Source organism: Canis lupus, chromosome 20, assembly GCF_048164855.1.
Source record: "Canis lupus baileyi chromosome 20, mCanLup2.hap1, whole genome shotgun sequence".
In the NCBI taxonomy this organism is placed as follows: Eukaryota; Metazoa; Chordata; class Mammalia; order Carnivora; family Canidae; genus Canis; species Canis lupus.
This window is the reverse complement of record NC_132857.1, coordinates 22212649-22265722: the sequence shown is the minus strand read 5'-3', so window position 1 is coordinate 22265722 and position 53074 is coordinate 22212649. Positions and strand designations below refer to the sequence as shown.

At 41.8% G+C, this 53074-nt stretch overlaps 4 pseudogenes; all 4 read right to left on the bottom strand.

Moving 5' to 3' along the window:
- Positions 1 to 459: 459 nt before the first annotated feature.
- LOC140611591 (aspartyl aminopeptidase pseudogene) lies at positions 460 to 4048 on the bottom strand (annotated as a pseudogene).
- Positions 4049 to 30355: 26307 nt separating this feature from the next.
- Positions 30356 to 32196, bottom strand: LOC140611590 (ubiquitin thioesterase OTUB1-like; annotated as a pseudogene).
- LOC140611748 (polycystin-2 pseudogene) lies at positions 32193 to 33309 on the bottom strand (annotated as a pseudogene).
- Positions 33310 to 41262: 7953 nt separating this feature from the next.
- On the bottom strand, positions 41263 to 42108 carry LOC140611589 (uncharacterized protein C2orf72-like; annotated as a pseudogene).
- Between the last annotated feature and the right edge of the window lie 10966 nt (positions 42109 to 53074).

The window sequence follows — 53074 nt, the reverse complement described above, 5'->3', positions numbered from 1 at the left end:
GTTTGGCCTACATTTACACGAATCTGCAAATGCCTCCCTTCATGTCTAATGCCTTTTCAGTTCTTTTTCACATCATGCGTCAATGAGCAGTGTGCAAGACAACTCTGAAATCAGGAAAAAATCATTTAACATTGAAGTTTATAAGCTGTATATTAAGTAAAAACTATAGATTGACTTTATTTTGCTCGAAACAACTAATTTAATATGTGTTGAAATATAGTGAAATACATTTCACTATGGTATAACAAAAAAAATCTCTAAGACTTCAGTAAATTATTTTACATAATGTTCAAAATCTGATTGCTAGACCTCATCAGTTATGCCTGAATGTGATACATAAAATAATTCAGAAGGCCACATGAATATTTATTTCCTTTTTTAAGCGAGTAGTCATATAATAAGAAGCATTGAGTTGAAACATTTGCAAAGTAGTTAAGAAAAAAAGCACTCACTTGCATATTTGAGATGTTTTCATTTCAACTTTATTGTATAATAGTTCTACCAATACTTCTCCCCTCTTAAAAATTGTTTCAATCGTGTCTAATCTGTGGAAAGTTAATATTTTCCATAGTGAAAGTGGATAAGACAGCTGAGGAAAAATTAAAAGCATATAGTCTTTAATTTAAGAAACATTTGATACTAATTACTTCCTACCCTTCACAAGACTTAAATGTTGGTGAATGTATAGGATTACATTACTTTTTTAAGCAAGGTTTTAAGGCCAAATTTGGTAGATAAGGTAGAGGTCCGGTAAGATGAGATTTTTAAAATACAAGCATTTTTTTAAATACAGTCATTCTTTATAATACCAAATACCAGAATAGAACTGTGGCAATCCACTTGTGCTTATTCTAACTCATAATAGCATTTTTTCTTTCTTTTTTTCTTTCTTTCCATTTATTTATGCGAAAAATCCACTTTAATAATCTAGCTTCAGCTCAGTTGACAACTTCTCAAGTGTAAGAGAAGTCTTTCCAAGAGGCCTCAATCCACTAAGAGGTTACAGCTCAGAGAAGGGAAGAGCTCCAAGAAGCCCTGGAAGGGGCTGATGGTCTGGAGGACTCCTGAGGTGCAGGCGGTCTCCTGGATGGAGTACATGGCCAGCTGGGGGCTGCCTAAATCTAGAAGCTGCAGGCCCAGCCGAGAAGCCAAGAGAGGTCCGATGGTGGTCCCACAGGGAGAGGCATTCCGCACCATGAGATCCTGCAGGGGCACCCCGACACTGTTGGCCACCTGTCAGATCAGGGCCTCGGAAACCGCATTCGAGGCACAGCGCTGCTTGCTGTTCACCATGATCACAGGGCCCTTGTGGAAAAGGGGCCTGTGGTTCTCCTCGTGCTTGTCTGGGTGGTTGGGGTGCACGGCGTGGGCCACGTCTGCGCTGATCATGTAGAATTTGGGGATGGCTTCCTCTACCCCCGTCAGGTGCTGGGAGGGGGCCGAGATGCGGCGCAGCACCAGCTGTCAGCAGTGACTGAGCCCCCTGGGCACCCTCGGAGCCCGCCTCTTCGTTGTCATAGAGAGCGACCATGCACAGTGGGGCTCCAGGGCCAAAGAGGCAGGGGCCACACAGGAGTCGATCAAAGCCTGCAGGGCACAGAAGCAGCTGTGCAGATTGTCTAGCCAGGCGCAAAGATGAACTCCTCATAGGCACCAGCCAGGACCGCAGGCTGCGTGCCAGCAAGGCCCAGCTCCACCTCCAAGATCTCCTCGGGGCTCAGTCCCAGAGGGGCCACAGAAGGGACATGAGAAGGAGTGGTGGCGGTCATCTGCAGCATTGAGAAGCCCAGGCTCAGGAGTCCCCTTCTCCAGCTCCTCCGGGACAGCTGCGGCAAGAATGGGGACTAAGGGCAGCTCCCTGTGGGGCCCAAAGTTCTCGTTGACATTTCACGGCAGAGGGATGGCCAGGTGGGGGATGGGGAGAATGGGCCGGTGCACGTGCCCCAGCCGCTGACCCAGCCGGCCTGAGGGAGGGCACTTGACAAGGACGCGTCCAGTCAAGGTCAGGTCCCCGTCGGACCGGGTGCTCCAGATCTCACAGCAGAGGTCTCCACGCCAACCTGCTGGAAGCCCACCTGGCTACGGCGGGAGCGCCGTTGCACCCGGAGGCAGGGACTGTCCGGGTGGGCCCCGGTGAGGCTGAAACCATTGCCAGGAACACCCTGGCCTCCCACAGCACAAGCGATGATCTGATGATCGTGGAGGAGCTCCCGGGCAGGAAGTACTTGCTCTCCGGCTTGATATCCCAGCTCTCCGTCTCTTTGAGTTCATGGAAGGCAGCCTGGAGGAGGCGGCTGCGGCACTGGGCCACCGCGTGGAAAGGAGGGGGCTTTTTAAATTTATTATTATTTTTTTACAAATTTATTTTTTGTTGGTGTTCAATTTGCCAACATATAGAATACCACCCAGTGCTCATCCCCTCAAGTGACCACTCAGTGCCCATCACCCAGTCACCCACACCCGCCGCCCACCTCCCCTTCCACCACCCCTAGTTCATTTCCCAGAGTTAGGAGTCTCTCATGTTCTGTCTCCCTTTCTGATATTTCCCACTCATTTGTTCTCCTTTCCCCTTTATTCCCTGTCACTATTTTTTATATTCCCCAAATGAATGAGACCATATAATGTTTGTCCCTCTCTGATTGACTTACTTCACTCAGCATAATACCCTCCAGTTCCATCCACGTCGAAGCAAATGGTGGGTATTTGTCATTTCTAATGGCTGAGGAAGATTCCAGTGTATACATACACCACATCTTCGTTATCCATTCATCTTTCGATAGACACTGAGGCTCCTTCCACAGTTTGGCTATTGCGGACATTGCTGCTAGAAACATCGTGCAGGTGTCCCGCGTTTCATTGCATCTGTATCTTTGGGGTAAGTCCCCAGCAGTGCAATTGCTGGGTCGTAGGGCAGGTCTATTTTTACCTCTTTGAGGAACCTCCACAGTTTTCCAGAGTGGCTGCACCAGTTCACATTCCCACCCACAGTGCGGGAGGGTTCCCCTTTCTCCGCATCCTCTCCAACATCTGTGGTTTCCTGTCTTGTTAATTTTCCCCATTCTCACTGGTGTGAGGTGGGATCTCATTGTGGTTTTGATTTGTAGTTCCCTGATGGCAAGTGATGCAGAGCATTTTCTCATGTGCGTGTTGGTCATGTCTGTGTCTTCCTCTGTGAGATTTCTGTTCATGAGATGACAGAAGGTTTAGTTAGAAAGGACAGATCACATTTCCTGCTGTTTGACTTTCATTTTGTTTTCTCCAGTTTGAATTACTGAAAAAGAAATGGGAAGGATCAGTTAGCATTCCTCACGCCACTAAGGAGGCTTCCTGTCAAATTATATGGAAGGTGGGTATAACTCCTCATTTTGTTGTATGAGACTATTTTTAAATTTTCTGGAGAGATAATTGGAGAATCGCTCAAGCATGTTTGAGGATCGGGAGTGATCCTCCCGGAGGAGATGGAGAAGATGCTGAAAGCGGCGCCCGCCGAGCAGAGCGGCTCCTGGAGCCCAGGGAGCCGCAGGCGGAGCTCCCGGCAGGCCCGGGCGGAGGAGCGGAGGAGGCGGGAACCGGTGCGGCGGAGGCGACACAGGAGAGCGCAGGAGGCAGCAGCTGGTGGAGAAGGAGGTCAAGATGCGAGAGAAACAGTTTTCCCAGGCACGACCCCTGCCCCGCTACGTGCCAGTCCCGAAGGAGGACTTTGACCTGAAGACCCACGTCGAGTGTCGGCGGCGCCGCTGGCTGCCTGCGCGGTGCTTAGCAGCCAGGTCTGCCGGTCCTCGGTCGAGATGCTGGCGAGATTCAGTCCTGGCAGAAGCGCCGGGTTGGCCTCGACCGGCTCAGGCGCACCCTTTCCCGTTATGTGGACAGGCACGAGCCGGAGCTGAAGGGGGTCATCTGCTTCCAGGCCATCGCGGAAGTGTACGCCGACCCCCTGCGCAGTGCGGCCAAGAGCCCGAACCCAGCCCTCACCTCCGGGTGAAGCCCCGCCGCGGTGCTGCAGGGTGGCCCCGCCCGCAGAGGCCACGCGCACCTGGACGGACGTCATCGTCCCGGGAGCGGAGGCCTACACTCAGCTCCTGAACTGACTGTGGTCGGGGCCCGGACTCCTGCTGCCCCCCGAGACAGAGCCGCACGCTGGGCCCTCGGCCACGCGGGAGCGCTCCCCGGGCCCTGGGGGGTGGGGGGAGCGGAGCGCCGCCGGGGCTCCTGTGCCAGGCTGCGTGCTCTTCTGTACGGAGCTCGGCCCCTAACGTACCGGCCAATGGATAAAAAGTGGGGAGGCTCCTGGGAACTCAGAATTTGCAATAACCCTTCGGGGTCCTGACCCAGGCCTGCCCGGGCTGAGGAGCCGGTGCAGAGGGGGCCTCGAGCTCTGACCGGCCCCTGCGCTCCCCAGCCCGTGTTCTCTTTCACAAAGGACAAATTATGGTACCGGAATCTGCCAAAGATCCCCTCCTGCCTCAGCCCCCCTTTGCAGGGGCCTCGGAGGCTGAGGAGAGCCACATCCAGATTGGGGAACCAGCTCAGGCGGTGCACTTGTCAAACCCCGCTCCACCCTGCTCTCCTGCATTTTATTACTTTGTTCAAGGGCCAGAGACCTCAGGTGTCATCCTTGAGGTCCCAGCCCCGTCCCCTTTTTGCAGACCCCAAACTCTGATCTCCATGGTGACTGCTTCACCGCCATGGTTACAGACTCCTAGCCTGGGCTCTGTGGCTCTGCCCATGCTTCTACTGTGGGCCCACCTGAGGGTACCTCCTGCCATCTCTCCAGCCCAGGACCTTGTGCTTCTCACGCTGGGAGTGGGGGAAGGGACCAGACACCCCCTCTTTGCCCTCCACCTGTGTCTCCAGGCCTGATGCACAGCATGTGGCCCCCCAGCCCAGCCCTCTCCCTTCCACTGGTGCCTTGCTTAGAGCCAGAAGGGACGAAGCCCCTGACATCCAGAGACTGGAAGAGGAAGGGAGCTGATGGGAACTGCGGCTACACGGGTTCTGTACAGGCTGGGTTTCTAACAGGGTTGGAGGGCTGCTCAGACGCTCCAGGGAGAACCTGAGCAGGAGAGGAGGCAGCAGAGAGAGAGGATCCTGAGGTGTGGCTGCCCTCCCTTCAGCATCAGAAGGGTGACAGAAATGGAGAGCAGAGGACCAGGCCACCAGCTGCCTGGCCTTGGCCCTTCACACCTTAACACTAAGCCCACCTCCTTGCCCACCACTGGGCAGTGGCTGCTAGGCCCCAGGCTGGGTGACTTTCAGTATTTGTAAGCATCTGAACAGAATAATAAAGCATTTGGAGTACGTGTTTGGGGGAAAAAAAGAGGAGGGTGGGTGACTCAGTGATTGAGCATCTGCCTTTGGCTCAGGTTGTGATCCTGGGGTTCTGGGATCGAGTCCCACACCAGGTTCCCCGCAGGGAGCCTGCTTCTCCCTCTGCCTATGTCTCGGCATTTTCTCTCATGGATAACTAAATAAAATATTTTAAAGAAAAGAATATTTGAGGATCATGACAAAAAGAAGAAACCTTGATTATTGATTATCAAATAATAACTTGGTATCTGATTACTGCTTATAATCAGTATATATATATATATTGCCAATATATATTTTGCCAAATATATTGCCAATAATATATTTGCCAATATATATTTTGCCAAATATATTGCCAATTATATATTTTTATTTGTGATATTATGTATGTATTAAACATTTCAGTATTTAATATGAGTGGAATACATTTTTTTAGCTGTTTGAGGAAAAAGAAAGCGAGAGAGGCTTTCCACATCAGTCCCTGAGTTGTAGCAGTTTAGTGTGAAATGCTTGAAACACATGATGTTTTTAACTGTCATATTTAATTCTTATACATGTTTGGCTAAGTATGAAGTAATAGAAATCAGAAGCATTTTTATGTGGTTGGAAACTGGCTGATTTTTATTAGTCATGAAAGTTTTAAAGGTAGTGACTCGAGCTCTGAGATATATCTTCATTTCTACTTTAACCTTTTAAAATTATTTAGATACAAATTATTTGCTGCAACAAGGTAATGTCAATTATGAGGTTATTACTTTTGGATTTTAAAGCACTTGAGTTTACTTATACTGGGTTAGTAAAATTGTCTTTAAAAATATCCATATCTACTTATAATTCCTCAGGAATTAAAAATATTACATGATAAAATGTAATTAACAGAGATTTCATCAAAGAGGAGATATGGATAGCAAATAAGCACGTGAAAAGTTGATTGGCTTATTAGTAATTATGGATTTGCAAATTATAACCAAAATTAAATACCATTATATACCATTGAATACCATTAAATACCATTAAGTATTATTATTATTAGAGTCGCAAGGAAAAAAAACATCCTAAGTGCTGATGAAGATGCAAAACAACTGTAACTCTCATACATTGATTGCTAGTGGGAATACAAAATGGTTCGACCAACATGGAATACAATTTCTCAGTTTCATTTTTTTAATATTTTATTTATTTGTTCCTGAGAGACACAGAGAGAGAGGCAGAGACAGGCAGAGGGAGAAGCAGGTTCCCTGCTGGGAGCCCGTCGTGGTACTCGATCCTGGGACCCTGGGGTCATGAACCAAGCCGAAGGCAGACGTTCAACCACTGAGCCACCCAGATGTCCCATATGATTCCATTTAAATAATAACATTTTGGAAAAGACAGAACTATGGGTGCAGAACACAGGCCAGGGTCACCAAGACACAGGGAAAGGAGATTGACTACAAAATGCTGTGAGAGGACATTTTCAGGGGACAGAATTGCTCTGTATCTTGATTGTGGCATATGTACCTACCTACATACGCTCAAGAATACTCACTGATCTATAAACTCAAAAAGGTGAACATGATGCAAGTAAATTATGCTTCAATAAACCTGACAAAATAAAGCATTCATGAAGTTATTTTTAAAAAGTCTTATTTGTGGATTTCAAAGTTCCCAAATATTCTGAATGAGTGGAATTAAATATTATAGGCTGATTCTGCTGAGACTTCAACTTTAGACTTTGTTTAAAAGGGATGTAAATTAAAAAAAATAAAGTGTGTTTGGATGGTTCCCTTGGTTAACCATCAGACTCCTGGTTTCATCTCAGGTTAAGAACTCAGGACCCTGAGACCCACTGCTAACCCTGAGCTGGCTCTGCAGGGAGTTTGCTTGAAGATTCGCGCCTCTGCACCTTCACCACCTGTGTTCAATCTCTCTCTCACTCTCAAGTAAATGAATAAGTCTTAAAAAAAAGGCATGTACATTTTCAGAGGTAACCAATCAGAAAATAACGTCTGTATCATGTAAGGGTTAAAGGAATTAGAAAAAAAATAGCCCGAACAAATTTGATTTTTTTAAAGATTTTATTTATTTATTCATGAGAGAAGCAGAGACACAGGCAGAGGGAGAAGCAGGCTCCCTGCAGTGAGCCCGATGTGGGACTCGATCCTGCATCTCCAGGTTCACATCCTGGGTTGAAGGCAAATGCTAAACCCTTGAGCCACCAGGGGATCCCTTTCTTTTTTTTTCCCAATCAAAAAACATTCGTTGCCCATTTACAATGTGCTAAACACTAGGCACTGTGCATACAGACAAAAGGCGCACTGACTGCTCCCAAGGAGTTTATTAACAAGTTGGGGCCACAACAAAATAAATAGTTAAAATACGATGCGGTCAGAAGGGAGGGGCAAGATGGCAGAAGAGTAGGGTCCCCAAGTCACCTGTCCCCACCAAATTACCTAGATAAGCTTCAAATCATCGAATTTGGCCTGAGATTTAAAGAGAGAACAGCTGGAATGCTACAGTGAGAAGAGTTTGTGCTGCTATCAAGGTAGGAAGACGGGGAAAAAAGAAATAAAGAAACAAAAGGCATCCAAGCGGGAGGGGCCCCGCAAGGAGCCAGGCAAAGGCCGGGGCGAGTGTCCCCAGGACAGGAGAGCCCCGTCCCAGAGAAGCAGGAGCTTCACCAATCTTCCCGGGGAAAAAGGAGCCCGCAGTGAGTTAGAGCAGGACCCCAGGAGGGCGGGGATGCCCCCAGGCTCCCTGGGACACTAACAGAGCACCTGCACCTCCAGGAGAGTGCACCGAGGTCCCTATAGCACTGCAGCATGAGCAGGGCTTGACACAGGATCAGCTCAGAAGGGGCTGCATGGCCAGGAGCATGAATCCAACAGCACAGGCCCAGGAGCACAGGGCGCTGGGGACACAGCCCAGGATCCAGCCTCCCCTTGGGACAGTCAGAGGCCGGGAGGGGTCAGGATACAAAATCAATGCCCAGAAGTCAGTGGCATTTCTATACACTAGCAATGAGACTGAAGAAAAAGAAATGAAGGAGTCCATCCCATTTACAATTACACCCAAAAGCATAAGATACCTGGGAATAAACCTAACTAAAGAGGTAAAGGATATATACCCTAAAAACTATAGAACACTTCTGAAAGAAATTGAGGAAGACAATTGACAGGGAATAAAATAAAGGGGAAAGAAGAAAAAAATGAGAGGGAAATATCAGAAAGGGAGACAGGACATGTAGACTCCTAACTCTGGGAAATGAACTAGGGATGGTGAAAGGGGAAGAGAGCATGGGGTGTGGGTGAATGAGTGATGGGCACTGAGGGGGCACTTGACGGGATGAACATTGGGTGTTATTCTGTATGTTGGCAAATTGAATACCAATAAAAATAAATTTATTATAAAAAAAATTCTAAAAAATTTTTCTTAACTATCTACTTTTCTAGTTGATCTCATGTGGAAAATTAAGCTGATTTCTTTTACATCCTTTTACATAAGTGAGAAGATAAGGTATTTAATACTCTTTCATATTTATAGATCATCTTCCAAATTACAGCCAATATGATTTTTTATTTGGCAACAAACATTTTAAAAAAATCTAATGAACAACAACAACAAAAAATCTAATGAACAAAAATTTGAAGAAAGAGAAAAATGCTCCACATTTGGCACTCAGTCCAAGGTTGACACTGTAAAGATTTTCTTCTTTCTTATTCTTTACTAAATTAAGAGTATCTTTATGTTTAAAAAAAATGAGATTGCACATAAGGAGCAAAACTTCAAAATTACTTAAAATAGAAGTGTTTCATTGAATTGTTTTATATCGTTTTAATTTGGGTGAAGTAATTGTAAATGGGATGGACTACTTTATTTCTCTTTCTTCAGTCTCATTGTTAGTGTATAGAAATGCCATTGTTTTATGGGCATTGATTTTGTATCCTGCCACACTACCAAATTGCTGTATGAGTTCTAACAATCTTGGAGTGGAGTCTTTTGGGTTTTCTATGTAGAGTATCATGTCATCGGTGAAGAGGGAGAGTTTGACTTCTTCTTTGCCAATTTGAATGCCTTTAATGTCTTTTTGTTGTCTGATTGCTGAGGCAAGGACTTCCAATACTATGGTGAATAGCAGTGGTGAGAGTGGACATCCCTGTCTGGTTCCTGATCTTAGGGGAAAGGCTCCCAGTGCTTCCCCATTGAAAATTATATTTCCTGTGAGATGTTCGTAGATGGCCTTTCAGATGTTGAGGAATGTTCCCTCTATCCCTACACTCTGAAGAGTTTTGATCAGGAATGGATGCTGTATTTTGTCAAATGCTTTCTCTGCATCTAATGAGAGGATCCTATGGTTCTTGGTTTTTCTCTTGCTGATATGATGAATCACACTGATTGTTTTACGAGTGTTGAACCAGCCTTGTTCCCCGGGGATAAATCCTACTTGGTCGTGGTGAATAATTTTCTTAATGTGCTGTTGGATCCTATTGGCTAGTATCTTGTTGAGAATTTTTGCATCCATGTTCATCAGGGATATTGGTCTGTAATTCTCCTTTTAGTGGGGTCTTTGTCTGGTTTTGGAATTAAGGTGATTCTGGCTTCATAGAACGAATTTGGAAGTACTCCATCTCTTTCTATCTTTCCAAACAGCTTTAGTAGAATAGGTATGGTTTCTTCTTTAAACGTTTGATAGAATTCCCCTGGGAAGCCATCTGGCCCTGGACTTGTGTGTCTTGGGAGGGTTTTGATAACTGCTTCAATTTCCTCCCTGGTTATTGGCCTGTTCAGGTTTTCTATTTCTTCCTGTTCGATTTTTGGTAGTTTGTAGCTTTCCAGGAATGGGTCCATTTCTTCTAGATTGCCTAATTTATTGGCGTATAGCTGTTGATAATATGTTTTTAAAATCGTTTGTATTTCCTTGGTGTTGGTAGTGATCTCTCCTTTCTCATTCATGATTTTATTAATTTGAGTCTTCTCTCTCTTCTTTTTAATAAGGCTGGCTAATGGTTTATCTATCCTATTAATTTTTTCATAAAACCAATTCCTGGTTTTGTTGATCTGTTCCACAGTTCTTCTGGTCTCGATTTCGTTGAGTTCTGCTCAAATCTTAATTAACTCCCTTCTTCTGTGGGGTGGAGGATCTATTTGCTGTATTTTCTCTAGCTCCTTTAGGTGTAAGGTTAGTTTTGTATTTGAATTCTTTCCAGTTTTTGGATGGATGCTTGTATTGCGATGTATTTCCCCCTCAGGACTGCTTTTGCTGTATCCCAAAGATTTTGTATGGTTGTATCTTCATTCTCATTAGTTTCCATGAATATTTTTAATTCTTCCTTAATTTCCTGGTTGACCGTTTCATCTTTTAGCAAGATGGTCCTTAACCTCCACGTGTTTGAAGTCCTTCCAAACTTCTTATTGTGATTTAGTTCTAATTTCAAGGCATTATGATCTGAGAATATGCAGGGGACGATCCCAATCTTTTAGTATCAGTTAAGACCTGATTTGTGACCCAGTATGTGGTCTATTCTGGAGAAAGTTCCATGTGCACTTGAGAACAATGTGTATTCAGGTGAGTTTGGATGTAAAGTTCTGTAGGTATCTGTGGAATCCATCTGGTCCAGTGTATCATTTAAATCTCTCATTTCTTTGTAGATGTTGTGTTTAGAAGACCTATTGAGTGTAGAAAGTGCTAGATTGAAGTCACCAAGTATAAGTCCAAGTATAAGTGTAGTATTATCGAATTATGTCTTAACTTTGGCATTGTGTAACTCTGTGGAAGAGAGGACTGTTTCTGATTCTTTCTTTAGAGGTAAGGTTTTCCTTCTAGTCATTTTGCTCAGTGCAGAGTGGCCAAAAACAAGTTGTATTGGGAAAAGGAGAAAAAGAGAGGAGGGAAAGAATGAAAGAAAAAGGAAATAAGAAGAAAGAAAAGGATGAAAAAAAGAGAAAAAAGAAAAAAGAGAAGAAAAAGAGGAAAAAAGGGGTGGGGGAAAGCAAACAGAAATCAAAAAGGAAAAAAAAAGAGGGGGAGTATCCTGTGGTTCTGTATACTGTAAGTTCCTTGACTTCGGAACTTTCTAGTGCTGGTTGATCAATAATTTGTTTTTCCCATGTCCGCCTTGCTGGTCTTTAAGGGGAGGGTCCTGTTGTGCTGATTTTCAGGTGTTAGCACTTGGGGAAGCTGTTCAGCCCCCTGCCTGGTGCAGGGCTCAGTGACTGATATTTAAGCTGATTATCTGGTGAGGCCACTGTGAGGCTCAGTGGGGGTTGTTGATCCTGGGAGGCCCCAGGAGGAACAGTAACAGTGGCAGAGGCCAGCTCTGCAGCCCTGGAATCAGCTTCCACAGTAACTACAGAGCTCTCATTGTGCAGGGGTCTGGATGCTCCAGGGGTGGGGCCGCTGATGTGCTCAGCTTGGGGCAGGAGAGTCCTTGTTGTCTTGTGCCCTCCTGGCCTCTGCCTGTCCTGGAGGGAGGCTGGATCCTGGGCTGTGTCCCTGGCACCCTGTGCTCCCGGGCCTGCGCTATTGGAATTGCGATCCTGGCCCCGCAGCTCCCTCTCTGCAGAGCCGCCTGAGCTGCTTTCGAGCTGCTCCCATGGCCTCGTAGCCCCTCCTGTGTGGAGTCTCTGCCAGAGCCGCCTCTGAGCTGCTCCAGGGTCCAGCCGTGCGGGCGCAGCAGCCCTTTAGGGAGCTCGGGACCCTCTCCTGGGGCGCAGGTGCTCTGTTAGTGTCCCAGGGAGCCTGAGGGATCCCTGCCCTCCTGGGATCCTGCTCTAACTCCCTGCAAGGCCTTTCTGCCTGAGAAGATTGGTGAAGCTCCTGCTTCTCCGGGTCGGGGCTCTCCTGTCCTGGGGACACTCACCCTGGCCTTAGCCTGGCTTCCCACAGGGCCCCACCCCCTTGGATGCCTTTTGTTTCTCTATTTCTTTTTCCCCGTCTTCCTACCTTGATAGAAGCATGCACTCTTCTCACTGTAGCATTCCAGAAGTTCTCCATTTAAATCTCAGGCTGAATTCATAGATTTTCAGGATGATTTGAAGGTTATCTAGTTAATTTGGTGGGGACAGGTGACTTAGTGACACTACTCTTCCACCATCTTGTCCCTCCTCCCTCCCAGTTAGTTTTGAAGCAATTTCATGGAAATGGAGCATCCTTTATTTGTACACAATATTAATAAAGATAAGGAATTGGGACTTTGTGTTTTGCTATTTTGCTATTGTCTTGGGTCCAGAGACTCCCTACTTGCCATGAAGCCTGTATGTTGATGGTCAGTTTGTCTTGAGCTGCTCAGGAAACCAAAGTTCTAACAGAAAAATAATCAATTCCAATGAGAAAGAATTATCAAACGTAGGGTCAAAATTTCTATATTCTCTTCCTTTCTTCTGAGAAATTAAAAAAAATCAGAAGATGATTCCATTAATACAAAATCAGAACAAAGAGTGTAGGATTGTTAAAAGTAAGTGAGTGAGCTGTGAGTAACCTAGTAAGCCATTCTTCTCAGTTCCAGAGAAATATTTACCAAGACATCGAACTGCTGGTCTGCTGAGAAAACTTGAGCTACGAACCCCATACAAATTGATAAATTTGAACACTTTTAAACTTTTTTTGAAAGTCAGGATAAAGAAAAAGTGTTTTCTAACATTTTATTATGGTTATTTTCACAAATAAAGCAAAATTGAAAGAATTTTACAGTAAACACCAAAATATCAACGAGGTTATACCATTAATATTTTGTTATGCTTAGTTTTATTACATTTCTGTCTGCATATCCATGCCCCTCAGACAAAAAAAAAGAATATATATGGCATGACACTATTTACATAAATTTCAGAAGAGCAGGCTCAGCTAATCTATGATGTTAGAAGACAAGATGTGGGCAGCCCCGGTGGCTCAGTTGTTTAGCACCGCCTTCAGCCCAGGGTGTGATCCTAGAGACCAGGGATCCAGTCCCACATCAGGTTCCCTGAATGGATCCTGCTTCTCACTCTGCCTGTGTCTCTGCCTCTCTCTGTGTGTGTCTCTCATGAATAAATTTTAAAAAATCTTTAAAAACCTAAAAAGAAAAGAGAAAAGAAGTCAGGATGCCAGCCAGGCTAGCAGGAGAAGATTTCCTGGAAGGGTTCATATGGAACTTTGCACATGATAGTGAAGGAGGATTTCGACCACCTCCATTTTGACCTCAAACTTTCTAATTGATTAAGTTCTTCAATCAGCTTATCTCTTAACTCAGGCAAAACACCCAGCAGGCATAGCATCCCCTGAAGGGTACTCCTTTTCACTAAACCCTGACTTGTTTCTCTGCCTTCGAATCTTGTCAGTGGCAAATGAAATCTTAGTGACGAATAACATGGGTCTATTTGGGAACCCTGTGCTCTTGCTCTCCTCTAACCCGGCTACAATAGTGTCTTATTTCTTGATGTTGATGATAGTTTCACTGGGGTGTTCGATCTGTGAAAATTCACTGAGTTTATATGTGTAATGTGCACAGTTCCAAATGTTATAATTCAAAAAAAACCGATACCACACAGAACTATTATAAAGAGATTAAACTCATATAATAAAATACAGAGGTCATCAGAGTAAATAGAAACCAAACAGAAAAAAAATGAACTATTGGGACTTCATCAAGATAAGAAGTTTTTGCACAGCAAAGGATACAGTCAACAAAACTCAAAGACAACCTACAGAATGGGAGAAGATATTTGCAAATGACATATCAGATAAAGGGCTAGTTTCCAAGATCTATAAAGAACTTCTTAAACTCAACACCAAAGAAACAAACAATCCAATCATGAAATGGGCAAAAGACATGAACAGAAATCTCACAGAGGAAGACATAGACATGGCCAACATGCACATGAGAAAATGCTCTGCATCACTTGCCATCAGGGAAATACAAATCAAAACCACAATGAGATACCACCTCACGCCAGTGAGAATGGGGAAAATTAACAAGGCAGGAAACAACAAATGTTGGAGAGGATGCGGAGAAAAGGGAACCCTCATACACTGTTGGTGGGAATGTGAACTGGTGCAGCCACTCTGGAAAACTGTGTGGAGGTTCCTCAAACAGTTAAAAATATACCTGCCCTACGACCCAGCAATTGCACTGTTGGGGATTTACCCCAAAGATACAAATGCAATGAAACGCCGGGACACCTGCACCCCGATGTTTATAGCAGCAATGGCCACGATAGCCAAACTGTGGAAGGAGCCTTGGTGTCCAACGAAAGATGAATGGATAAAGAAGATGTGGTTTATGTATACAATGGAATATTACTCAGCTATTAGAAATGACAAATACCCACCATTTGCTTCAACGTGGATGGAACTGGAGGGTATTATGCTGAGTGAAGTAAGTCAGTCGGAGAAGGACAAACATTACATGTTCTCATTCATTTGGGGAATATAAATAATAGTGAAAGGGAATATAAGGGAAGGGGGAAGAAATGTGTGGGAAATATCAGAAAGGGAGACAGAACGTAAAGACTGCTAACTCTGGGAAACGAACTAGGGGTGGTAGAAGGGGAGGAGGGCGGGGGTGGGAGTGAATGGGTGACAGGCACTGGGGGTTATTCTGTATGTTAGTAAATTGAACACCAATAAAAAATAAATTTAAAAAAAAAATCTGATATATTTTTCTTATTGGAGAGATGTTCAAAGCAACCTAAAACTGGAAACTGGAAATAAGGGAGTGCAAAGAGATACACACCAAATATGGATCAAAAAACAAAATAAAACAAAACACTAGTATATTTATTTTTCTAACACTTACTCTGGCTCATCCAAGATTAAATATTCTAATTGTCATTAGCCTCTCCTTGCACCCATTTATTTTATTCACAATTCAAGTAGGTTAAAAATTGGTAAAGATATCAAGGTGAACACCCAATAAAGGATATGCATTCTTCCCTAGCATGAATGGGACATTTTCAAAATGATCACATACTAGAAAATAAAACGAGTATGTCAGTAATCCTCAAATATCAATAAAACAAAGATGACATTCTCTGACCACAATACAAATTAATTTCACAGATTTTAATTTTAAATCTCCAGATCTTTATCCTGAAACCATATACTTCATTCAACTGCCCACTCAGCATAAACACGTGAATGATTAATAAACATCTCAAACACAATGTGGCTAAAAGTGAGCACCTAATTTCCCCCTGCTAGAGTTGCTCCAGCCATAAGTTTCCCTGTCTATAGTGTCTCAGGCCAAAAGACTCAGAGTCATTCTTGTCTCCTCTGGCTTTTAAACCTACACCCAGTTTGTGAGGAAATCCTGAGGACTCTATCTTTAAAAATGACATCTCAGAAAAAAACCACTTCTAGCCACCTGCGCTGTAGTTGCCCTGGCATAAGCCATCTTCTGCACATTTCCTTCTAACAGGTTTGCCATGACCCACTGTGTCTATTTTCAACTATTGCAGCTGACTTGACCCCTTCTGTGGCAAGCTGGAATATGTCACCTCTTGTTAAAATGCTGTAGTGCCTTCCCACTTCATTCAGAAGAAAAGCTGTAGGATGGTCTCTAAGGCTCTCCCAGTCACCTCTAACACATTTCCAGTTTCCTATCTGGATACTCTCCATTGCTCACTCAGCCTCCAGCCTCTCTGTTGGTCCTAGAATGAATCAGGCATGCATTCCTGATTCCTTAAAACTTAGGCTCTACTCTTCCTTTTGCCTAGAAATCTTCAAGAAATACCTTTGGTGAATTACCTCGCCATCTTCAAGTCTTCCCTAAAATTTCTCCTTCTCTCTGAGATTCCATTACAAACCCATTTAATATTGCAGACTTCCCCTCATCCTTAGGCCCTCTTGTGGGTGCTCTGTGTGAATTTGTTGAATATCACAACCTGTGGTATGCAGCTAACACAACACTCATTAAAACAATTATATAACCTACATGCTAATTTTAGGGAAGAAAGATAGGGACTATACATGCTTATTATAAGGAAGAAATACAGGAAATAAACAAGCTAAGTATATAACTCTGTGGTTTCTGGCTAAAATTTTAACCTGATTTTCCTGGTCACATTCACCTGGATAGTCTTCAGACATTTAAAATCATCACTTTCAAAAGAGAAATCATCTTCAGACTGTTCCTCAATTCTTCATATTGTAAATAGTGCCAATATTCACAGTGATCTATTCTGGGAGCTTAGAGGAACATCCTTGGCTCGTCCTTCTCCCTGACCCATCTATTCAAACAATCACCAATTTTTGCAAATTTGCATTCTGCAACATCTCTCAAATCCACTTACATTTCTATGCTACTTTGTCCAAATACCAAGATCCAAGATCCATTCACAAGAGTTCTCATTTGCTTTGCTCACTGCCTTTGTAACTGTTCTTTCGGATTTCAACCCAACTCTGCTCCATATCCATTCACTTCATGATAGCTGCTATGGGCTGAATTGTGTCCCCTCAGATTTGCCTGTTGAAGTCCTCCTAACTATTGATACAAAAATACAAAGACTTTGTCCTAAATATGGCTGGTATTCAGTGTTAAGTGGCTGGAGGGCTTACCACCCATTCATAGTCCTTCAAAGACATTGTGTAGATTTTTTTAAGCACGTAAAATGGCTAAATAAATGCCTGCAGGCAACTGCAAGGTTCTCCTCTTTCTTTCTTTCTTTCTTTCTTTCTTTCTTTCTTTCTTTCTTTCTTTCTTTCTTTCTTTTAAGGTTCTCCTTTCAAAGGTGTTTTGAGACTGCTTTGGTGTATAAGCTTAAGTTCTACTGTATATAGCATGGCAGCAAAAAACAAGAATACCTATAGATTGTATTCAGCTCAGAAGTATGTTCCTCTGCTCTAAGATTTCAGATCTACTCCCAAAGCTTTGCCTGTTTTATCCATAATATCCATATTGAAAATACTCCTTAGCAATCTACTACTAAATAGAAAAAGTTTACTAAATTAGAATGCTGGTACTTTTAAGACTAATTTGCATTTAATGTAGTAAACTTAAACCCAGACAGTATCTGTGATTGACAACACGTTTTGAAGAAGGTCACCTTGCTTGATATTATAGTATAATATGAATATTTGCCTATTTAAATTTTTTTTTAAAGTAGCCACGTTTTAACAGCAGAAGAAGAAGCTAGGAGGAAGGGCTATATTGTTGGTTGGTGGGAAAGGAAGCTCAGAGAAAGCGTTACTCTTCACTTTCCTTACCTCTTTGTTCAAGGGAAGGAAGACTGCCTTGCCCTGGTCCCATAGAGGTGTGGCCATTTTTCATAGGCCCTTACTCTCATACATTCTCTCTTTGGGAATGGACAGACTCATAAAGTTTTGACCACATCACTCAGCATGGGGAGTATAGGGTCTCTGTCACTTACCCCTCTTTTCCTCCACTGACCCTTTGCAGCCCTGGACCTCATCTGTGGGAATGGGAGTCCCCTGCCCAAACTGTCCCACACCATAGACCTTTGCCCTGGCTAGAATTGTCCTTTCCTTTTTTAAAACATTTTTAATTATTTATTCATGAGACACACACACACACACACAGAGGCAGAGACACAGGCAGAGGGAGAAGAAAGCTCCATGTGGGGAGCCTGACTTAGGATTCAACCCTAGGTCTCTAGGATTATGCCCAGAGCCAAAGGCAGATGTTCAACTGCTGATCCACTCAGGCATCCCAGAATTGCCCTTTCCTCACCTACTACTTTTGTGTAGCAATGACATTACATTTCATTTCATGAGGTCTGGATACAACCAAATTTAGTTACATTTCAAGTCGATTCAAGTGTGATTCTACTTGCAAACATCTTGTGGAGGGCTGGTGAAAATAAACTTTAACACACACACACGCACGCGCGGGCACATGCATGCACATTTTCCCTTCTTAGCCAGAAATTGGTACTACTGAAAAAATTGGTGCTAAGCACAGAAGAAATGTTAGAATTCCTGTTTTGGGTAAATACAACTTCTTTCTTACTTAGCAATATCTAAAGAATACATTTATTTTTTTAAAGAATACATTTTCATTCTTCTGCATGTGGATGTCCAATTTTCCAAGCACCATTTATTGAAGAGACTGTCTTTCTTCCAATGGATAGTCTTTCCTCCTTTATCGAATATTAGTTGACCATAAAGTTCAGGGTCCACTTCTGGATTCTCTATTCTGTTCCACTGATCTATGTGTCTGTTTTTGTGCCAGTACCACACTGTCTTGATGACCACAGCTTTGTAGTACAACCTGAAATCTGGCATTGTGATGCCCCCAGATATGGTTTTCTTTTTTAAAATTCCCCTGGCTATTCGGGGTCTTTTCTGATTCCACACAAATCTTAAAATAATTTGTTCTAACTCTCTGAAGAAAGTCCATGGTATTTTGATAGGGATTGCATTAAACGTGTATATTGCCCTGGGTAACATTGACATTTTCACAATATTAATTCTGCCGATCCATGAGCATGGAATATTTTTCCATCTCTTTGTGTCTTCCTCATGTTGGAGAGGATGCGGAGAAAAGGGAACCCTCATACACTGTTGGTGGGAATGTGAACTGGTGCAGCCACTCTGGAAAACTGTGTGGAGGTTCCTCAAACAGTTAAAAATATACCTGCCCTACGACCCAGCAATTGCACTGTTGGGGATTTACCCCAAAGATACAAATGCAATGAAACGCCGGGACACCTGCACCCCGATGTTTATAGCAGCAATGGCCACGATAGCCAAACTGTGGAAGGAGCCTCGGTGTCCAACGAAAGATGAATGGATAAAGAAGATGTGGTTTATGTATACAATGGAATATTACTCAGCTATTAGAAATGACAAATACCCACCATTTGCTTCAACGTGGATGGAACTGGAGGGTATTATGCTGAGTGAAGTAAGTCAGTCAGAGAAGGACAAACATTATATGTTCTCATTCATTTGGGGAATATAAATAATAGTGAAAGGGAATATAAGGGAAGAGAGAAGAAATGTGTGGGAAATATCAGAAAGGGAGACAGAACGTAAAGACTGCTAACTCTGGGAAACGAACTAGGGGTGGTAGAAGGGGAGGAGGGCGGGGGGGTGGGAGTGAATGGGTGACGGGCACTGGGGGTTATTCTGTATGTTAGTAAATTGAACACCAATAAAAAATAAATTAAAAAAAAGAATACATTTAAATCTTAAAACAGTTCTGATCATAAAAAGAAATACAGATTGTAGGTGAGGGGAAGATACTGGTCAAAAGTAATCAGTAGGATATATTCCACCTTCCAGAGAACCTGAACCAAAACCTCTTGTCCAGACCGTGCTCCCTTATTATATAGGTACATTTCCCTGCAGACTGTGGACACATTGGAATGACAGTGAGTGTAGTTGCACATGAAAGGCTATTTTTCCCTTACTTTGTATATATATCTACATTAATACCTTAGGGGATATAGAGAATCTTCTTTTCCATCAGTGATTCACAAGGAACTATGACTATATTTTGGAGCTTAAAGAAGGGACAAAATGTTAAAGATACTGTATTTATTGTAAATATAGAATTTCAAACTTATTTACAGAGAAATGTAGATGGTGCCATTTTCATTATTAGGTGCCAACCCCATTTCACAAAGAGAAATATGTGCAGTATCTTTAAAATGGTTCCTTTAGCTCATATCCTCCCAGGAACTCCTATTCTATTTGGAGTTTCCCCTAAGACCAATTATTTGATTTTCATGTTGAATATTCCATAAAGAGTTCCACAATTTTCTATTGCCAAGTGAGGTGATCTTCCACTCATATTTCCACAGATGTGAGATAATATCAAATGGGAGGAAAAGTGAAACCAGGGCAGCTCCGGTGGTACAGTGGTTTAGTGTCTCCTGCAGCCCAGGGCGTGATCCTGGAGACCCTGGATCGAGTCCCACGTCGGGCTCTCTGCATGGAGCCTGCTTCTACCTCTGCCTGTGTCTCTGCCTCTCATTCTCTCTGTGTCTCTATGAGTAAATAAATAAATAATATTTAAAAAAAGAAAAGTGAAACCAGTGGTCTCTAGAAGTGGATATGACTTTTATAAGCATGTGAAGTACAATATATTTTTAATACTCCATGGTTTCTCTGAGCTCGGAATAAGCTTTTCAGCATAAGCTCACATATGTTTCCAAAGGGCTGGATGCTGTCATTTAGCTGGAGGTGGCAATGACAGGTGTGTTCAGTGACATTTTAAAGGTGCAAAATGATAAAAAAACATAATTAGACTTACTTAAATTCTGTCTTCTGGAAGGTATATATCAGAACAAACACATGAAGAAAATAAGATGTGTTGCATCATAGTCCATTATTTTACCTGTGAGATATCAACATTCACTTAGAGGCAAATGCATCTTTAAGTAGGAAAAGATAGGAAGAAAGTAATAGATATTTTGACTCAAGATTGCCATGAAATTTCAACTCTGTAACTATGGTGGCATAAAGTTAAATCTACAATGTTAGAAATGTAGGAAACACCCATGATCTCTCCTGCCATTCGTGAATTGCAAAAGATAATTTCTGTACAAGTCAGTCAAAACACTAGTAGTAGTGTATAATTGTAGAAGATAATTGGGAAGACTGCATTCCCCCAGATTAATGATAATTTTTAAAGGGTATGAATCTTGGGACTTCCATCCACATACTACTGCAATGTGAATAAAATGCCGTGTCTACACAATTAACCCAGTGATGCCCATAAAAGTGAATATTACTGATATCATTGTAGCTAATGACTGTGCCTGTAGGCTAATAATGGTCATACCTAGATTTTAACTTTCCTACTGAAATTACATTTCCAAAATGTTTGGGGGCTGCAGTGGTTTTCACAGTTATCTCAACACTTGACAAATAGAAAGCAAAACATAAATCTAAATAATGTATTTAGAAACAACTGGGCATTTGTTCACAGCTTAGCTGTTCATTTCATACTGTTGCCACCCTGCATATGCTGAAAACTTTATGTTTTTATCTATCAACTTCAATTCCATTTTGAATTTAATTTATTGCCTTTACTTACTGAAATTCTCTCCAAGCAGCCCACAGATTTAGGAAAACTTGATCTGACCTTCTGCACATTCTAGGAAGTTGCTTCATAAAATGCTCCAGATGGAAGTGAAGGAGTCATGTTTTAAAGGAAGGATGAAAGAAGAAACAAGTTGGATTATGTGTTTCTTCCATATGAGGTAGACCTTATGGTTCTATGCATATTTTTGTGCATGTGTGATATTCTTTTACACTCTATGCCTGATAGTACCCACATATAGAAAGAGGTAGGTTGCCGCAGGACACAAAAGGCAGTTTAGGAGTACTTCTTTCTACTTATAAAGTGACAGTTTCTGGTTCGTCCAGATTTAAAGACAGAGATCAAATTGAATTTGCTTGTATTCTATCTGCAATGACTTGCAATCCCTATTTTATTTTATTATTATTATTATTAATTTATTTTTTATTGGTGTTCAATTTGTCAACATAAAGAATAACACCCAGTCTCATCCCATCAAGTGCACACCTCAGTGCCCGTCACCTAGTCACCCCCACCCCGCCCACCTCCCCTTCCACTACCCCTAGTTCATATCCCAGAGTTAGGAGTCTTTCATGTTCTGTCTCCCTTTCTGACATTTCCCACTTATTTTTTCTCCTTTCCCCTTTATTCCTATTTTAGACTAAAATTACAACAACTACATTTGATTTTTCAGGCCATTTTCATAGGTAATTCTTCCCTTCAACTACTGCTTGAAAAGCAGAGGCCAGAATTTATCAAGTAACTAAAAAGGAACAAACAAAAAGGTGACAGGGATAGGACACTCTGCAAAGTTTATTTTATTTTATTTTTTAAGATATGCTATAAATTTTATTAAAAAGTAGCTTAATATTTTTATAAGCTATATTATGACAGGGTAAGCATTTTATTTTTATTTATTTTTTTGGCCATTTTCATTTATTTTTTATTTTAATTTTTTAAATAAATTTATTTTTTATTTGTGTTCAATTTGCCAACATATAGAATAATACCCAGTGCTCATCCCATCAGTGCCCAACTCAGTGCCCGCCACCCAGTCACCCCCACCTCTGCCCACCTCCCCTTCCACCACCCGCAATTCATTTCCCAGAGTTAGGAGTCTTTCATGTTCTGTCTCCCTTTCTGACATTTCCCACTCATTTTTTCTCCTTTCCCCTTTATTCCCTTTCACTATTTTTATTTTCCCCAAATGAATGAGATCATATAATGCTTGTCCTCCGATTGACTTATTTCACTCAGCATAATACCCTCCAGTACCATCCACGTTGAAGCAAATGGTGGGTATTTGTCCTTTCTGATGGCTGAGTAATATTCCATTGTATACATAAACCACATCTTCTTTATCCATTCATCTTTCGATAGACACTGAGGCTCATTCCACAGTTTGGGTATTGTGGACATTGCTGCTAGAAACATCAGGGTGCACGTGTCCCAGTGTTTCTTTTTTTTTAATTTATTTATTCATGAGAAACACAGAGAAAAAGAGAGAGGCAGAGATACAGGCAGAGGGAGAAGCGGCTCCATGCAGGGAGCCCGACGTGGAACTCGATCCCGGGTCTCCAGGGTCATGTCCTGGGCTGAAGGCAGGGCTAAACCACTGAGCCACCCGGGCTGCCCTGTCCCGGTGTTTCATTGCATCTGAATCTTTGGGGTAAATCCTCAGCAGTGCAATTGCTGGGTCGTAGGGTAGGTCTATTTTTAACTCTTTGAGGAACCTCCACACAGTTTTCCAGAGTGGCTGCACCAGTTCACATTCCTACCAACAGTGCAAGAGGGTTCCCCTTTCTCCACATCCTCTCCCACATTTGTGGTTTCCTGCCTTGTTATTTTTCCCGATTCTCAATGGTGTGAGGTGGGATCTCATTGTGGTTTTGATTTGTAGTTCCCTGATGGCAAGTGATGCAGAGCATTTTCTCATGTGCATGTTGGCCATGTCTATGTCTTCCTCTGTGAGATTTCTGTTCATGTCTTTTGCCCATTTCATGATTGGATTGTTTGTTTCTTTGGTGTTCAGTTTAATAAGTTCTTTATAGATCTTGGAAACTAACACTTTATCTGATACGTCCTTTGCAAATGTCTTCTCCCATTCTGTAGGTTGTCTTTGAGTCTTGTTGACTGTATCCTTTGCTGTGCAAAAGCTTCTTACCTTGATGAAGTCCCAATAGTTCATTTTTGCTTTGGTTTCTTTTGCCTTCGTGGATGTATCTTGCAAGAAGTTACTGTGGCCAAGTTCTAAAAGGGTGTTGCCTGTGTTCTCCTCTAGGATTTTGATGGAATCTTGTCTCACAGTTAGATCTTTCATCCATTTTGAGTTACTCTGCAAATTTTAAACCCACTTCATTTTATATGTGCAAATCCAAGGCCTGTGATATTTATATCCTTAAAATCTTTAGCATCAGGATGCCTGGGTGGCTCAGTGCCTGAGCATCTGCCTTCAACTCAGTGCAGGATCCCGGGGTCCTGGAATTTAGTGCCACATTGGGCTCCCTGTAGGGAGCCTACTTCTCCCTCTGCCTAGGTCTCTTCCTCTCTCTGTGTTTCTCATGAATAAATAAATAAAATCTTTTAAAAAAATAGCAACAATCCTTCCCTGTGCATACCTTTGTTAATCTTTGACTCAAGTGATCATTATTTCTTGGCTGAAACACTACAAATTAGTTTCTACCTCAGCAACTTCAATCCCTTTGCCTTCTCCACACTGCCACCAGGAAGATCCCCTGTAGAAATGCTATCTGGTCTGTTATTGCTCATCCCAAAGCATTCATTATCTTCTTTAACTTTTTAATGAAATCAGAACTCTTTGGCTTGATACTGAAAACAATTTGTGGCTTTTTTCTCAACCTCTATGTCACCAAATCTTGCCAATCTCTGTTTTTCTCCTCAAGCTTCAACTGTTCTGAAATGCTTGCCAGTTCTTGAACATGTTCACCTTGTTCCTGAAACTTCCTTGTGGTAATTCTTTATCCCCAAAAGACAGTCCCAATGACAAGACCTGTGAGCCTTATGCATATTTTCTCATTCCAAATGTCATACCATTTCTCAATCTTTTTCTGACTCTCCTCAGTTCCTATCCTCTCATTTCTTAGGGAGAATAAGGCAACTTGCAATGGTTGGGAGAACAGAGGTCTGAAATCAGATAAATTTGGCTTGAAATCCTCACCCCACCATTTCTAGCTATGTAATCGTGGCCAAGTCCAGGACTTCTACCAGCTCTATTTCTACAAGCCTCAGATATATTGTGAAAATTAAATAAGATTTTGTATGTAAAATGATTGTACAATGCCTAGACCACAACAGAAATTCAACCCACTTCTCCACTATCTCTGTTCTTCTGTAGTAACTTGTATATACCTATAATAGGACATTTATCGCATTGAATCATGATTAAACATTCCTGAAATATAACATCCTTGACTATTTAGAATTTATTCGTATATATCTACTGAATTAGAGACAAATGGGGCCAGCAGGGCTAAGTAGGGGCCTCCGGACTCAACCTCACAAAAATCCCAAAAATATGTAGATAAAAGTAAACCAGAGTTAAATAAGCCAGACCACCCTGCCCCAAGTGCCAGAGGTGGGGTCTTGTTATCACAGCTCCTTGTGACCAAGAAAAAATCATCATACTCTAGAAAGGAAGTAAGTCATTAAAGATGTTATACTAGTCCTTACTCAATGGTGATAATAGATATGTTAAAAGGATTTAGGTTCCCTGATTAGGCTCTCAATAAAAGACCAACCCTACAAGCCCACAGTGGCAACCCTTTCGGGACCCCTCTCACTTCTGAGAGCTTTCTCTGTATCTTTACTTAATAAATTTCTATTCCTTTGCTCACTTTCCTGTGCCCGTGAGATTCATTCTTTGATTCCATGAGACAAGAATCAAGTTTTCCCATATTACTACTGCCTCACACAAAGTCTATACATATTAGGCCCTCAAAACTTGTGGTACGAATCATTATAATCTGTTGATCATATAAGTTAAGTTCATGAAGACATTAACTATTATTAGGCTGTGTACATAAATGAATGAGAAGAAAGTTCAATGTTTTATCAATGATTATTTCTATATGTTAGGAAAACAAATAGAAGACTTCTGTGTGATAGAAAACCATCGTGCTAGAATTTGTAATTAAAGGTATGCTTTATGAATCATTTACTCAGCTCTCCAAATTTAACTCAGTTAAGCCTTCCTTGCTCCACAACCTCAGTCAAATCAAGCATCTGACAAGGATAAATTTATCCCACAATCTCATTTTCTGGTGACTGTAAATATAGGAAACCAGCCCAGTTTATTGACAAGGGGTTAAATGTGTTATTCATAGGAATGTATTAATGGTAGGAAAAACTTGTGACCATTTAAATTATATAAGCTTATTCAATTTGAAATGCAAACTTGTAAAACTGTAACTATATAACCTGCTCATTTAAAACAAATGTTGGTCAGAAAGTTGTTATACCAATACTGCCAAAATAAAAAAATGTAGACCACATAAAATACGTCTACTGAGGGATACGTCTGAGCTATAAACATCTTGCATTAATTACATGGAGCAGAGGTAACTAAGCAACTTGTGAACTCTTCCTGCTATGTATGAACAGAATGGAGAAGAGCAGATTGGGGGTGCATTTCCTTTAAAAGGAGTCCAGATAAGGAGTAGAAGTTCATTTCCTGTTAGACAATTCTTGATAGATCAGAGAAAATGGCCCTGTACATATTTGTCAAAATGTTGAATTAAAGCACATAAGTAGTAATAATACTACTAAATAATAGAGATCTTTGACTTACTGACCCTTTATAGCAGTGGAGCTTCAATCTCTGGCCAGAACTTTTCTGTCTCAGGGTGATTCCAATTTAACCAACAAGTGATTTCAAAATACCACAGTTTTGCTAACAGACACGTTTGAAGATTCCACATGACAGGTTGCTAGACCTGATTTCTGAAACCACTAAACCTTTGCCAAAGCATTTCCTTCTGCCAGTACTTGTGTTCTTTGTGAGCCTAAGGCTAGACTTCTGCAACATGAGATGCAAAAGCAGCAGAAAGACAAACAGTATCAAACTAGGCGACACCTTAGAATTCCACCTCAGAATTCACTATGATGATTCTCAAATCACAATTTTGATGATAATTAAGCAGAGCCCCATTCACTGCAAGTGACTCCCTGGGGTTATGTGGATGATTCCAAGCCTTGGGAGACCCTATGACTCCCAATTCCTTTGCTTATACTATAAACTATAGTTTATAGTTTGCTTATACTATAAAGCAATTTCATTGTTTAAATACAATTGCTACCACGTGGAAGCAAAGCCTACAGGACTCAGAGATCCTCAGCCTGAGTCATTAACTCTGAAAACTTTTTTCTGTTCATCGACCCCCACAAAAGACAAAACTCCTTTTGTTTTCCAATATATTTGCCTTCATAAGTTTGCTAAAAATTGACACAGTTCTTTTTAATAGGCAAGACGTTTTCCTTAGACGAGAGGTGGTAAAATTTTTGTCAGAGCCTTTGGCAACTTTACCTAAGAATATGTAACAGTTTTCCACAAAAACGTAAGGAGTGTTGAAATGAAAGATCTGTTTCAATCCATTTGCCCGCAGTCATTTCTCTGCCGAGTATTTGAGGGAGAAGAGCAATGAAATTTACAATGAAAAATTTTCATCTAAACTCAAACTTAAAATTTCAGATGGACCACTTTTCTCCCCTGGAGTAGAGGAGAACCAGTTACTGTAAAGTTGTCGAAGAGAGCCTCAAAAGAGTGAGCCTCGGAGGGAGGAGTATTTTGCAGAGTCCACGTTGAACAGTTGTTCATGGTCACGTGGACCTGATTGTCCAGCAAAGCCAGGAAGCTCCCATGATTCTAGGGGGGTGGACAAGACTTCCAGGACATCACTAGTGGGACCAAATTTAATGCAGAGTCCCAGGTATCAGCTGCTCTGCTTTCCAGTTTCCTCTGAGCGGAAAACACCCGTGTGGCTTTGGTTTTACAAGCAAACTCTCAGATGACTGCTAAGGGGGCACAACTCAGCCTGATGCAGGACTTGAATATCTATATTGGCCCATTGAATATACCAAGCACTCTTTGGCTTCTGTGAATCTCAGATATTATGAAAGGTCTCCATATAATTTTCTTGCTACTCAGCAGATTAAGTAAAATCAACAGCCAGTTAAATAGAATCTCCTGAATAAAATTACATGGGCATAAAATTCCTTCAAAGATATTGCAACACATCTCATTTAAAGTTAACCTGGGTGGCTCAGGTTTAGTGTCTGCCTTCAGCCCAGGGCATGATCCTGGAGACCCCAGATCAAGTCCCATGTCAGGCTCCCTGCATGGAGCATGCTTCTACCTCTGCCTGTGTCTCTGCCTCTCTCTCTCTCTCGTTCTCTCACAAATAAATAAAGAAAATCTTTTTTTTAAGTGAAGCTAAGATACTGTATCATTTCACAAATGAGAAATAACAGACTTGCAGAGCGATGACTCCACACAGAGAAAATGGAATTTAGACTCCAACATGGGACTTGCAGATCCACTGTTCAGTGCTTAATTCACTGCAGGAGAAGAGGTAATCTGTGCTATTCAGCTGGGTAGAAATGTAATGGGCCAATGAGATAACAAATGAAAAAAAGGCCAGAGTTTATAACATAAGAGAGGAGAGGAAAGACTTGCAGGAGATGAGATGGGAAATGTTAGGTCCAGATCATGTAGGACTGACTGTCACAGTGAGGTCTTTATGCTGCAGGTAATGGAGAATGATGCCGAGTAAGCTGTGACATAATTAATATAGGGGTGGGAAAATTCATCTAGTAGTGGCATCCTGACTAAGTATAAAAGGAGAGAAATAATATCTCAGTAACTAAACCATGGGTAGGAAAGGAGTGCACCTGGAAGCAGGGACACCAGCTCTGTCAATTGCTCTCCATCTCTGATCCCTCCCTTCTAACCCAACAGCCTTATTTTCTATTACTGTAGACTGGCGGGTGTGGGGCATAGGGCACCGGGACATGCCTGTAGAATCTTCTGGCCTCATGTTTCCACCACTTTACAATCAAAAAGGAAAGGAATCTTCTTCCTGTAGCTTCCTTGTGAACCTCTGTGGGGAAAGACTCCAATTTCTTCATTGTGGGAGGTGGCCGTTCTTCAATGTGTCACTCCAGTCAGAGTCAGCGCTTGCCTGAAGAGTTGAAACAGCACAGGGGGGATCCCTGGGTGGTGCAGCGGTTTAGCGCCTGCCTTTGGCCCAGGGCACGATCCTGGAGACCTGGGATCGAGTCCCACGTTGGGCTCCCAGTGCATGGAGCCTGCTTCTCCCTCTGCCTATGTCTCTGCCTCTCTCTCTCTCTCCCTCTCTCTCTCTCTGTGGCTATCATGAATAAATAAAAAAAAATTTAAAAAAGAAACAGCACAGGGGTAGTTCTGCTACTGGAATAATGAGGGAAGAGACAATAATAATTAACCCCTGTAGCCACCATCTGAACCTGTAAGGTGAAAGAGATGGAGAAACTGAAAATGCCTCATGTTTAGGTAGGTCTTGGGGGGTGCAGAAGCTGGACTTGCCTACAGAGAAAGTGCACGGAAGAAGAAAGGAAAAAAGAAAGATCGAGCAACATGATAAATTGACCTCGAAACATGTTGAATGTGAATGCTGAAGTGGACAGAAAGGAAAGAGCAGTGAGGATCTGGAATTCAGAGGCTGGTGGAGTTAGAGACTTGGAGGCAAGAGAGAGAGTCTTAGCTGTGAAAGTAGATGGAATCCCCTCAGCAGAAGGGTTGTGAAGTGGGGTTACACCAAGGGACACATTGAAGAAGAGGGTATCCTGGGTACAGGGGCATCCCAAACAGCAGGGGGAAAGTGTAAATAGTTTGGAGTCTGAGGAGAAGACCCGCTCAACACAATGAAATTCAGCAGCTGCTGAATTATTAGGACTAATATGAGGCTGAACTCAGACTCATGGACTAAGAAGAACTGCTGTTGGAGTCCCACAGCATGATTTTAGTGGGAGAGTTTTCACGTGGAAGGTGATGGCTCTTGTTTGAGGAAACCGGTGAAGGACTCAGTGGAGATGACCTGGAGGCGGCTGCATCGGGGGCAGCATCTGGCTGTGCTTGTGTTCTCCCTGACCCAGCCTCCCTCTGTTTCTTAGCTGAGTTGCCAACAAGTCAATAAATTCGTGAGTTACCTGATATCTTTTCAATGATCCCAATGACTCCAGTTAGGCAGAGTTGGTTTCTGTCGTTTATAACTAAGAAACTTGCCAGGTACATAGACTTTATCCTATTTTGCATCTTTGAGGTTCATCCTGTGTTCTAATGGAAGATGATAATTGAATGGGAGAGGGTCAGCATACTCTTGAAGTGGCTTTTTAGTGTTAAATAGCTATTTTAATGAATATCTTCTCACTGTGCTAGAACTAATGTGGTTTTCCTTCTTACTAAATATAAGATAAACTACCTCCTGTCTAGTACAGGAGTCCATTGTTATGATTAAGAAATATGTATCACATAATTTAATTCCAATTGATTTCAATTCCATTTAAAGGTATCGAATCACTATAACTTATTTTCCTTCTTTCTTTTTGTTAGAATTCAGGAATATTTTCAATCATTTTGCTTAAAAATTTTTATCTTCTGGGGCAACTCATAGCTCAGTGTTTGAACACCTGCCTTTGGCTCAGGGAGTGACTCCAGAGTCCTGGGATCAAGTCCTGATAGGACTCCCCCCAGAGAGCCTGCTTTTCCCTCTGCCTGTGTCTCTGCCTCTCTTCTTTGTTTCTCTCATGAATATATAAATAAAATCTTTAAAAACAAACAAAATTTATCTTGTAATCAATTATTAATTTAAATCCCAAATATTAAGTTAAAATATATACACTTTTGCCAAATAGCAATTGTTTTAAATTTAAGTTTCTCCATATTCTAGAAAAACTATTAATAAATAAAAAGTGAACAAGTGGGCAGCCCAGGTGGCTCAGTGGTTTAGCGCTGCCTTCAGCCTAGGGTGTAATCCTGGAGACCCGGGATCGAGGTCCTCGTCAGGCTCCCTACATGGAGCCTGCTTCTCTGCCTGCCTCTGTCTCTGCTTCTCTCTCTCTCTCTCTCTCTCTCTCTCTCTCGGTGTGTGTGTCTCTGTCATTAATAAATAAATAATTTTTTTGAAAGTAAACAAGTGAAATTTCCATAGTGTTTAAAAATAATGTTTTGTTTCTTTAATTCATTTACTATAGTATTTTTATAGATAAGCTTATGATGTATTGATAGGAGTTTATAGAATGCATTTGAAATTGTAATGCAGTTATTTATTGTTTTAAGATTTTATTTATTTATTCATGAGAGACACAGAGAGAAAGAGAGAGGCAGAGACATAGGCAGAGGGAGAAGCAGGCTCCATGCAGGGAGCTGGACATGGGCCTCAATCCCGGGTCTCCAGGAACACACCCTGGGCTGAAGGCGGTGCTAAACCGCTGAGCCACCTGGGCTGCACACTCTTATTTCTTTATAATAGTTACAGTATTTCTAAAAGTATTGACTAGCTTCCCTTCATACACAAGATGTTTTAAGTATGGTTACAAAAGGACACCAAAACCCCCACAGATCTGCACAATGGACAATACATATTCAAAATCATAAACACACATTTGAGACGCCAGGTTTTAAACCAGACAGGAAACTGGCTCACAAGTTTAGTATACACTTTAAATACCTGTACTCTGAACAAAAATGTATTCATAAACGCTAGTAAAATGAGAATTTCTGTTCCAGAATAGTACCCGATAACAACCTAGTGAACGATGTCACTGGATCTAGGAAAACAGGATCCAGGAATCTTCAAAGAAATCTCCAGAGGCCCTGTAGCTACTTTCTTGTTGGCCATATAGTCAACAATTTAGTCTTTTGAAAAATACGTATGCAGAAGCTGAAGGCAGTAAAAAGTAGAGAAAATCTGAGAAACCAAAGGTCACTTTGGCCATGGTCTGCATGGTCTTAACTATAAGCACTGAAGACTCACTTAAAGCATCTTCTCCTTGGTTAAGAGTTTAGAGGATGAATGAATGAAGGGATGGAGAAGCCAGGGCACATGGCTACAGGGCACGGACACTTCCGCAGTTCTGTTTCTTAGACCAAAAGGAGCCCGGTCTTCACTACTGACACTTCACTACTTTATTTTCACCACCAGCATCTCCTTTAATAAAATGTGGAAGGTTGCGTGAGGGGGAAGGTGGAGGAGGGAGTGAAATATGACCATTTATAACCACAAAAAACTTCTGCACATGTCTAGCGCCTGGCAGAGGGGAGGGCAGACAGGGCAGCGGGAGGCCGGGGCCAGCCCTGTTTGTAGAGGATATGGTAGTGCCCAGGCCGGCAGAGAAGGTACACCTTGGGCTCAGAGCCCTCGGGGAAGGTGTGCGGGTTGGTGGTGCCGCCCTCGCGCGGTCCATGTGCTCCACCTGGACGGAGACGCTCAGGGCCTGGGCCAGTGCGGTGGAGTGAATGTGGTCGCTCTCCTTGCACATGGGCTCCACCTCCTGCTGACAGAACTCCTGGACTGTCCGCCCGCCCTCCAGGAAGTGCTGAAGAACTTGCTCTGGCACTGCAGGGAGCCGGAGGTGAGCAGCCGCAGGTACACCACCAGGTAGTCCGAGGTGCTGTGGCCGTGGAAGGAGGCCAGCAGGTCAGCTACAGAGGTCTGCTTCTCCACCCGCTCCATCAGGCCCACGAACGTGCTGTGGAAATCCTCGATTGTGGCCTCAGGGAAGCCCTGGACACCAGGGCCTCTTGGCCCTTGGCAGACACAGCCTCAAAGCGCTGCAATTCCTCGCTGTCATCCGGCAGCGCCTCCAGGTGGGAGAATCCCGAAGCTCCGTAGAAACAGTTTGCTCGCGCCTGGTCTTGCGGATGTAGGAGTGCTTTTGTGGAGGTGACAAAAAGTCACCTTTTTGTGACAGAGTAGACATCATAGCACTCTTTAATCTCATCTCTTCAGTCCGGGGGGATAGAGCAGGATCCATTTCTGACTCTGAGTTGCCGGATCCGTGGAAGCCTAACAGGAGGTTCTCATAGAGACAAAACGTCGGTTGTCGGCTTCGGTCCTGTTGCGGGGCCGTGTCTTCCAGTACAGCCCATCCCATGAGGCACCTTCGGTGAACTTCCAGAAGTCTTCCACTGAAGAAAGAGTTTTGAAGTTTGTTTCGCTGCTTTGGACCCTGGGGTGTCTAGGAAGAGCTGTGACGTTACCCGGTGGAGCAGCACACCCTGGAGCTCGTCACCCCCGGGTCGACATGCACAAGCCTGAGAAGCAGCAGGTATGTGGTCGTTTCCGTAAAGCACTTCCAGGCACTTCTCTCGGCTGCTGTTGCTTTCTTCCATGAGTCTCGTTCCCCAGAGACCTCGCAGCCAGACCCAGCCGCCCGGCCCAGGCCACTCGCGGCGGCTGCCGGTCCAGGGGGAGGTGCTGTGCCGCGGGTCCCGGCTGCCGGCCGGGCTGGGGCTCGGCGGCCCGGGTCCTCTAGAAGGCGCCGCCTGCCGCTCGGGGCCCGGCCTTGGAAGCCCCCCAGGCCCCGGGCGCGGCCGCCCCGGAGCTCCCGGCCGAAGAGGCGGCCGACCTGCGGCTGCCCGGGCGCCACTCCACGGCCGTCTCCACCACCGTGCGCCCTTCCTCCCCCGCCCCTCCGCTTGCTCCTCCTCCTCGGCCTCGCAGCGGGTTGCAGCGGCTCCACGCCCGTCCGGAGCACGACGAGCGCGGGGAGAGGGGGACGCCGGGCTCGGCCGGGGGTCCCGCGCGGCGCCTGCCGGGGGCGCTCCGTCTCCGTCCCCAGGCCCCTCTGCTGGCGGAGGCCGCGCGCAGCGGCCAGGCCGGCGCCCCCGGCAGCGCCGCCCCCCAGCAGGCGGCCGGGGCCCAGGGCTCGGGCCGCGGGGGCGGCTTCGGTCCCCGCCTGCTGCGGCTGCACGCGGCTGGAGCTGGGCATCGCGGTCCCCGGGCCGGGCGCGCCCCCGCCCCGCGCAGAAGCCGCCTTCTCTCCTTCCCGGGCGCCGCGTCCTGCTCGCCGCCCCGGCCTCCCCGCGGCCCCGCGGCCCGCCTCCCCCGCTCGGCCTCGCCTCCCTCCCGGCCCCTGTCGTGCAGTTATTTAAGATCGATGACGTTGGGATCCCTGGGTGGCGCAGCGGTTTGGCGCCTGCCTTTGGCCCAGGGCGCGATCCTGGAGACCCGGGATCGAATCCCACGTCGGGCTCCCGGTGCATGGAGCCTGCTTCTCCCTCTGCCTGTGTCTCTGCCTCTCTCTCTCTCTCTCTCTGTGACTATCATAAATAAATAAAAATTGAAAAAAAAAATCGATGACGTTTTCTACATAAACCACATCTTCTTTATCCACTCATCTTTCCATGCACCGAGGCTCCTTCCACAGTTTGGCTACTGTGGACACTGCTGCTAGAAACATCGGGGTGCAGGTGTCCCCGCGTTTCATTGCATCTGTATCTTTGGGGTAAATGGAATATTCCTCAGCCATTAGAAACGACAAATACCCACCATTTGCTTCGACGTGGATGGAACCGGAGGGTATTATGCTGAGTGAAGTAAGTCAAGCGGAGAAGGACAAACATTATATGGTCTCATTCATTTGGGGAATATAAAAAATAGTGACAGGGAATAAAGGGGAAAGGAGAAAAATGAGTGGGAAGTATCAGAAAGGGAGACAGAACGTAAAGACTCCTAACTCTGGGAAACGAACTAGGGGTGGTGGAAGGGGGGTGGGCAGGGGGTGGGGGTGACTGGGTGGCGGGCACTGAGGGGGACACTTGACGGGATGAGCACCGGGTGTTATTCTATATGTTGGCAAATTGAACACCAATAAAAAATAAATTTATAAAAAATAAAACTAATGACGTTTAAGACATCTTCTACTCCAATATAGAAAATTCACTGTTTGTTACACAACTTTGCTATATTATTCCCCTCTGAGATGGATAAGAAAAGGAAAAGCATCTTATTAACTCTTTTTTATTGTTATACGTTATATATGAGGTAAGGATTTTATAAAAGGCTACACTAAATATCACATTTCTTGTCAATTCTGTGATAGAAATCCGTTGAATTTATAGATTCAAAGCCAAGCTTGAAAAAAAATCTCGGAAGCTAAGGGGCTAATGACCCTATAAACTGTAAAATGTGTTAACAAGCAATAAATTCCTCTTCCTCGGTTCAAAGGCATTTGATTATATTCTGTACTGTCAGGGTCACACACATCGGAGCTCATCTTGAAATGATAAACAAGGCAGGCCTGTAATGGTCACCAGAGAGTGTGACAAGACACACCTGTCACTACAAGTTTTGAGATAAAACAGTAGGCACATGCAGACAGCTGTGTCATCCCTGAGCGAGCTCACTTGCAGGCTCAGCAACAGGCAGGAAGAAACTCCCCAGTCAGCTCAGACTTCAACATCACAGTGTATGCAATGTCACATCTTTGATTTTTATGAGATCATTTCCAATCGAAAATTATATCAGAAAAAAAGAAAATTATGTCAGCTAAAGTCCATGTTCATAAACTTTTTATACTATAGTTATTGATCTCAAGTGGTTTTCATTTGCATATGCTCATATGAATACATCTTCATAACTGTTATATAAGTGTTAATAAATATTCAGTTGGCAGAAAAACATGAATTTTGATACATTTCAATAACTTGTCCAAGGCTTTCCTATTAGTATGATTTAAAAATATCCTAAGAATTTGATTTATACATCTTTAAGAGGGGAAAATTTTTGCCTTATTTGAAACTTTTCTAGCCTAGAACGTTTTCCTTTTGTCACTGAGGTCTAATCACGCATACCTCTTATAGAGAACCACCACAAGGCGCCCTCTAAAATTTTTTTCAACGTAACTAATTGAAATTTATTTTTTATCTTAGATGCTTATTTTTAACAGGTGGTACTTGTGCTGGTTTGTTATTCAAGGAATACTTACTGAGCATTTGGTACTATGTACTATTTGGAACATATGTAGGAAATGGTTTCTTCTTTCTTCTTATTTATAAAGAAAGCCTGTGCAACTGTCTTTAAAGAATATGGTGTTTTGTTGGTTTGTTTATATCCATTTTATTCTAAAAAGATCTGAAGCAGGTCTGACATTCTTGAAGAATTTATTTCACTTTCTTTGGTCTGATTCTTCATGATTTGGAATCACAATCTAAAAAACAATTTCATATTCTGGTCTAAAAAAAGTTATCTCGACAAAATTGTTCTTTTAATTTAGAAGTCTCATTTTCCTGTCTGTGTTATATTTTGACCAAAATCATTAGACTAATTTTTAAACTAATAATTTTCTTTGAAAATATTCCTTTTGAAATGGTCATTTAGTGAAAGAAAAAACCTACACATTTTACTAAATCATTATTATGTCTGTTACAAGGTTAATGATCCAATAATTGTTTTCCATGTTTTGTAGTACATTAAGATGGATCTTAAAAATTTTGGGTGTACTAATTTATGAAAAAATAATTTCAAGTTATGAGATAGATTCAATAAATTGTTGTTGCATTGAGAAATTCTATGACCAATTTAATAAAGAGTTTTTAAATTTTCAAATAAAATGAAAGAAAATGAGTGTGACACATTTCATATCAAATGCTGTCCAATGTTCAAATAAGATAGAACAAACAGAGCAGCCCCGGTGGCCCAGTGGTTTAGCACCACCAGGGTGTGATCCTGGAGACCCAGGATCGAGTCCCACGTCCAGCTCCCTGCATGGAACCTGCTTCTCCCTCTGCCTCTCTGCCTCTCTGTCTTTCTGTCTGTCTGTCTGTCTGTCTCTCTCTCTCTGTCATAAATAAATACATAAAATCTTTAAAAAGATAAAAGAAACATGAACATTATGAGAATTAGTATTCTTTGCATATTTATGTTGACAAAGGTAAATAATTGTTTATTGTCGCAATCTTGATTAAAATTATCATTGACTATGACTAAGGGAAATGTCAAATATATTTTACTATAAATCTTCTATTTCACATAGGAATACAATAGCAAACTGACAGTCACATGCCTATACCAAAAATTAAAGAATGAAGTCTTTTTTTTTGAAATCTTGTTATAGTGAATATTTATTCAGTGAACACAACATTGTTGCATTGTGACGATAATTTCATGGACATTGGTTTTTTTATTGTACTATACTTTAGACATTGTGGATAATGGTATTCTTGACATGTGAAAATTTGGAGGTGTCTGCAATTTCTGAAAGTTAGGCATTGATTTTACCCTATATTTTATGACAATACTTATCAATAGTAACCAGTCATGTTCTTTTTTAAAGTGAAGAGTATTCAAATCTATTCCGTTCTCATGCATTAATGGCCCAAGAAAAGTAGAGCATAAGTTTCTTTCAATTTTCTGGAATTTATTTGTGATTTCTCAGTGTTTTCCAAGTGTTACTATAAAGCTCCTATTTGCTGTTAGTACTGAATTTTTAAATATGTTTTTGTTCCTTGTCAGCAACTTTTCAAAAGTCAGGCCATTATGTCCCTTTGGTAGATTTTAAGGGAGGGCAGTTGTCATCCATGGCAAATCACCAGACAGTATTAAGTATACCAGGTGAGAATAATTACAAACGTGTGTGTAAATACACTTAGGAAATATGGACTCAGTGCATGCATGGATCACATTCCTGTCCTCTCACAGAGATCTATCTTCTCCATGTCATGTAAATGGTATGTTCACCAGATATTGCTTCTGCCACATACAATGCTTGCCATATTTCTAACATTCAATGGATACTTAAATAGTAATAAAATAGTAGATTTTCTTTTTCTTTTTGAATGTAGTGGCTCTGCACAAATTTTCACTCTCTCATAATATATTAAAACAAGTTGCTGTTAGATAGCTCTTAAAATGGCCATTTTGGATCTTAACAAATAATCTTTTAAATTTTGAAAAATTTGAAAACGAAGATTTCTGCCTCCCTCCAAAATAAACAATTCTCTTCTGCTTGATCTTGGCAATGTAACAATCACCTCCTTGCCACAAGGGTTTATAATGCTTGCAATACACAGCTGTGGTCTACAGATGAATTTCTCATCAGTTCAGTCATAATAGGTGTAAAAAACCTAATTTGGAGCAATTTGTCACTGGAGAAAGTGAAAATAGTTTACATTAATAAAAGAAACTATGAGATACATCCCACGTGTTCTACAGACTGTGGAGTTGTATGAAACTCTTGTCAAAGCAACAAGAGTGTATCCAGATATAGTTCAATGGGGCAATAAGACCACAGCCATCAGTTATTTCAAAAAAGCCTGTCTGGGGACAGTCATGCCCGGCACCTGAATTCACTTTAATGGCGGAAGTGGACACATATGCTGAGGGAGTTCAAATCCTTTATGAGTAACACTCACTTATGATATATAGACAGAATGCAAAACTGGATTTTTTTTTTCCTTTTAGCAAAGTGGATGTTCTAAAGTACATGCTTTATACATCTTTTTGAATGTAGTAATATTGTGACTGTTATTTAAAAATTCTTAGAATCTGCTTTGGTATTGTTCAGTATTGAACATAAGAATTGATGCTTTCACAGAATCTGGCAATTATGGATTTGGGGAATATGATGGGAGAGATTTAAAAATTAGCAATATTAATTGATACTGAATACTGAAATAGTGTTGCTCTTGACAAACTTGTTTGGAAGACTTTTACCATCCTAGGACAGAGTCCTTCCCGGGAGCACCTGTATTTTCAGTATTATATCTCATTTCAAAAGACAGCAGAGTGAATGATATTTGATGGTAGAGTAACATGATGTAAAGTTCATTACTAAATTCAGATCTGATGGACTTACTCGTTTTATAATGAAGGGATATGGAAATGTACCGAATACCCAATATTTTTATATTCAGAACATTTTTAGACATAAAAATATTCATATTATACTGGGCACACATTCCTTTGTTTCATTTTATAACAAGCATTTTTTTTTTTATTTGACAGCAATGATGTACTGTTCGGTTTTATTACATACAAGGAATTATTGATCCAAGTCAGAAGCAGCACAACTACTGCCATGTTAGAAGGATTAATATGCACCAGCCCTGACTGTGACTTGACTGGAGGCACTTGCCTGGCCCACCCCAATCTTCATGCCTTCTGAGAGTCCTTGGGGAAGAGACCTACCACCAAGGTCATCCCTTCCAGCACCTAACTCTTCTGTCTGCTAAAAAATACCAACTAGATTATTCCTAAAATTCATGCTTATCTTCGCCACGTGTCGAAAAAGCCAACCTGGGTCCCAAAGTATGTCAGTCCCATGTTTCCCAGTTGGGAAGCAGAACACAAATCTCAGTAAAGACCTTCTCTCTTCGACTAGTCACCAGAGAAACTGAAAGTAATGAAAAATATGTATACCACCCTTTATGCCACAGGTTTGTAAACTCAAATGTCCACCAGGACCAGGCAGGTGGCATAGATGAGTGAAGTACAGTGGTGGGGTGGATTAGATGGGTGGGAGGAGCGTTCCAGGGCAGGAGGATTACAGCAAACCAGACTTAATGGCATGCCCCATCCTCCACCCAGAAAACCAGCTTTTTTAACATGCAATCTCTCAAGCTTCAAATATTGGCAACAAATACAAAAGGATTTTAAACACAGCAGAGACTGTGCCTTGTGACTTCTGCCTTATATAATTTCCTACCTTAATAAAAGCTCCCTTCCCCACCAAATAATAAGAATCCAACCCAATGATTACAAAGAAATTAACAGAGGAATAGAAAAATATAGCAGCTTCAAAAATACCAGTCTCCCCATTTTAAAACAAAATCAGTGGTAATTGTTTAAGTTCATTCATCGTAGGAGGTCAGCCAGGTCTACCTATTGGTAAGACAGCCTTGCATTATTAAAATGACACCTGCTACTAACCAACCCCAAATAAGATGTCACCCTGCCTGCCTTCACACTATCCCCACCAGGCAGAGAAAGGATAGAACCAGGCTGCATATTATGAAGAATAAATTGAAGCACGGAGCCAGTAGGGACCCTCCTTGATATCACACAGGCCCTCAGCCACAGGTTTCCAATTCCACATTTTGGTATCAGAGATGAAAGCCAACGTAACTACTGAAAGGTATGCAGCACCTTGTGGAATCCTGGGCATATAGTAGCCCAACTGCATGTCCACTGAGCAAATCATGCATGAATGAATGAATCTAGCTACTTCCTTTAGACAGTGCTTCCTACCAGGGAAAATCAAGAGCTGCTCTTGCCATTCCAAAGACTGCATTTCTCCAGGGGCAGGAGAGGAAGGCAAGGGAGGTAATGCAGAGTTCATTCTATGAGTGAACAGATGGCTTTTCTGGTTTTTCAGGGAATATCATCGACCCTGTCTGACTCATAAACAGAGAAAAAAAGGATTCAGGAACTTGGCACTTCTGGGTTGGGTCTGCTTTGACCTTGGACGAGGGCCTGAGATTAAGTCCTACATTCTTATTTTTTTAATAATAAATTTATTTTTATTGGTGTTCAATTTGCCAACATACAGAATAACACCCAGTGCTTGTCCCGTCAAGTGACCCCCTCAGTGCCCATCACCCATTCACCCCCACTCCCCACCCTCCTCCCCCTCCACCACCCCTAGTTCTTTCCCAGAGTTAGGGGTCTTTATGTTCTGTCTCCCTTTCTGATATTTCCTACCCATTTCTTCTCCCTTCCCTTCTATTCCCTTTCACTTTTATTTATATTCCCCAAATGAATGAGACCATATAATGTTTGTCCTTCTCCGACTGACTTACTTCACTCAGCATAATACCCTCCAGTTCCATCCACGTTGAAGCAAATGGTGGGTATTTGTCATTTCTAATGGCTGAGGAATATTCCATTGTATACATAAACCACATCTTCTTTATCCACTCATCTTTCGTTGGACACCGAGGCTCCTTCCACAGTTTGGCTATTGTGGACATTGCTGCTAGAAACATCGGGGTGCAGGTGTCCCGGCGTTTCATTGCATCTGTATTTGGGGTAAGTCCCCAGCAGTGCAATTGCTGGGTCATAGGGCAGGTCTATTTTTCACTCTTTGAGGAACCTCCACACAGTTTCCAGAGTGGCTGCACCAGTCCACATTCCCACCAACAGTGTAAGAGGGTTCCCTTTTCTCCGCATCCTCTCCAACATTTGTGGTCAGGCAGAGCATGTGGATGTCTTGGCTTTGACCCAATAGGTCCCCAGGGCAGCAGTGCAGTCTTTATTCCAGCTTCCTCTGGCAGCCAAGATCTCAGGAAGCCCAACCCTCTCTGCTGGGGTGGGGGAGGGGGACTTCCTAGAATTTCAGAGAGACTAGATGGGCTCATCCAGAGTTTCTCAAAGGTGCCTTGATGGGCAATTAGGGTGGAATAAGTCTTTGCTGTTGGAGTCTGTCCTGTACGTTGTGAGAAGCTCACTAAGTTCCAGGGGCACCTCACAGTCACAGTAACCCTCCTCCCAACACACACACACACACACACACACACACACACTTACACTTTCAAACTCACACATGCATACACAAGCTTCCAGTGCTACCTGGAGCGGCAGTCTGGCCCTGGGTTGAGAGCCCCTGGGCTCATAGTCCCTGGAGTGTTTAAGAAACAGAAGCCCCAAAGGTTCAATGACAGGTCTAAGCTCCCCACCCATTCCTGATCTGATGACAGCTGATCCAGAGTTCTTTCCAGCTGCACTTGACATGATGGATGCTCATGCCAACACACCATGGGCTGCCACAGCACCACAAAGCCTCCAAGTAGACAGCCATCTGTCCCAATGCTGTAGAAAGACCGAGGTCCAGAAAGACCAAATAACCTCACTGTGATCAGAAAGTGAGCAAATATGAGGCGGGGGGCAGGTTCCAGGAAAACAAGTTTCCCCAGCTGTTCAGTGCAGCAGCCTCTGACAGGTGGGGCCTTAGTGTAGTGACCACCATTCCGAGGCCAACATAGAGGCAAGGGAGCTCGGTGAGCAAGAGCCAGTCCCCAGTGTGCAGGTTAGAGTGCGGGTGGCCCGGGAGCCCAGCCTTCATCTGGGGGCTCCAGCGGGCTCAGCAGGAGTATGGACAAGTCCATCACAGGCTCTCGACCCCTTCCCGGGGTCCCACAGTCTCCGCTGGGACATATGGCTGTCAGTGACAGCTCCTCCCCAGGACCCTGGAGGTGATCCTGAGCTGGGTCACTGGGGAAGGTGGCATCTGGATCCTTCCCCGAGCTCCAGGGACCCCAGGAAAAGCACGCCAGCAGTGCGGGGAGGCCTGGTCTCGCCCAGGGTCCCGCTGCTGGTCGCGCGGGCCGGCGGCTTGCAGCGCCCCGCAGGCGGCCCGGGGACGGCCAGGCTGGAGGCCAGGTGGCCGGGGCAGTAGGCGGCCGCCTGCACGGGGACCCGCCTGGCGGCCGAACACCGCGCGCAGCAGCGCCTCCAGGGGCCGCGAGCCGGGCGCCGCCGCGTCCTCCGCCGGCCTCGGCCCCCAGCGCCCCGACCAGCCCGCGCCCCCGGCGGCCGCGCACGTCCCGCAGCCTCTCCCGCAGGCGGCGCCGCGGCTCCCGGGCGGTCAGCGAGGACGCGCCGCACAGCAGGAGGACGAGCGGGAGCGGACGGCGCGCCCCCTGCGCCCCCTGCGCCCCCTGCGCCCCCGGCTTGCCGCGGCTTGCTCGGGCGGGAACAGGGCCCGGCGACGTCCCGCAGCAGCGGCGGCTCTGCTCGCGCTCCCCAGCCCGCCCTCCAGCAGCACCTGCCCGCGGCCGCCCGCAGCGCCTGGACGGGCGGTTCGGCCGAGCGGCCACGCCTCCAGCTCCCGGCTCCGCTGCCTGCTCGCCGCCTAGAGCAAGCATTTAATCACGAACTACCCAGGTTACTGAGAAGGGGACCGCATAGCAGCTGGTGGGGAAAGATATCACCCTGATCTGAAACACATATACCTTTTCAGAAAATAGACGGTGATGAGATTACACCTTTATTCTGATTCTGCTAAATTAATTATGGCACTTTCCCATATACACATCTATGTATAAAACATATATATATATATTACTTATATATTATATATACAAATTTATTTCAAGAGTTAAATATACTCATAATGCATTCAAAATAAGACATAAGTGTTTAATCTCAGACTATGTTGTAAAAATAAAGAAATTATTAAACTATGTTCACTTTTTCTAGAAATTACAGTTCGCTAAGACTCTTCCCTAGTATCATACGGCCATCATCATCTTAAGAGACTGGCAAATTAATTAATGCTCTTTGTTCTCTCCAAATAATATTCCTAAGTGGATAATTTTGATTTTTGTTTTGTTTTGTTTCCTTCTTGTTTTCTACTACCTTTATTCTGGCATGAACCACTCAGCAGAAAACTGGGAAACACAGAAATCAGACTCATGAGATTTGTGGAATCTAATAGAGTCTCACTTCAGGAGATCAGCATGTAAATCCTCAGTGCAGCAAAGAGGTGACAGGTCCCTAAAGGTTAATACGTACATGGTTTTCAATTTAAAAAATACCAGTCCCTCCTCCCCAATCTATAAGTATCTGCACGGCACCATAGTCTATGCATGGTGAAAAATAAAGTGAAAGTAAAAGAGCAAAACATACAGGGAGTGAACACAACTTGGATACTCATGGATAATTTTCTTTCTTAATTTCCTTGAGTATTTTACAAAATTGTAGTTGAAAGTTTCCCCTCTTATCTAATCCTCCAAATCACCCCCAGAAAAACGGATCCTTGGATTTGAAACTAACCTGTAAGCATGGTGGTAGCTCTGTGAGGCAGGTCTGGACCACTGGGCTCAGTACATGCCATGGCTGACCTTCCTTGGGGAGCCACTCTGTAACATTTCCATGTCACTGGGAGTCAAAAGTATTTATTTTCTTCTCATTTTGTTCTTTGAACCTCAAATCTTTTTTTTTTTATTTTTGTTTATTTATAATAGTCACACACACACACACACACACAGAGGCAGAGACACAGGCAGAGGGAGAAGTAGGCTCCATGCACTGGGAGCCCAACGTGGGATTCGATCCCGGGTCTCCGGGATTGCACCCTGGACCAAAGGCAGGCGCCAAATCGCTGCGCCACCCAGGGATCTCTGCTCCTCAAATCTTAAAACACCTGAGAAAATCTTGAAATATGTGAGTAAAGAAAAAAAAAATTAAATCATGGCTAAATATTCCGTAAGAGGAAGGAATAAAACAGGTACAAATATGTGATTTTAGTGTAAAATTTAAACAAATATCCAACTGAATATCAAACACAATAAATTATGCCCTCTCGAAACACCAAAGTCTAAAATTACTCCCAATTGGAAATGATAGAATACTATTACTTGAATCATTGAAAATCAGAAAAAAAAATTCTAGGTAGTGTGTGGGTGAGAAAGCTGGCCAAAGGCTTGATATATTTAGCTTCTATAAAACTTATGATGCCATGAACTACAGTTAAAAAAAAAGAACAGAAATACTGTGAAAAAGTGTTCAAATTACTAGTCTTTTAAAATACTGGGGTAGAGATACCTTTTCAATGTTAGGTAATTCTCTCTTACCTTATTGTTATTTTAAGTAATTACCTAAATAGTATAAACTAAATTTAAGGAAAGAGATTGATAATTTTCACCCTCTCTTCCCTCACCTCTCATGTTATTTTCACTTTGAATTTGAAGCTAAGTCCATAAATCAGTTTAACGTCTATATTTATGGCTGGCAATACACATGCCATTTGGGACAGCTCAGGGGGCTCAAGCCTCAGTGTTTAACTCTCACAGAGATTCATGAAGGAATGTTTCATCTTTGGTACAACTTAGGGATATAGGGATAAGGGGAGCCTCTACAGGAAGGGCTCCAAGCCAATCAATGTTGCACCAAGGTTATGATGCTAAAGATTAGAATCATAGTAGGAAAAGTTTAGAATTGAAAACTATGGGGGAAGTTAAAGGAAATGAAAGAACACTAGGCTCAGATATACAAAGACTATGATAGAGTGTCCCTGCTCTTACTAAGTGGGAAGGGAAGAGGTAATAATCCTTGAGTTGTGCGATTTACTTACATGGAAGATTGTAAAGACATCTGATTCAGTGCTTCTGTCTGAAACCCAGAGGCCCTTAAAACTGGAATAATTTGGAGGTGTTATCAGGTGATACAGCCACTTTGGAGAACAGTTTGGCAGTTCCTCATGAGGTGATGCATTGTGTTACTGTTTAACACAGGGATTCCACTCCCAGGTATATTCTCCCAAGAGTACTGAAAATACTTAGACACAAAAACTTATATACACATGTTCACAGAAGCAGTATTCAAAAGGGCTAACAAGTAGAAAGACCTCAAATATCCATCAACTGAAGAATGGATAAACAAAATATGATATATCCATAGAGTGGAATATTATTCAGCTATATAAAGGAATGACACATGTTATAGTATGAGTTGACCTTAAAAACATTCGAAGTGAAGGAAGTCAATTACAAAAAGCCACATATTGTGGGATTCCACTTATATAAAATATCCAGACCAGGTAACTTAATAGAGATGAAAATTAGATTAGTAATTAACAGGGTCTGGAGAGACAGGAAATAGGGAGTAACCTGATAAATATTGAGCTTCCTTTTTGGAATGATGAAAATCTTCTGAAAACAGATAGTGATGATGGTTATAAAACTCTGTGAATTCATTAAATATAACTGAATTGTACACTTGAAAATTACAATGAATACAGTTGTCAATGGGCAAAGGTCTTGTAACATTACAGTAGAAAGACAGTTGTAGCAGAGCTTTGCATCTAGTTCTTTATTTTTAAAAACAGAGGCTTTCAATTAAATTGTAAACATGGGATGCCTGGTTGGCTCAGCGGTTGAGTATCTGCCTTCGGCCCAGGGTGTGATCCCAGAGTCCCAGGACCAAGTCCCACTTCAGGCTCCCTGCATGGAGCCTGCTTCTCCCTCTGTCTATGTCTCTCCCTCTGTGTGTGTGTGTGTGTATGTGTCATGAATAAATAAATAAAATCTTTTTTAAAAATTAGAAAAAATAAATTGTAAACATAATTCTACTTCCAACATCCCATAATGTTGTGTTATGATTGGACATATTTTTTTTTTATTTCTTTATGATAGTCACAGAGAGAGAGAGAGAGGCAGAGACACAGGCAGAGGGAGAAGCAGGCTCCATGCACCAGGAGTGCGACGTGGGATTCGATCCTGGGTCTCCAGGATCCCGCCCTGGGCCAAAGGCAGGCGCCAAACCACCGTGCCACCCAGGGATCCCTGATTGGAGATATTTTTAAAAATATTTATTTTAGTAATTTTGAGAGGGAGAGAGAGAGAGAGAGAGATAGAGAGAGAGAACAGAGGGAAAGAATCCCACTGCTGAGCATGCAGTGGCCGGGGGCTCAGTCTCACCACTCACTCACTCAGTCATGAGATCCTGACTTGAGCTGAAATCAAGAGCCAGTCGCTCAACTGACTAAGTCAACCAGGTGCCCCTGATTGGCAATATTTCTAAGTGAAGTATGCTATAATTAACGTGGGTAAATGGAAAAAAAATATTTCCTGTGAGGGGAAATATAAAAGAACCTGCCATAAGAACACAATTCACCAAGTACAAGAATTATTACCAATTCACTATATGAATATTCCTAGTTTAAATTACACAAATGCCATAACAGTTACGTACCAGGAAGCATGTGATCAGGCTAATGAGTTTAAGCTGAAAACTGCTTCAGGAAAGTGAAAAAATATATTATTTAATGATTATGATGGAATTCAATAATCCAAAAAGTGATTAGTGAAGGAGAGATTTGGAGTAAAATAATCACTTTTTAGAGCAAGCATTTTTTTCAACATTAAAAGAAAGGGAAGCATAGTGTGTTTTATTCTAGATTGGGACCAGGAAGTGATGATGCAGGAGTCAACTGTGGGTGAAATACTAGGAATCCTCGAATTAGGGAACAATAGCTGTCAACATTTTACTAATGCAAGGAGGAATCCAATGGAATTCAGTTTGTGATTTTGCTATTTTAGAAATGAGAATTAACAAAAAATGTGGGCATTGGTTGGAGGAAAAAAGTGAAATTGAGAAATGAAATGACAGAGAGTCCAAAAACAAATATCCAAAATGTTTCAGAGGCAGTCTAAGGATAATGATAAATAAGCCTAAGACACGAAGATTGACCTATCATATACTCACCTGGTAGAACCAGAAAGACCAACATGATGAGAAGGGCAGTTTTTATAAAATGTGGAAAGACGAGAAAGTCAAGGTAAACCAGAATGCCTACCAAAGGTGGCATATAGGATACAGAGTTGGAAACAGGTGAGGCCAAAACAACAAAAACATTGGATAACCACTGTTGAAGAAAACTTAAAAATTAATTAAAAAATATGTTCATAAGGGAGATCTTGGACATCTTTGGGATCACTGAATTATCAGAACACAAAAGCTTGCACTTTGGTAAAAGGATTTCCAGCAAGATAACTTTTTGAGATTTTAGCCAATGTTTATAGACATTATAATCTACATATATACGCATAAAATTTTTAAAAAGACAATCTAATGCTCTCTAGTTTTTCCATTGGCTTACTTGTTTATTCCTATGCCAATAAAGTCTTTAACATAGTTTTATTATATTTTGATAGCTAATGCAAATTTTCCTGCCTGATTCTTCCATCACCTCAGAAAGTTTTTTCATGGATCACTCAATTTTCAACCTCTGTTTTGATTTTTGTCACCATTGGTGAATCTCATCTCTCCTTGAACTTCATACAGATGGGATCACACAGTAAGCACAACTTTACATCCATCCTCCTTCCCTTAACATAACTTTTTATTTTTATTTTTTTTTTTTTTTTTAAATTTTTTTTATTTATTTATGATAGTCACACACAGAGAGAGAGAGAGGCAGAGACGTAGGCAGAGGGAGAAGCAGGCTCCATGCACCGGGAGCCCGATGTGGGATTCGATCCCGGGTCTCCAGGATCGCGCCCTGGGCCAAAGGCAGGCACTAAACCGCTGCGCCACCCAGGGATCCCCTAACATAACTTTTTAAAGGATTCATGCATATTGCAGTTTTTCATTTGTTGTGCTTTGTTTTGCTTTTGCTAAGCAATGCTCAATGGTGTTCATATAACACAATTTATTTATCTATTCTTTTAAAGACATTGGAGTAGCTTTTAGATTGGAATCTTTCTGAAAATAACCTCTATAACTATGTTGTGTAAGTTATTTTTTATAGATGTGTGTTTTAATTTTTCTTGGGCAAATATCTAGGAGCCTAATTTATTCTTTAAAGGGAAGGTATCTATTTAACTTTATAAAAACTGTCAAATGTTTTTCTGAAGTGACTTGTCATTTCAGCCTCTGGTCAGAAATGTATTAGACTTCCAGTTGTTCTACATGTTCCATCCACTAAACCATATTTAGTTTTGTCAGTCTTTATAATTGTAGCCATTTTGGGGGGTATAAAGTGGTAAATTATCATACTTCTAATTTATGTCTTTGATAACTAATAAGACTAAGCAACTTTTCAAATGCTTATTGGATATTTGTGTATCTCTTTTGAAAAAGTGTCTGTTCAAGCATTTGCCCATATTTTTATGGGTATTGCTTTTATATTACAGATATATAAAGGTCTTTTAGAGTTTTAGGTATAGAAAATAATATTATATATAACTCTATTTATAAAGATTTTATAAAATGTGTATACTGAAAGAATTATCTCCCATTTCATTTTTTAGCAGTAGCTTTGCTTAGCAGCACTTTGGAGAAGACTAATTTATCAAGTTTTGCTTTTATGGTTATTGCTTCCTGAGAGCTGTGTAAAAAATCTTTGCCGACTCCAAATTCGTGAAGATAGTCTCCTACATTTTCTCCTACAGGTGTTATAATTTTAGCTGTTACATTTGATCTATGACTATTTCAAATTAAGTTTTGGTTCCAAGCTGAAGTAGAGGTCCAGGTTCGCTATTTAAATATGAATGATTCATTCATTTGTTCCAGCATCATTTCCTGCAAAGGCTTTTCTTTCTCCTTTGAACTGCTGTTTTCATTTTGTAGACTTGATTGCTGATTGATTTATGTCAGGGCCTCTCTTCTGTCCCATTGTTTTCTATGACTATCCTTATGTTAATACTACATTGTCTTAATTATTGTAGCTTTATGGTAAATTTTGAAATAAAGTAGTATAAACCCTCCAACTTTGTTTTCCTTTTTCAAGAATGTTTTGACTATACTAGGTCTTTTGCATTCTTAAATAAATTTTAGTATCAGCTTGTCCTTTTATAGTAAATACTTTGGAATTTTTATTGGAATTGGAGTCCAAACAATATTAATCTTCCAACCTATGAACATGGTATTCCATTAGTTATTTGTGTCTTACTTAGTTTTTCTCAGAGATGTTTTATAATTTTTTTAAATATTTAATTTATTTATTCATGAGAAACACACACACACACACAGAGGCAGAAACATAGAGGGAGAAGCAGGCTCCATGGAAGAAGCCTGATGTGGAACTTGATCCTGGGACTGTGGGATCACACCCTGTGCCAAAGTCAGATGCTTAACCGCTGAGCCACCCAGGTGTCCCTACACCAGAGTATTTTAACTGTGAATTTATCAAGAGCTTGTTTGAACATGTGGTATGGTCATTACTTAGGACTGAGGAATCTTTGATTACCCAAGTGTTACCCTTTGGGGGCGAACCATGTTCTTCCTTTAGTACCATATATACTGCTCTTGACCTTGACCATTGCAAAGACTTATCTTTATGTACATCAAATAATCCCACCATCCACAGGGCAAATAGCAGTGAACTTTGTGATGAGGTCCTGCCATATGACAACTACTTCACAGCAAAGTGTCCTGCTTTAATTCAGTAGGGAAAGATACAAGGTCCAGAACATTAGGCTCTACAATGAAGGTAGGTCATCAGGTGGTTCTACTACCAGTCCTAGAGGCAGAGACTTGATCTGCTTGCATTCTTCCAGAAATACCCCTACTCTTAGCAATATGTCATTTGATAGGATAGTTCTGTCACACACATCTTTCTAGAAGGACTTTTCTTTTTTTTAGATTTTATTTATTCATTCATGAGAGACACACACACAGAGAGAGAGAGAAAGGCATAGACACAGGCAGAGGGAGAAGCAGGTATCATGCAGGGAGCCTGATGCGGACTCGATCCCGGGACTCCAGGATCATGTCCAGGGCCGAAGGAGGGCGCTAAACTGCTGAGGCAGCCAGGGATCCCCCGCTGAGCCACCCGGGGATCCCCCTAGAATGACTTTTCAATGCCATCCAAGACCTAATAGTTTTTTGAGGCTTCCTTATAATCTGAGGTCCCTCATGCCAACAGTATGCATGCCTAAGAGGTCACATCCAGATGTTTTATAAATTTAAGTGGAAAGTTTTAGGATGCCTTCTATTACATTTATTCCTAGGAGTTATGATACAAAGTGAAAGTCTAAGGGATTGTTCGGTATTTTTTTTTAAAGAGAAGAATATTTCATTGACAGCAATGTGTTTTTTTTCAAACAAAACAAAAATGATTTCCAGTTCTCTTTCTTTTTGTGATATTAGCATCTGTCTTGCATTGCCTCTTGTTAACTTGGAAGCATAACTGCATTTTTGAAAGCTGGAAACCTTATTTTCCAGAACCCCATTCCCTGAATGATTCCTCATAAGGTTTGTAAATGAGAAAAACTCCTGCATGATTTGGAAGATGAAGGTAAAACAAAAGTCATTCATGGCAATTTTGGCAGCCGGACACGGAGATTTCCATAATGATCTTAGTAATCATAGTATCCAGACATTGCACCATCGCAGATCTCTCCTGAGCTTGTACCTCATGCAGCAATTTCTTGGACGTCTTCATAAGCTCCCACTTCCCCTACTACATCAGTGCTTTTAGGCTGATGTAATTTATAATAGTTTCTCCGATTCCCTGGATACAACCTTCTAGACCTTTATTCTTCTTGCTTATGTTTACATTAATATAAGCAGGAATTCCTATATTAAGCCTCTTATTTCTACAATGCTGAATTAACTCTGTTTCCTGGCTGAATCCAGACTGATAATAGCACCCAGGATAATAACTTCTGAGATTCATTCTTTAATTGGAGATTGATATATCAAGCTATTGTATTATTATTTTTGTATTAAATTTATGTATTAAAAAGAAAACTTCTATAAAGAGAAACTTCCCCTTATTACTTTTTTGGTTACCCCGAGGTACTATTGTAGAAAAAAAGGCATGATAAATCTTCAATTCTTTTTATTTACCATTTTATTTTCATCAGTTACTATTTTATATACCAGTTTGCTTAAGTAATGAATTGGTGTCCTATCATCCATCAAAACTGACCTTAAAGAATTGACTTTGGGAGGTAATATCTGTTTCTCCCCAAGCTAATAAAATTTTCATTTCAGGTATTATGTTTTTAAGTTCTAAATTTTATTTTTAAATTTTAATCTCTGCTGAGATCCCACATCTGTTGACTCTTATGATAATATTTTTCTTTAAGTCCTTGAACTATATAACAGTGGCACTAAAATTCTTTTTGTTCTAATCCATGTTGTTGTCTATTCTATTGACTAAATGTTTCAGTATCACCATAAATGCATGTATGTAAAGATATCAGGTGTGCTTCTCTTCATTGTAGTCATCAGCACTATTAATGCCTAAATAATTTTATGTTTGGATAGTGGATGTCTCCTCAAGCTGCTTCCTGGATCTCATGGATGTGACTCTCGTGGGATATGAAAGCTACTTTGCTTTATAGTATGACGAGATGCTCTTCACTAATGATGTATATTATCTACCCACAACTTGAAAGCCCATTTCTCCAAGACGTTCTTGTTGCTTTTAGTGAGTGATGGCATTTAGAAACCAAATTTATAACTCCAGTGGTGCTTCCTGCTATTATTTTGTTTAATATTTCTAGGACTAATCAGTAGATAGATCTAGAAGATAAGTGGACTTCTTTAGTTGATTAAAATGAAGCATTAGTTTAATATTTTTCCAGTTCACTTTCAGGATTATGAAATTTTAATTAATCTCATAGATCTTAAGTATACATATTCTGCTCTCACATTGGAAAAGTATGAGTCTTCAATGTCATAAGCGTAATTACTCACTTTATTTATCCTATAATAAAAGACAAAAACAATAATGTCAGAGTAAATATATCAGCCCAGTTATAAAAATATACTTGTTAAAGCTATGTAAAATTATTTTTATGTCTCATTTTGTTTTTAAGTTATATTTTACCAGGGCCATACAAATTACTCTTTTAAAAAGTCATTCAATTTAATTCTGGTTCAAAGCTGAAATGAATAGATTAGTTAGAAAATGTTGAAGTCATTTTGCAAATATTCCAAGACAGTGTTCTGACATGATTAACTTTAATTTTCAGAGGTAAAATCTGTGCTTTTAAAAGAAGATTTTAACTCAATGTACTGGAACATAACACAATTTCCATTTGCTTAAGACAAAAAGTTCCCCTAATATGTTATTATAAAAATGTTTAAGCACAGAAAAAAAGTTGAGAGAATTGTATATGAACCTCCTCATAATAACTGCATAAATTCTGCAATTAACATTTTCTTATATATGCTTTGTTACACATCTATCACCCTAGCCATCCTTCTGTTCTCTACTCAGTTCATCTTCTTTACTTATTTCAAAATACACCTTTTTACTAAATATTTCAACATATATATCATTATCTATCATTCAGTATCTTCTTAGAGCCTTTTTAAAAGTAAAACTTGCATGTAATGTAATTCAGAAATCTACAGTGTATTATCTTCTGAGTCTTTACAAATGAAAACACCTGTGCAACTTCAACTTTTACCAGGATATGGATGAATGTTCACATGCAGAAGCACCAGTATTTCAGAAAACAGTTTCTTGTATGATGCCTATGGGGATTCCCTGATCTAAGTTCATAAAATAAATATCCAGAAGGTATAATCTACAATTAATTTGTGGATTAATATTATCATAAATTGCCTAAATATCTGTGTTAATTTAAAACAGTTTTGGGCAGCTCGGGTGGCTCAACGCTTTGGTGCCTGCCTCTGGCCCAGGGCATGATCCTGGAGACCGGGATCAAGTCCTACGTCAGGCTCCCTGCATGGGGCCTGCTTCTCCCTCTGCCTGTGCCTCTGCCTCTCTCTCTCTCTCTGTGTGTGTGTGTCTCATGAATAAATAAATAAAAATATTTTAAAAATAAATAAAACAGTTTTATATTTTGGAGCATCTGGGTGGCTCAGTCATTTCAGTGGTTAACTTAAATGACTAGTTACTGGGTGAGACACCAGTAGGGCTCCTCATTCACCAGAAAGCCTACTTGAGGAGTTTCTCTCTTCCCCTACCCCTCCCTCTGCTCACACCCACTCTCTCTAATATAAATAAATAAATCTTAAAAAAAGTTCTATGTTTTATAGTTGTCTTTTAGCAACATTGTGCCATTTTCAGTATAGAAGGCTCTTGGAGACTAAAGAGATCATTAATACACCATAATTTGGCTGTGTGATGGGTATGCCTAACTTTGTCCCTTAAACTGAAGAGCCAATTTTGCTACTAGAATTTAAGCAGCCTGCACCAGTGTTCTGTTCACACTAAACTCCTGGGGGTGTTCTGCAAATATTACACCTTATAAGAGTAGTATATTGCAGCAAGTGTGAAAAAGGAAAAAGTGTGCTCTGATTTCATCTTTTAGCCAAAGGACAGAGGTTACGACTAAAAGAAATAAAGTTTAGAATAGTAACTGGATATTTATTCTTATTAATATTGTTTTCAAAAAAGCATTT